General features: G+C 39.7%; 4 protein-coding genes and 6 non-coding genes across 10 annotated transcripts; 4 read left to right on the top strand and 6 right to left on the bottom strand.

Annotated features, from left to right (window-relative positions):
• The first annotated feature begins 4,639 nt into the window (after nucleotides 1-4,639).
• On the top strand, nucleotides 4,640-12,627 carry GPX5 (glutathione peroxidase 5). Its single transcript, XM_055407167.1, has 5 exons — nucleotides 4,640-4,720; nucleotides 7,540-7,693; nucleotides 10,624-10,741; nucleotides 11,222-11,321; nucleotides 12,421-12,627. Exons 1-5 carry the CDS (start codon nucleotides 4,640-4,642, stop codon nucleotides 12,625-12,627), a joined length of 660 nt encoding a protein of 219 aa, XP_055263142.1.
• A 5,094-nt stretch (nucleotides 12,628-17,721) lies between these two features.
• On the top strand, nucleotides 17,722-17,815 carry TRNAI-UAU (transfer RNA isoleucine (anticodon UAU)). The gene is made up of 2 exons: nucleotides 17,722-17,759; nucleotides 17,780-17,815. It is a non-coding gene; the product is annotated as a tRNA-Ile (tRNA).
• Nucleotides 17,816-21,007: 3,192 nt separating this feature from the next.
• On the bottom strand, nucleotides 21,008-21,080 carry TRNAR-UCG (transfer RNA arginine (anticodon UCG)). Its single transcript has one exon. It is a non-coding gene; the product is annotated as a tRNA-Arg (tRNA).
• A 3,847-nt stretch (nucleotides 21,081-24,927) lies between these two features.
• TRNAT-UGU (transfer RNA threonine (anticodon UGU)) lies at nucleotides 24,928-25,001 on the bottom strand. Its single transcript has one exon. It is a non-coding gene; the product is annotated as a tRNA-Thr (tRNA).
• A 1,678-nt stretch (nucleotides 25,002-26,679) lies between these two features.
• Nucleotides 26,680-28,769, bottom strand: LOC148774166 (SCAN domain-containing protein 3). Its single transcript, XM_088831449.1, has one exon. It carries the CDS (start codon nucleotides 28,740-28,742, stop codon nucleotides 26,826-26,828), a length of 1,917 nt encoding a protein of 638 aa, XP_088687575.1. The 5' UTR covers nucleotides 28,743-28,769; the 3' UTR covers nucleotides 26,680-26,825.
• A 2,158-nt stretch (nucleotides 28,770-30,927) lies between these two features.
• LOC129543808 (SCAN domain-containing protein 3) lies at nucleotides 30,928-32,464 on the bottom strand. The gene has a single exon (XM_055407132.2). The coding sequence runs from the start codon at nucleotides 32,413-32,415 to the stop codon at nucleotides 30,928-30,930; it is 1,488 nt and encodes a 495-aa protein (XP_055263107.2). The 5' UTR covers nucleotides 32,416-32,464.
• Nucleotides 32,465-34,589: 2,125 nt separating this feature from the next.
• LOC129543822 (SCAN domain-containing protein 3-like) lies at nucleotides 34,590-45,737 on the bottom strand. The gene is made up of 2 exons (XM_055407165.2): nucleotides 44,784-45,737; nucleotides 34,590-34,896 (listed from the first exon to the last, which is right to left on the bottom strand). The coding sequence occupies exons 1-2, from the start codon at nucleotides 45,201-45,203 to the stop codon at nucleotides 34,660-34,662; spliced, it is 657 nt and encodes a 218-aa protein (XP_055263140.1). The 5' UTR covers nucleotides 45,204-45,737; the 3' UTR covers nucleotides 34,590-34,659.
• On the top strand, nucleotides 40,099-40,171 carry TRNAK-UUU (transfer RNA lysine (anticodon UUU)). The gene has a single exon. It is a non-coding gene; the product is annotated as a tRNA-Lys (tRNA).
• A 3,083-nt stretch (nucleotides 45,738-48,820) lies between the features above and the next one.
• On the top strand, nucleotides 48,821-48,892 carry TRNAQ-UUG (transfer RNA glutamine (anticodon UUG)). The gene has a single exon. It is a non-coding gene; the product is annotated as a tRNA-Gln (tRNA).
• Nucleotides 48,893-54,710: 5,818 nt separating this feature from the next.
• On the bottom strand, nucleotides 54,711-54,792 carry TRNAS-GCU (transfer RNA serine (anticodon GCU)). The gene has a single exon. It is a non-coding gene; the product is annotated as a tRNA-Ser (tRNA).
• Between the last annotated feature and the right edge of the window lie 585 nt (nucleotides 54,793-55,377).

The raw sequence follows: 55,377 nt of genomic DNA, 5'->3' as shown, positions 1-55,377 counted from the left end.
GCCAAAGTATTGGAGTTTCAGCTTCAGCATCAGTCCCTCCAATGAACACCCAGGATTGATCTCCTTTAGAATGGACTGGTTGGATCTCCTTGCAGTCCAAGGGACTCTCAAGAGTCTTCTCCAGCACCACAGTTCAAAAGCATCAATTCTTTGGTGATCAGCTTTCTTCACAGTCCAACTCTCACATCCATACATGACCACTGGAAAAACCATAGCCTTGACTAGACGGACTTTTGTTGGCAAAGTAATGTCTCTGCTTTTTAATATACTATCTAGATTGGTCATAACTTTCCCTCCAAGGAGTAAGTGTCTTTTAATTTCATGGCTGCAATCAACATCCACAGTGATTTTGGAGCCCCCCAAAATAAAGTCTGACACTGTTTCCACTGTTTACCGTCTAGGTCTACGCTATTAATGAGACTTTACCCAAGTCACTTTCCCTCTTAGCCTCATTTTTCCATTGAAAATCTGAGCAAATCATGCTGGTTCTACCTTTATAACTGGCTGATTGTGAAGGCCAGATGAAATCCTTGATGTAAAAGAGATTTGTCAACTATGAATTCCATGTAAGCATGAGCAATATAACTTTAAAATGGCAGGCTTAGGAGTAGACTCTATGCTCACACTTGTAAGCCACACTTGCAACCCAAGAAAATCCTAGAGACCTGAATGGGGATCTCAGATAACAATGAAAATTGTCTAATTCAGGGAAAATATCCAAGTAAAGCTAAATGATGGACAAAAATCTCTAAATCATATTTGGGTGGTTGTAGAGGCTGTGATTGAGTCTGGTTTGAAAAGGTGGACTACGTCTCAAAAAAAGTTTAACTTGTTTCCTCTATTATCAAAGAAGCTAACAAAGAATCCACCTGCCAATGCAGAGCAAGTAAAGCCTGTGTACCACAACAACCGAGCCGGCATGCTGCAATGACTGAAGCCCACAAGACTAGAGCCTGTGCTCCACAAAGGAGAGGCCACTGCATTGAGAAGCTTATGCACCTCGACTGAGAGTAGCCCCCAACCCCTGCAACTAGAGAAAGCCCAGTTGTTTTACTCTTGTAGCAATAAAGAGCCAGCACAACCAAATCATTAAATAATAAATGTTGACTCAAAAAAAAAACTAACAAAAGAAACTTGGTGTTGATTTTCAGGTAGGATTAAGTCATTAACACAAGCTAAGACAGAGAATCTGAAAGGCTTTATTTCAGTCTTTAAATGGCCACTCAGTAGTTGTGTGACCTTTGGCAAATAAGTTATCCTCATAAGAAATCTACCTCAAGGAAATATTGGAGTCTGACTAGGAAAAATAGGCAGTTGTTGAGACTTGTTTTTAATCAGATCTTATTGAGTAATTTAGAGAGATCTTATTGTGTAATTTGGATCTGGACTGGTTTTCAGACTTAATCTGTGGCTCAGATCTAAACATTTCTACCTAAAAACCTTGTTTGGTAAAAACTAATGAATTTGCTTTCTTGATCTTTCAATGGAAATAAATATATAGATAATTTGGGACAAGGAACGTGAAATCCCCGAGTAATTGGCCTCCAAGATCAAGAACTTAAATCCCAAGAGATATGTTTCAGGGAATGGAGAGGATTTAGCTTGTCTGAAGGCTGAGATTATTGAGAGTGAAGACTGAGAAGGAGGCTGAGATCACAGGAGAAATTTGGATACCATGCTGGGGATTCTGGATTTGATTCTATAACAAATTGTTAGCCTCATTGGCTCACTATCGGTGGAGGGATATCATGAGACAAGAGTTCAGCAGCTCCAGTGGCAGCAGAGGGAAGAGGAAAAAAGCATTGAAGGGGAAGAACTCAGAAGAAGGAAGACAAATAGGAAATGGCTTCAGCATTCCAGAACGAAAATGATATAGTCAGATAGACGACGACAAGAAGTGCCCCTCATGTAGTCTCGCCTGCTAAGCTTGAGCTCCTAAACTTTTCCTTCTCCTGACTGGAACTCTTATTTCCAGGGAAACTAAAACAATGGGACACAGAGATGGGAAGGCAGAGATTTTAGGCCCCTTGATCTGATCTGCACACTCAGGAAGAATTATGACAAACGTTTCTCTTCTGCTCTAGGAGTTAGTTACTGTGTGATGAGCAAAGAGAATGTAGCAAATAAAGTAAGGAACTTATAACAGCAGGAAAGAAGCAGGGTATAATTCCACTTGGGATAAGTCAATTTTTCTCTCTGAGCACCAGTTCCTTCATCTGTTAAATTAATGATGGGCATTTGCCTTGGGCTAAATCCAGTGCTAACTGTGACTGGACAAAGGCAGGAGAATCTGTGGGCGGGAAGGTGCCACAGAAGCAGGAAATCTGTATAGCTGCCCTAAAGGGCTTTAGGAGCTCTGTAGCTGGGCCAGCAGTCATTGTTTTGGGCTCCTCCCTCTAGATTAGAGGCCTCTGAGAAGAGATCAGAAATCTGGGATAACAAAAAGCCTCTGTTTTCCAAGAGAATTCATGAATGCCCAGACTCCACCAGCAGCAAGAATTAAACCCTACTCAGACTTCAGTTTTAAGGAGGGGGAGGCAGCTATTTATGTGAACCGGGAAGAGAGAGGGCTGGGACTGTTTAAAAAAGAGTAAGAACTGGAAAGACTTCTGTTGTTCAGCCGCTCAGTCATGTCCAACTCTTTGCGACCCCATGGACTGCAGCACGCCAGGCTTCCCTGTCCTTCGCCATCTCCCAGAGTTTGCTTTAAAGATGACTTTATCATTTCAATAAACGTGGGAGTTAGTAAAGCTGAGCTCTCAATGCAAATCCTATGGGAGGAGGAAGAGTGTGGGAGAGTGGTAAAGACAAACAAATCTGATCCTCTGCACCTAATCCAAATATTTTTCAACATCTCTTTGTTAGTTATCTCCTTAGAGCACAGTTAGTTGCTAAACTCACCCCTCTAATCCCACAGCACTAGGAAACACATTAATCCTTGTTTTAGTCATTTTCCCTCCAAGACAACAGTTTTACCAAATGTTTTGTTGCAACATGACAAAGGTTGCCAACTTTCCAGTCTGTAGTAAGTGTTGCCTTGCCACTCTTCCTCTCTGAGAGGTAGGAAAATGGGATTGGATTGGGGACAAAAAATGTTTTTAATTAATATAAGAAGAGAATCATTGCACAGCCTAATGATGATATAGTGCCATAAATTTAAAAGTGTGATTAATTCAACCCTTTAAATCTGAGATCCAAATTTAAAAAAGAATTTTTTAAATTTCAAAGAGGTAATATACAATATACAAACGTTTCAAGAATAAGAACAATATGCATATTAAACATATTTCACCTATAGGGAGAAGGGAATAAAAAAAAAACAATGAAGTTTGAATATGAATATAAAACAAGAGGGGGACCTCGCAAGAACAAATAATCATGAATTTAGGAGTATGATTAACTCAAACCTTAGCATTAGAGGTCCAGAAAGTAAAACCATACTGTAGATAAGAGGGAGAAAGTTATTGGTCAGCACCTCTGCCATGAGGTTTGTGGGAATTAGATATATGTTATTTATGTGAGAAACTCAGCAATTCCAAGTGGTCAATGCTTGTTACATAAATCATCTATTCAAAATTTTGGCTGATACTATTGAGCAGTGGTTAGAAACTTTTGCTGAATGGATGGGGGTTCTTAGGATGGTTGAGAGGTAAAGCATTTTTATCCTTAGAGGAACGTGAGCCTCACTTCCATTATCCTTCTTGGGACCTGGGGCTTCCAGGAGATTAACAGAAGTGTTTGCGACTTCCAATATATTTATAATCATCTCAAAATAAAAGAATTTTTAAGTTACTTACTTAAAAAAAAGCATTGTATTTAAAATGGCAGATTATTCTCCAGAAAGTTGGTGGCTATTACTTTCTGCCCTCACCTGGAGTATGAGAGACTTCTATACCAGACTGACACCTAGACTGGTACCTCCATTCCTTTGAACTTAGGCCAATCTGATAAATGCAGAATGCAACTTTTCTTGTTTCTACCTCTTTGATTATTGGCAAGGGAGAACACTGTATCCTACCACAGATGCCATTTGGTTTACTGTCTGGTGCCCAAGTTTCTCTTGGGCTGCTTAGTTTTTCTTACTGACTTATAAACATGTGAAAACACTTAATGTATAGTGAACATATTATTGTGCAAAAATGTTTCCCTTCCTCGGGCCCAATTTCCTACTAACTCTCTTAGAGAGATCACATGTGATCCAGTCTTTGATTTTTTTTTAAGCTCAAATAATAATATTAGGAATAGTATTTGGAATATCCATGTCATGCGTCTTTGCATTGACTGTACTGAGATGTCTGGGGGACTACGTCTGCACCTAGATATGGCTATCCACTCAGAAAAAATAGACAATAGTCTTGAAGGAGTGTGGAGTGCTTGCCCTCACCTTTTCGTAATTCTGCAAGAATTTATGTGAGTCCCAGGTCCTCATCGCACTAGTGAGCGCTGAGTGCTCACGGGGGTGTGTGTAGGTGAGGATGTGGTTTGAATTCTATGTCCTCTTGCCCTACCACGCCCTAGAAATCCTTGCCACCCTGCGATTGGCCTACATAGGTTTGGGCCAGTCCCTGGCAGAGTATCAAAAGGTTACTGGGTGCCCAACAACCTCAGACTCTCAGACCAGTGATCTGAAGATACTATCATGACTGTACAGTTAAGGGCCTCTTTTTTTTCCCTCCTTTTCCTAGCCGGCTTTGTGCAAACAAATTCCAGTCTAGACAAGGTGAGTGACTTCCAGAGAGGGTGGGACAGGGTTCAAAGATGGAGTCTTGGGTCCTGCTCCAAGATTCCACCCTCGTCCCTTCTTGTAAGGCTCTGACCTCTGCTTCCTCCCTCTAAACCTTTCTTCGCGTCTCCTCAAATCTTCTTCACTTCTATGGTGTTTCTTGAGCTGAATATGGGTAGGGACAAGAGAACCTTTTTACTGTGGTCCTTTCTCCCCTTCTTCTCCAGGTAGAGGTTGCCTGGACATCCCTCTAGCCACCCATCAGTATGCATCAGAGTTGGGTCTGAGGCATGGGCTGTACACTACATCGGAGAGAGTGGGGATCAGGGTTGGAGGAAAGTTTGAGTTCAGTCATCTCAGACACAGCTAAGCAGGAAACATATGAAGAGGTGGAAAAACGAATGTGGAAGTTTTAGGGATGGATAAAATCGGAGTTATCAGAGAAACATAAAACATATGGAAAAAAATAATTGGAGGCCAAAACAATTCGATTTGAAGTTAGAAGTCTTGAATTCTGGTCTCAGTTCTATTTCCAATTCATGACTTATTGATAAAATTTTAAAAGTTGCCTTATTGATAAAAATGTATGTATGGCAATGGCAGGGGTAGTTTAGGAAAGAACAACAATAAACTAGAAGACCCAGAAGCAGAAAACAATCAAAAGTTAGGGGCAAGCAAACTCTCATTCACATAATCAGTTATCATTTTTGGCCTTAGACAAGTCACTTCACCTCCATTAGTCTCTGCTTTCTCACCATAAATGTGTGTATAAGAGGATCTACCCACTTGTTCACCCAGTTATGGGGTCGGGGGGAGTGGTGGTGAGCAAAAATTATCGTGCATATGATGTGGTCTATAAATGCAACTCTAGGAAGATCTTCCTTCCTCTTGATTAGATAACCTCTTGAGTCATTTCCCTTATTTTTGAAAGTTGATACAGTGTTTAAGCTATCCAGTGCTGGCTCCTTGGGTATGGAGACCCGTGGCTGTAGAACTTGCTTAATAAAGGCTGAGTCTGGAGATATTTGAGACAGATCATACAGACTTAAATAAATGTGAAATAACAATGAATATCAGGAGTAAGCTGGACTGGACCTAGAGGAGTCTTCAAGATCAGAGTCTAAAGCCATGCATTCTGGTACCCAACAAGATTTTCAGGAATTTTCATCACAGTAGCAAAGGCAGGAAAAAGGCAAGTTCTTAAAAATGTTTAGCTGGGAACCGGGCATAATGGAGACAGGAATGGATACTCTGATATAATGTTCTCTTTATATATGTCTCAGTTTTGCTGGTGTTTATTTGTGTGTGCATTTAGGGAAAGGTGCAAAAGCCTGCATAGAGAAAATGCCTCTCTCCCCAAGAGTAAAAGCTAAGTAGCTAAGTGTGCTAGGGATAGAATCAGTGGTAGAGTTTGGTTTGGTTTTGTGTTGGATCACTCCTTTAGGTGGAGCAGATGGTGTCTGACTAAAATCTTTTATAGTCCTTGCATTTCCAGGGAGTCTAGTTTAATCCTAGTTTAATATGAACCTTTCTTGTTAGATTATGTCCTTCCCTCCTTTCTCTGGTCAGTACCTCTCTGCCTTTTTCTGACTGGGTGGTTTGGATGTTAACTTTCTTTTCATACTTTGGGATTTTACATTCCCTATATTCCAGAAGCCATTTATAGCAGCTTCCCTGATATAGGGAAGGAAATCAGGATGTGCTGGTGAACCCTGTGGAGTCAGCACATTTTGGGTACTGCATGGACCCTGCATGGATAAAAACAGAGGAGAGATAAGATGAGATCTGCCTGTAGAGGAATTTAACCTAAGGACAGGCAATGAAAATTTCATGCTGAACTTATTTCTATTATGTGGAACTTTGCTCAAATATGTTCCATAGATTGGATAAGGATTAAGGTAGATGGAGCTGGTGGTGAAGGTAGGTATTAGATAGCTAGAGCATGACGGGTAAGGAGTTGGGCGTGTAATAAGTTGGATGCTGCCAGACACAGTTTAGTGTCCTGCTTACTGATGGATTTTTGAGCTCTCCATCTCTTTTCCTGGCAGCTACAAAAAGTTAGAATTTCATAGTATTGGCTTACAAGACCACCATATGAGTAAGAGTGCATTGAGAGAAAACTACTCAAGGTAGGAGTAATATTAGATTCTAGAATGTTAACCTGGAAGCCTTTCAGGATCTAATAGGAATCTAGACAAATGTCTTCATTTTTACCAGTGGGGAAACTAAGGGCCAAGGATGAGAACTTCCCAGGATCATAAGGAACTCTAACAATAGAGCAAGCTTCAATTCCCAGGTAGAGCTCTTTCCACTCCACCATGCTGATGAGTGGGGGAGGAAGTCAGAAGACCTAGGGAAAGTTAAAGAAGTAATAAGGCTATCCTGAAATACTTGGGAAATTATAAACCTTCCCTTCACTGAGGGAGTCCAGGCAAGATGCCTTCAACCAGAGACAAGGTGTAGGTTCATTTTCAGAGAAGCAAGAAAGGGAGTATGTTTTTCAGTTTGACTCTACTTACTTCCAGGCCATCCCATTCCAGCTCATGAATCTCTGCTTTTTTCCATTCATCCAAGCAGTTCCTGGTATTTTACCTCTGCAAAGATAATAAACAGACTTGACTGCCTGTTCCTCAAAAAGACCATTGCCTTTCAAGTCACAAGACCTAGTTTCAATCTTGTCATTGACACATTAGATGACTCGTATTTGTTTTCTGGATCTCAGTTAATATATGTATTGTTCTTGGAGTGGTCTGAAAGATTATACTGACATTAGGAATTATTTATTACTAAAATTATGATTTTTTCAAATCTTTCAGATGGATTGCTACAAAGATGTGAAAGGCACCATCTATGATTATGACGCTTTCACTCTTAATGGAAAGGAACACATTCAGTTCAAGCAGTATGCGGGCAAACATGTCCTTTTTGTCAATGTGGCCACCTATTGTGGTCTGACAGCTCAATATCCTGGTAAGAGTTCATAACCAAATCTCCTTGGGACTAATTTTCCAGCTTGTAATATTTTAAGTCATATTGGTATTATATTCTAATTTTAATTCTATATATCAAAATAAATACTCATGATCAAGTGACTTTATTCCCTAATGTCAGGAGTCAGCAAACTATGGTCCACAGGGCAAATCCAGTCAGCCTAATTTTGTAAATAGAGTTTTATTGAACACAGCCATGACCATTCATTTGCAGATTGTCTGTGGTTGATATGCTGCAAGGCAGAGTTGAGTAGTATGAGTGTTGGTGCCAGAGGCCATCTGAAATGACTAATCTGGACCTTCACAGAAAGCGTTTGCTGACCCCTTCCTACGTACCGCCTCTGCTTTGCTCCTGAGACTTCCAGGAGAACCAATAGTGTATTTGAGAGCTAGCAGCCTCTCTGAAGATTCAAGTCTTCTTGTCAAATACAGGAGGTAGGATTGATGTTTTTGAGACTTTTCCAGATAACTTACAAAGACAGGGAAAGGAAAAAGGGCTTTATACCTGGAGCACATTTGACTGGACTGAGGGCTAGAGAGGAGACTGTAAGAGAGGCTAACGCTTCCTCTCCAACCTCAACACCTCCTTTAGGTGTAGATTTTTCCCCTCTCTGTGCATTATTCAGGGTAGAATGTTATCTTTCTCATATCTTAGGCCATATTGATTGAAAGCCAATAAATAATGAACAGGACCAGTTTTTATCAGAAATAGATGCCTTTCTTAAATTTGAACTAATAAGAACTTCATTTTTAAGTTTTTCATTATTATATTTTGAATAGGTACTGAACTAAACTGAACTATATTCACAAGGCTCAAAATTAAAGGAATAAAAAAGTTTAGAGTAAAAAGTCTTTTCATCTCTTTCCCTTCCCTTCTGATGACCAGTATTATTGTGTTTACAAAATACATATGTATTCTTTTCTTTTACTTTTCTACCAATTGATGACATATAATAAATGATGATGATGACAGTCACTCAGTCATGTCTGACTCTTTTTGACTCATGGACTGTACCTGCCAGGCTCCCCAGTCAATGGGATTCTCCAGGCAAGAATACTGGAGTGGGTTGCCATTTCCTTCTCTAAACAAGTAATAAATACAACCTGCCAATTTGCCTTTTTAAATTAATAAGATACCTTGGAGTTCGGATCATTTCCTCCCACTGTTTTAAGACTGAATAATATTCTATTGGACCATACTTCATTTTGCCAGTTTATAGGGATTTTAAAAATCAATTTATTCAGTTCCAACTCTGTATGTAATAGGTGCGAGAACTGGGGAATAGTTTCTCAAGAACTGGAAGACAGGTTTCCTAATTAATAGTCTGTTTCCTAGAGGAGTTATTATCTATAGTGACTAAAGACAAGAGGTGGGGAGGATGTGGGGAAAAGTACTCAGGAACCATGTGAAATTGGAAAGCAATCTTATATTGCAGAAAATATAAATAAAAGGACTCAGAGGAGATATCAGTTGATGCTGTTGCCTGAGCAGACTGTTCAGTTAGGGACTGGTTAGTGTTTGTTATGGAACTGAAGATGTCTGGCTCACAAAGGGTGAAAAAGATGATTATAAAAGTCTGGGGAAGCAAACTGAAAAACTTGGGGAAGAAGGCAATTGGAAGCTTGTGTTTTGGTATATCAGTGAGGGTTTTTAGGTAGATGCATCTTTAACATCCTGAAGATTGTTAAAGAACACTAGAAAGCTCAACTTGAAATTTCTCTGGTTCTTACCCCCACTCCACCTAGGGTGAACTAGCTTGTGAAGAGAAGTCCATTCTCATTGTGCGTGTCTTTTCCTTTAAAAAAAAAAAAAAGATTCTATCTACCAATTAACCAATCAGGGAAGGCAAACTGATGGTCAGTGATGTTTAAATGTGGTTTTGTTTAAAATTAAAATTAAATTAAAATTTTCATTTTTAAGTTGTGATACATAAAGACAAAATATAAAATTTACCATCTTAACCATTTTTAAGAAGACTGTTCAGCAGTGTTAAAAATATTCATTGTTGTGAAACAAATCTCTAGAACTTTTCTATCTTGCAAAACTGAAACTCTGTATCCATTAAATAACAGCTCCCCTTTCTCCTTTCCCCCAGCCTTTGGTAACCACTCTTCTACCTTCTGTTTCTATAAATCTGACTACTTTAGATACCACATGTATTTGTCTTGCCTGCTATATTTGTCTTTTCATGACTAGTTTATTTCCCTTAGCATAAAGATTAATTCATGTTGTAGCATGTGACAAAATTTCCTTCCATTTTAAGACTGAATAGTATTCCATTGTATATGGATATACCACATTTTGTTTATGGATTCATCCATCAATGGACATTCGGGTTGCTTTCACCTCTTGATTTTTATGTATAGTGCTCCTATGAACATGGGTGTGCAAATATCTCTTTGAGACTCTGTTTTCAGTTCTTATGCATATATGCCCAGAATTGGGACTGCTGCTTTATGGTAGTTCTATTTTTAATTGTTTAAGAAACCTCCTAATTATTTTCCATAATAGTTATACCATTTTACAATCCCACCAGCAATGATCTGGTGAGCTTTAGTAAAATAAAGATGACTGGGGAGCCACCTCAGAATAATGTAACCAGAAGAACTTCTGGAAAGGAATCTGGGCGTCCCTATTTTTAAGGAAAAATCCCATCTGATTCTGATGTGCTGCAGATTTGGGAAATACTGCACTATATATAACAAAGGGTTTTTGCATACATGTCTGGAGTTCTAGTTATCTCATTTCAGCCCTGCCATGAACAGTCTTTCTGACTTAGATATTTTTCCCCTTTTCCTGGACCTCTGTTTTTTCCTCTGTAAAATGGATATTTTCAAGGATCACTTTGTCTGTATACACAAGGCAGGCTCTCTGGCCAGGCCACCACATTGTCCATTCTCTACCCATAGAACTGAATTCACTACAGGAGGAACTGAAGCCCTTTGGCCTAGTTGTGCTGGGATTTCCCTGTAACCAATTCGGAAAACAAGAACCAGGAGAAAACTCAGAAATTCTTCCAGGACTGAAGTAAGTGCCTGCTTAATACCCTATAGAGGTCTATCTCTGTCTACCTTTCCTCCATTTCCAGAGGCACTTCCATGTTGGGGACTTCCAGGATGGGCAGTGGGTTAATAGGTTTGGGGCATCTACTAACTGATTTTAACTTTGGCCTCCACTGATGTGAGTCTGGCAGTGTCAGAGAGACTCTCCCCTTTCCTGGGAAGTGAGACCTGGATGGATGGTGGAGGAGTGGGAGCACAGAAATAGCTCCTGGTGTTGCTGGTACAGAAACAATACAGATGGGAGACAGTGACAGCTTGTGGAATAGAGAAAAATAAAGTGTCAGGGAGCCCAAAGTTTAACAATGGTCTTATTTTCCCTTCCCAGCCCTGTTTTCTATATCTCCACATCTGTTTCCCCTTTTTTGTAACCTCAAATCCTAGTACCCTATTATAATTTTCTCTCGTATATTCTGGAGCTTCCTGGGAACATTATGGTTCATTGCAGGTATGTCCGTCCAGGAGGAGGATACGTACCTAATTTCCAGCTGTTTGAGAAAGGGGATGTGAATGGTGAAACAGAGCAGAAAGTCTTCACCTTCTTAAAGGTGAGTTAATTACTGACCTAAGCTTCTTCCTCCTTAATATTCCTAACGTAGAGTTGGTGTGGTAGAAATGGACGCAAGGGCTCCTGCCTGGAGGAGGGGTTGGACTCTTTGGAAGAGATCTCCTTATAAGCATAGGGACTAGGGTTAAATTTGTTAGTATGTGTGATGCTCTGGCTTTGTGGTACAAAGCATTATGTAGACTGCAATCTTTCACTGGGACCACTCTCTTTTGTTCATTGACATTCATTCATTCAAGGAACATTTGTTGAGTGCCTGCTATCTATAAGGCAGTTTGCTAAACAATAAGGGTATAAAAATGAACAGATGCAGTCCCTGTTCCTTGATGAGTTCATACTGGAGAACACACACACAAAAAAAATGGCAGATGTAATACAATGCAATAAGTGCCTTTTATGAAACACTGGCTCTTAGATACAGAGAACGTAAGAGCTGAGAAGGGCCCTTAAAGATCATCAGAGTTCAGTGTTCTTAAATGCTGCCAAGGTTGACCCATGTTGAGATTTTTATATATATGCTCAGTAAACTGTAAAAACAGGGCAATGTAAGGAGGGTTTCATAAACATCAACTGATTTACAGAGCTGCCCTCTATTCTAAGATTAGGACACATATGTAATTTATTCTTATAATTATCTTTAAAACTAAATGAAGTAATAGTGTTTTAAAATGTTTCTCTTATTTTTCAAAACAAAATATTGGAACTCCATTTTGGCCCCCAAAAGGTATTTTCAAAAGATGACTGGCCCATGGAGCATCAAGATCTAGGAAACCACATTCTAATCTATTCCCTTTGCAGAAAAGGAAATTGAAAGCTAGAGAGATGACATATCTCATTCATAGGAATAAAATTTTGTGATGGGGTCACAGGGAGAAACAGAAAGAAGGAATAGACTTTTGCTATAATATCTACAACTTTCTTGGTAGTTAGCATGGTTGTGATTCAGAGAATATATTAAGAATCATAGGAAATGAAAATATCTCAACATAAGAGGAAGTGGATTATCTGTGGGTGAAAATAGCCTGGATCATCCATGAGCAGAAATGATTCCATCATTTCTCTTTTTAATCTCTCTGCTGCAGCAATCCTGTCCTCACCCTTCTGAGATTATGGGCTCAATCAAACATATATCCTGGGAACCCATCATGGTCCATGACATCCGCTGGAATTTTGAAAAGTTCCTGGTGGGACCTGATGGCGTCCCTGTCATGCGCTGGTTTCATCGGACTCCAGTCAGTACAGTCAAGTCAGATATTCTGGCATACATGAAACAGTTCAAAACCAAATAAGAAGATCTACCTGGGGGCAGGAGCCATCCTGCTTCTTTACCTGAAGACCTGTTTAAAAAAAAAATCTTTTCTCTACGTTCTCTTCCTAAATGCCCTCCACTTGACTAAATCACCTCTATAGTGCCAAAATTCCCACTCTCTATCAAGTAGATTTATGTTCAGAAGGCTACTCCTATTTCCCTCTGCAGGAGTATGTGGGTAAGAGAAAAGAATGAAAACCCTAAACCCTCAGCTATCTGTTACAAGTTTAATAAAGCATATATATATATATATATATCCCTAGGGGAGGGCATGGCAACCCACTCCAGTATTCTTACCTGGAGAATCCCCATGGACAGAGGAGCCTGGCAGGTTGCAGTCTATGGAGTCGCAAAGAGTCAGATATGACTGAGTGACTAAGCACAGTATATATGTATAGATATATATATCTACACACACACACACATATATATATATATCAAAGGAAAGTCATTCATCCATGAGGATAGGTCAATTTGCCATGATATCCTGAAAAAGAATGTTCCTATATATTCTGAGTCTTCCTTCTCTCTCTACCCTAAATGTGTAGAATTGACAATGTAGTGGATAGCCATACAATTCAAGTTCTACTTCATAACATTTGTCTTCCCCTAGAAGAAACATGTAAAGTCAATTTCCAAATATTTTCAGATCAGTCTTTTTCCATGACACTCCACCCATCCCTGCCTCCACTGATCTGTCACTCTTTTGTAGGAGCCCTAGATAGAGTGGGAGCAAGAAATCGACTCACATGAAGCGAAGAGTATCTCCATGATGGTGGCAGTCAGAGTCTCTTTCTAATTCATACCCTACAAAAACTTTCCTATGTCTGATCTTGGGCAGAGCATCCTTTGAAAGATAGGCTTTCCCTTCTCAACCCTAGAACCCTAAGCTTCAGAACCAGCCCTGCAACTATCTCCAATAAAATGTTTCCTACAGCATCTGGAATCACTGTGGTGGTTTTCAAATCCTATCCGGAGCTCAAACTCATTTTCTCTCTCTCGTTTTCCTCACTGTGACTGTCACAGATGGTGTATTGACTAAATACCTGGACCCTTTGGATAGAAGATTTACCTTCCTAGATCCTTGGAAGGTTGTTACTTGATGACTCTCAACTATCATCCCTCCTTAGGAACTGTCTCAGGTCAAGGTCACATTTCATTTCCGAGGGCAGCCTATATCCAATTATTGGTCTATGAGAGGTGTAACAGCCAAGATCTGACTTCTCAACTTGGGACACATCTAAAGGGCCCATTCAAGTGGTGGAGACCCCCCAGGAGTAGGCAAATGCCCTTTTGCATTTGCACTGTAGCCCAGTTTTTTCCTCTGACAAATTTTGATTCTTCATTGCTTCTCAGGTGTTCACCCTGAGATAGTGCCCCAGTAAAGTTTCTGAATGCAAATTCCTATATTGGAGTCTTTCCAGGGAACACAAAATGCAGTAGTTGGTACCAAAAGTATCTGAGAAAGAAAATGCTAAAATGAGTTTTTCGGTTTTTTTTTTTTTTTTTTTTGCCACAACCATGCAGCAAGTGGGGATATTAATTCCCTGACCAGGGATGGAACCCATGCCCTTGAAGTGAAAGTGCAGTGTCTTAACCACTGGACTGCCAGGGAAGTCCCTAAAATGAGATTTTTGAAGCTGGGTTATCCATCTGGTTGGCAGTAAAGGATTGGTGGAACACAAACAGCCACTGGCAAAAGTAACAATTTTTAAAACTTTCACCCAACCTGAATTGAGATGCTGGTGGATATGCAAAAGCAGATGTGATGTATCAGGTGCTTGATAAATATGGGAGAGATGGTAATAATAATGGAATAGAATTCTTCAGTAGAAGAAATTGATGCCTTGGAGAGAGATGATTAAATGCTGAGGATGATATCTCATCAAATAAAGTGAAATTCACTCAGTTGTGTCCAACTTTCTGGGACCCAGGCCAGAATAATGGAGTGGGTAGCCTTTTCCTTCTCCAGGGGAATCTTCCCAACCGAGGGATTGAACCCAGGTCTCCCACATTGCAAGCAGATTCTTTTACCAGCTGAGTCACAAAGGAAGCCCATCAAGTAGAGGCTAATGTGAAAGCCAAAGTCTCCATAGGAGGGTATTAAAAAACTCTCATATCCTGCAACTCAAGGGCATGAAAAGCTAAGGTTCAGCTCCAAGATTTAATCACAGGAATAGTAGGACTCCAAAGTAGGCCTCAATTGGAAAAGAACAGAATATTGAGACATTGGATGGAGACATCTGGTGGGATGCATTGTTGTTGCTATTGAGTCACTAAGTCATGTTCGACTCTTTGCGACCCCATGGATGGTTCCTCGGTCTATGGGACTTCCCAGGCAAGAATACTGGAGTGAACTGCCATTTCCTTCTCCAGGGGATGCATTAGAACATCTAAATCTCCAGATTTCCCAAGATCCTTTGAACTTTTTAGAAGTAGCCCAATCCTCCTTTTCAAGGGTTGGTTAGTCCTTCTTCCTTGAAGACAATGCAGAGATCTCTCCTCTGCCAAACATGTACCTCTGCCACCCATTCAGCATCCTTCCATACACAACTAAATTCTAAGTGTTCTGGATCAAGGAGAGTAGAATGCAAAGTTAGTTGATGTAGAATACGCTGATACTAGAGCATTCTCCCAAAGTACAGAATTTTATATGCTGGCAAGAACTCAAGGTACTGTTAGGATTCTCCTGCTTAAAAAAGCAAAGTTCAGTTCAGTTCAGTCGCTCAGTCATGACCGACTCTTTGCGACCCCATGAATCACAGCACGCCAGGCCTCCCTGTCCATCACCAACTCCCGCAGTTCACTCAAACTCATGTCCATCGAGTTGGTGATGCCATCCAGCCATCTCATTCTCTGTCGTCCCCTTCTCCTCCTGCCCCCAATCCTTCCCAGCATCAGACTCTTTTCCAATGAGTCAACTCTTCGCATGAGGTGGCCAAAGTATTGGAGTTTCAGCTTTAGCATCAGTCCTTCCAATGAACACCCAGGATCGATCTCCTTTAGAATGGACTGGATGGATCTCCTTGCAGTCCAAGGGACTCTCAAGAGTCTTCTCCAGCACCACAGTTCAAAAGCATCAATTCTTTGGCGATCAGCTTTCTTCACAGTCCAACTCTCACATCCATACATGACCACTGGAAAAACCACAGCCTTGACTAGACAGACCTTTGTTGGCAAAGTAATGTCTCTGCTTTTTAATATGCTATCTAGGTTGGTCATAACTTTCCTTCAGCATCCACAGTGATTTTGGAGCCCCCCAAAATAAAGTCTAACACTGTTTCCACTGTTTCCCCATCTATTTCCCATGAACTGATGGGACCAGATGCCAAGCTCTCACTAAATGTGGTAAGAATGCCAGGACTCTTGAGATTGATGGCAGAAAGAGGGATCAAAAACTCAAAGAAGTGGACATGCTAGAGTGGATTTATCATGTAATATTGGAAAACCCACTAGATGAATGGGTAACAGGAGAGCCAAAGGATATTCTGTTTGGGGGTGGGGGAAGGCATGTGATGGAAGAGGGACACTACCATTACTAAGAAGTTCCATGGTGAGCGTCCTCTATTGGCCCTGCCCTGGTGATACGAGATTCTGCTATAGAAGTGGCTTCACTGACAGCAATGGGAATTATAGGATCTTGAAACAATTCAGGCCAGAAATAGCAGCATTCAACTGGTCAGAATCTGGTCAGTGTGTGCATGTGTATGAGCCAGGTGTGGGTGGGCAAAATTACTGTAATGAAAGACAATTTCAGAGAGGTAGCCAACTTTGTAGAGTGTTGAGATGGTTAATAAAATACAGCATCCCTAGAAACAAAATAGATGGGCAGTCAACAAGCGTACTGTCTATACAGAAGAAATCAAGGATAATCAGAAGACTGAGGGTAGCTGCCCCAGTTAAAAATAAAATAACAATACCTTGCCCAGTTTCTGATCTTAAACCAGTTTTCAGATCTGACCTCTTGGATTAAAGGAGAAGCCAAGTCCTGAGAACCCTGCCGTGCCACTGAAAATATATAGAATATAATTCCCCCATTTCTTTCCTAAATGGACTTATAACCACTTACTCAACAATCACAGACTCAATAAAGATTAAAACCCTCAAATTTCAAGGACTGTTGGAAACAAGGTCCCAGTGAATATTGATATGGGAAGACCCAAAGTGTCATCATGGCCCCTCTGTTAAAATGGAGGTAATGGGGGTCCGGTAACAAGTGGAGTTGTGGTTCAGGTCTGGTTCACAGTGTGTCCACTCAGGCCATGGATCCATCTGGTGGAAGTTTCTTTTGTCCCAAAATGTATAACTAGAATGAAAAAAGCTTGAGATGAACCACAGATATAAACACTATATTTCTCTGAGTATGAGACTTCAGAAAATTTTAAAGTTACCACCTTTTTGTTTTTTCTGCATTCCCTTAGTCTGTATTGCATTTAATATAGTTTATTTAAACTTAGTACATTTAAAACAGTGCTTTTTCTAAAGGAAATATTAGCTCTCTGAATGTTTCAGGATAGCAAAGTATTTTAACATTGTTAAGTTAAAAAACAGTGACTGAGTCGGGGGGGGGGAACAGGTGGCATCTGAAGCAGAGGGAAAGTCGGCCGAGCGTAGGGCAGAGCCGAGACAGAGGTGATGCAAGAAAGTAGACCCGCTGAGATGAAAGTCCCCGGGAATTCGGAAGCAATGAAAATGCACTGTGGTCTTACAGATGGAGTACACACTTCTGAGTGGAAAGCTTCCTGCCTTCATGGAACCAATGTGATTTTCTTTTTCCATTCAAATGCTTTCAAATAAGTCTGAATTTAGAGAAGCCATGGGAATATGAACGGAAATCAAGATGGAGATGACTGCGACGCTCAACCGCGGCTGCATCTCTGTACAATGGGGAAAACGGCGGCAGATTGGCTGATACCAACTGATCAAAGACTGCTGCTGTGAATCACATATCAGATTCAAAGAGAAAATCCCATATCAGAAGGCGCCATTTTATTCATAATATTGACTACCTTAAACAAGTCTTCATCTGTGAAAGTATATTCACTTACACCTCCCCAAACCTTTACCTAACAGAGCTCCAGTGGCGCAATCGGTTAGCGCGCGGTACTTATAAGACAGTACGCTTGTGAGCAATGCCGAGGTTGTGAGTTCGAGCCTCACCTGGAGCAAATTTTACAACTCTCTAGCCTGCTACTGCTGCTGCTGCTAAGTCGCTTCAGTCGTGTCTGACTCAGTGCGACCCCATAGACTAGCCATATGAGACAGGTTAAATTTGAGGTCCCCACAAAGAGATCAACGGTTGGGATTTACATACTAGAGCTTGGTTGTGGTTTGTCTTAAAATTCTCTGTTTACAGTCGTGCATGGTTTAAGTACCATCCCACTGATTTCGGTGCCTTCCTTCTTCCGACACTTTGGCAATTTAACTTTTCTCTCTTACCAAGACTGTTTCACAGTAATACACTACGTCTGACTTGTCAACTATGTGAAATGTGGACGATCTTGGTTTTTAAACGTATCTCAGTGGAAATTTTCCTGTATTTTAACCCGCTTTCCTCAGTTTCTCCACTCATCGGGGCTTCCTCTAAGGTGCTTATTACTCTTTATAAGTCCATTAGATATATCAGACACTCAGGAACTCAGTCTCAGAAAGGGAGTTGAACCAGAAGTCTGTGTGTGGGTCACTTAATCTCACCCTCTCGATCTTAAACGTTATCAGAGTCATCCTGAGACAAGGACATGGAGCTCTCTGGCTTTACAAAAATTTACAATTGCACGTGTTCAACTGCTCAGCACTTTTTCAGCTGCTGCTACATTTTGGAGTGCTTACATTCTCCCTGGCCCCACTCTGAGCTGCCCACCAGGTAAACGTGGGTTCAAAACAAGGTTCACAGACCAATTCAGATTAACACTGGTCAGTCAGTCAGTCAGTTCAGTCGCTCAGTCGTGTCCGACTCTTTGCGACCCCATGAATCACAGCACGCCAGGCCTCCCTGTCCATCACCAACTCCCGGAGTACACTCAAACTCATGTCCACAGAGTCGGTGATGCCATCCAGCCATCTCATTCTCCGTCGTCCCCTTCTCCTCCCGCCCCCAACCTTTCCCAGCATCAGAGTCTTTTCCAGTGAGTCAACTCGTCGCATGAGGTGGCCAAAGTATTGCAGTTTCAGCTTTAGCATCAGTCCATCCAATGAACATCCAGGATTGATCTCCCTTAGAATGGACTGGTTGGATCTCCTTGCAGTATAAGGGACTCTGGTAGAGAAGTGATAACAGATGATTTACTTACCAAAATATATCAATAGTGGCTATTCACGGTGTTGTTTTTAGTGTTAAATGAGGTAACAAATCATTGTTTGATTGATTGATTGTTGTTGTTCAGTCACCAAGTCCTGTCACAAATTCCCACTATGTATGTCCCTTTGGAATATGATTGTGCAGCAGCTGCCATCAAGAGGTGGAGTCTATTTCCCTCCTTGTATGTGAGCTGACCTTGTGATTTGGCCAATAGAATGCTGTGGTAATGATGTTGTGGGAGTGAGGTTGTGGGAATTTCAATACTAGGGTTCAAGAGTCTTATAACTTCTCCTCTTGCCATATTGGGACCCTGAGACATCATGTGATGAAATCCCACCTAACTTCCTGAAGGATGGAATATCATGTGAAGAGAGAGTCCCAGTCATCCCAGCCATTCCAGATAACACTCCAGACAGTGAGTGGGAACATTTTGGACCATCTAGTCCCAGTCAGGCTGCCAGATAACTGCAATCAGTGAGTGACCACAAGCAAAACCAGCAAAAGAATTGCCTAGTTGAGCACAGCCCAATAACTGACCTGCAGAATTGGAAACTAAATGTTGCTTTAAGTCACCCACAAAATTTGGGTGAGGTTTGTTACAAAGATGTAGATGACTGACAAAAGCATTTAGCATGGAATTAGAATCCATAACAAGCAAACAGATTGATTTAGTGAGTAAAATTACCCATAAAGAAAAGCCCAAGTCTATACATCTCTACTGCTAAATTCTACCATTTAAAAAAAATTGATATTAATTCTTTACAAACTCTTATAAAAATTGGAAAAGGAAGCCATTATTACCCTGATGCTGAAGTCAAACAAAGACATCATGAGATAAGAAAACTACAGATCATTATCTCTTATAAACATGTACATAAAAATTCTTAACAAAATGCTAACAAAATCCAGCAACAGATGAACATATTACAAAAGGGCCTGAGGAAACGTTTGAGGATGGTGTCTGTGTTCATTATCTCTTTTGTGGTGGTGGTTTCATGAGTTATACATATGTCAAACTATAAGTTTAAATACATGCAGTTTAAGAAAAGTATGCCTCGATAAAACTGTTAAAGAAGTACACTCACGGGAAAAAAATCATTACAGCATTCGGCATAAGCAGTTGTGGGTTTTTTTTTTTTTTCCTTTCTCTCTTTGCTATACTGTGGAAGAGCTGTGTCTGGTTAGACTTATTTCTTCTTTGAATGTTTTAAAGAAGTACATAGTAAACAGAAGGCCATGTAATTTTCTCAGTAGGAAGACTTGACAACTAATTCAAAATATTTCATAGTTTAAGACCATTTAAAATTTCCTACTTGAATCTAATTTGAACCGTCATATTGTTCTATGAATGTGTCCATTACACCTAAATATTCAAATGTATTTGACCACGTTCTTTCCACTTGTGCAGAAGCTGCTCCCTCTTCATTATAATTTGCCTGACTGGTTTCTTCTCATGGTACCAGGTTTCTGTTTTAACCCTGGCTCCTCAGATACCGCTTAACGTTCAACTAATTCATCCCGCAACGCGTGGGAGAACACACAGCTGGTCTCTGAGAACCCACAGAAAGACGGTGCGCCTCTCAGGTGGCATCCACGTGAATCAGGAGCCAGCTGCTCTAAAATGTGGCGAGTTTCCTGTCGAAAGGGGGCGCCATTTAAACTGCCTTCCAAAAAGCAAATCTCAACATTTTCAGCGTCAAAGTACAGAGCGGCACCTGAAAACCAACGGAAGAGTCGTACTCTAAGAGACGTCCAGACACCGCCGGACGAGGAGAGCAGAATTCCTTGACATTCGTGCCTTGTGGCACCCAGCTCACTCACTGGGTCCACCCAACCCCCTGGAAGAGGGTCCAAAAGACCAGGACTGTCACTCTTCGCAATCCCCACACCTGCGTGCCTGCCTGACCAAGGACTCCTACAGTACAAAAGGCTCGATGGAGAGGGCTGGCGCCGACCCCACTTACTGAATCACTTATACCCAAAGTGATGCTATAATCTGGGATTTGAGAGCTGGGACAGTGGTATCTGGGTAAAGGTAGCAGGAGTGTGAAAAAGGAAACCACAACCACGAAGGGATTCGAACCCTCAATCTTCTGATCCGAAGTCAGACGCCTTATCCATTAGGCCACGTGGTCCTCCGCTCCTAAGGTGAAGGAAAATATTACAAGTATTGAGAATCTGGGCTATTCTTGTTACTATATGAAAAGATACCTTTCCCATCAATTTTACTTAAAAGATTGTGTCATTGGTACAAAACCCAAGTAACTTCTTTTAAGAAGTTATGGTTAGAGACTAGGGCAAAATGGAAATTCCGCTTTTCTCCAAACTCCTACCCTTAGCCTGACACCAAATTTCTTTTCTGAACAAAATTTTACACTTGCATTGTAATGCCTCTTTAGTCGGTTGATTAACCTGTAAAAAAAAAAAGAAGAAGCAGCAGAAAAGGATTGAAATATCTTTCTGTAATCACGGCTACAAAGGCTCGATTTACCTTCAGAATGAAGACAAAGTCAAAATTAAGATCCTATGGGAATAAGTGAAAATTACAAAAAAAAAAAAAAAATACAACAAACACACCGCTCCTAGCATCCTTTCAGCTGGACCCCCAATCCTGCCAAGACGTCTTCAATTAGGATTGAATTGAGAAGCGTCTTCCTAGGCGGGACACTTCTTGGAAAGCACGAAGAACAGGCCCACTGAGTAACCTCCAGGGACACCTTAGTAAAAAACCCCAACGATTGTACTTACTGAGAAATTAGAAAATGTCCCACCTCTTGTGCAGCCACTGGGTTGAGGGGTTGTGTGACTGAGAGGGAAGGAACCATTCTTCAGGTTAGAAAGCTTGGATTTTGAGTCAGTTTGTTGTAGTTGTCTGTTTCCTTTCCAGTTCATTTCCCCCAGCCACTCTCATCTCAGCGGATCTCGACCCCCCATTAATAATGATGCGGACGAGGAAAGCACACGGGTGGTGGGAAGGCGCGCGGGAGGCCTGGAGGAGTTAGTCACACCGCCTGCTTTGGACCCTGTTTCTGAGGGGTGCGGTGGGAGCGGTGAAAGCAACCCAGATGGAATCTGAGGCATTTGGGGGGCTTCATTCCCCATTATTAGGAACTGCCAGGGCCTGATATTGGTCTTCATCCAACCTGCCTTCTCAGAGCATTCGGGCTCCCCGCCCGGAAAAGTTGAGCCACCAGGGAAGCCCTTATATATGTATATATAAATGTATATATAACTGAATATTTACAAAGAGAACATGTCTATGAACTCTCAGATCTTTTGTTCCAATTTATTGCCACTATTTCTATCAAATTGAATCAAGAATTAAGTTTTGTCACCTAGGTTATATGTGTCAAGAAATACCAGAAGCCCCTCTCATGTGCCTCCTAACTACTTTCTTCTTAAGGGTAATCACATTTTGGACTCTGATTATCATCTATTAGCTTTGCACATTTTAAATAACATATAAATAGAATTTTACAATATGTACTCTCATGTCTGGCTACTTTTGTGCAGCACTATGAGGTTCATCCAACAGCACAGTTCAAAAGCATCAATTCTTTGGCACTCAGCTTTCTTCACCGTCCAACTCTCACATCCATACATGAACACTGGAAAAACCATAGCCTTGACTAGACGGACCTTTGTCGGCAAAGTAATGTCTCTGTTTTTTAATATGCTATCTAGGTTGGTCATAGCTTTCCTTCCAAGGAGTAAGCGTCTTTTAATTTCATGGCTGCAATCACCATCTGCTGTGGTGTTGGAGAAGACTCTTGAGAGTCCCTTGGACTGCAAGGAGACCCAAACAGTCCATTCTAAAGGAGATCAGTCCTGGGTGTTCATTGGAAGGACTGATGCTAAAACTGAAAGTCCAATACTTTGGCCACCTCATGCGAAGAGTTGACTCATTGGAAAAGACTCTGATGTGGGAGGGACTGGGGGCAGGAGGAGAAGGGGACGACAGAGGATGAGGTGGCTGGATGGCATCACTGACTCGATGGACATGAGTTTGAGTGAACTCCGGGGGTTTGTGATGGACAGGGAGGCCTGGCGTGCTGTGATTCATGGGGTCACAAAGAGTCGGACATGACTGAGCAACTGAACTGAACTGATGAGGTTCATCCATGTCGTTGCATTCAATGATGTTATTTGTGTTTATATATATATATAGTCATACACATATATAATCATATTGTATTAATATCCCACAATTTATCCATTCTAGTGGTGGATATCGGAGAAGGCAATGGCAAGCCACTCCAGTACTATTGCCTAGAAAATCCCATGGATGGAGGAGCCTGGTAGGCTGCAGTCCATGGGGTCGCTAGGGGTCGGACACGACGGGGCGACTTCACTTTCACTTTTCACTTTCACACATTGGAGAAGGAAATAGCAACCCACTCCAGTGTTCTTGCCTGGAGAATCCCAGGGACGGGGGAACCTGGTGGGCTTCCGTCTATGGGGTCACACAGAGTCGGACACGACTGAAGTGACTCTGCAGCAGCAGCAACAGCAGCGGTGGTGGATATATGACTTATTTTCAGTTTGTGAAAATTGTGAATAGGGCTGTTAGGAACACTTTTGTATATGCTTTTCTGTGGACCTGTACACAGATTTCTATTGAAAACTGTAATTAAGAAATTGACCCCATTTTTTATATTTGCTGATAGCTTTCAAGACCTGTCACTAAGCCAGCCCATAAGAAAGTGCTTACACTCTCTCAGAGGGAAGATCAAACCACGCTAGTCCTGATTCTCACTTAGGAATCTTCACTGCCCTCTCCCTTCCACAGCCTGCCCTCTAACCCTGTAAAAACCAAAGCCCATCACCCTCCCTGCTCTTCCAAGCCATTTTTAGACTTACCTGAGAGCTTCCCCTAGTCTCCCCAGAAGACTTCATTATGTGAAAGATAAATGTTTTCACATCTCCCTGGTACATCTGTAGCATTATCGATCTCGCCATTTGAATCATTTGGGTACGGTGACCATTTCATTTCAGCTGAATGATTGCAAGATAGATGCACACTCATGAGTGGACTTACAGAGTCACAGCAAGTGACTTTACTACACTTTTTTTGGCAAGCAACATATATGATTTCCATATATCTGTAATTACATGTAAGAGAAATGGACAAACTGAAAATGGGGAAAAAATATGACAAACTAGATAAAAAGATAGATGAAAAACAATTATCCATAACCAAACAAATTCGGCTGGTGAATGCAAGACTCTATTTCAACTCTATTTCAATGCTATAGAAATGCTAGTGCCAGCTGGGCTAGTGAAAAAAACTGTTATGTTGATTCAGGTTTTCTTTTGTTTACAGAAAGTTTCTTTTTTTAGTTGAAGTATAATTGACCTACGAATTCTATGTTAGTTCCAGTTGCACAATATGGTGATTTGATATTTCTATTTCAAAATAATTACCATGATAATTCGAGTTACCATACAAAGATATTACAATTTTTTTTTACTGTATTCCTCAGGCTGTACATTTTACCTTCATGACTGATTTATTTTGTAACTGGAATTTTGTGCCTCAATCTCTCTCACCTGTCACTCATCCCTCCACGCCCCTCCCCTCTGGCAACCACAGTCAATCCATGTTGCCCGAAACTGCGGGAACGTGCGTATTCAACACCTCTCTGACCCCTCCCGGGATGGGGACAACCATCCCATAATGGAAGTGAAGAGGTTTATTTACCCAGAAAATGACCTTCGCAAGTTCACTTGCCTTTTTGTGACGGGAAGAAGAGGGTTGCAGAGATTTACGATCATTCTTAGGGGTCTGCCTTTTTCGGGATCGGAAGGAGGCAGGGGGTTGGTACTTCTGTGAGGGGAAGAAGGGTTTGTGATCATTCTTAGGGTTCTGCCTTTTTCGGGATCGGGAGGAGGCAGGGGGGTGGTACTGTAGTACGGAAATCAGAACAGAACTGTAGTACTGAAATCCTCATCCTTTCTTAGGAACAAAGAGGCGTGCAAAATAGGCCCTACTGGGATTCGAACCCAGGATCTCCTGTTTACAAGACAGGCGCTTTAACCAACTAAGCCACAGAGCCAGACAAAGTACAATTTCCGAAAGAAACTTTAAATCAATTTTCTTTCTTACTTTGACAACTATCCAGATCTTTTCCAATCTTATTTATATACAGGTTGTGCCCATTTCAGTGACTGAACAAAGGGCTTGACAATGTGATTACTATGCCTCACAGCGACATAGATGTTAAAATGAGGCCACAGACACCACATCTGAGTCCTGAATTTGAGTAAAAAGATTGTAATACATTATATTTCTATAGCACTTTGGAATTTACCAAAATTTGCCTCTCTGAACATCAAAAGCAACCCCAAATACTGAGCATATTATCATTCCTATTTTATATTCAACTCCAAAAACGTTTAAGGACTTGTTCAAGTTTGCACAGATGGCGAAGAACTGGAGTTAAGACGAACTCATTTTCTGATGCTAATTCATTACCATCAGGGAAGCCCTCTGATGCTAATTCAACCACATTGTCAGTACAGCATTTTCACATGCTGCAGAAAGAAACAACCCCAAGAATCATGGCAGCTTAGAGTAAAATATCCTGCTCCTGCTATTTTTCTACCATGACTCCAGGATGAGGGAGCCATCTCTACCTGAAACATTGATGGTCTCTTGACAAACGAAGAAAAAAAATATGGCAAATCAAGAACTGTTTCTTGGTGCCCAAAAATACCACGTCAATTCTGCTCACATTTCATTATCCAGAGTGAAATAAGTCAAATCTGGTATCTGTGGAGTGGGGCAATACAATCATATCCCAGGAAGAGGCAGTAAATACTTTTGAAAATAATAATTTTTCACAACTACCATCCCATATAGTCTCATTTGTGAAACTCAGAACTTTTTTCTTTTTAAAAATTTATTTGTCCATCTCTTCCTTGTCTGTGTTGAAAATGTTCAGTTTTGTGGCTTTTAAGTTTTTAGTTTGGGAAACACGAGCATCAGTTTGTAAAGATAAGCTGGGCTAATGTGGGCACTGTAAAAATTCAGTCAATATAATCTGTCATTGCTATGTATTTGGGATGGGAGTAGGAGAAAAGATGAAAGATGAAACCACAGTTAGTTAAGAAGAGTAAGAACAAGGTAGTTCTTGACAGCAGCTGTACACCCAGATACACTCTCATCTGAGACTGTGACTGACTACTTTGCATATGGCTAATAGTAAACACTATTAATAGTGAACACTACCACAAAGAAGATAGAACATTTCATCACCCCCCAGGATTCTCTCCGCAATATCTCACTTTTACTACTGTATTCAACTACTGTTGAATAAACATGATACATTTTATCCTGTGAAAGTTTATTTAGGCTTTTTCCCATTGAATTTTTATAAGCATTTGATGGTTTTCCCCCACTTTACCCACTTAAACACTGCATCTAAACATGCACCTGCAAAACAAACTTATCATCAACTTCCAACCAAACCACCCAAAATCAGTTTTACAAATTTAACATCTTACTGACACCCACCCTTGCATTCAAATTCTAATTCTACCCCTTGAATTCACTTCACTGATTAAGTCTGCCATTTCAAAGAAATTATTCCCCATCTTGAAGTCATCCTTTAATTTTAGTAACTTAATAAAATAATAAAAATACATACAATATAAAAGACCAAAATTTTTAATGTTAGAATGAACAGATTTAAAATTACATCCTAATAAATATAACAAATTTGACAGGGAAAATAAGAGACGTATAAAAACCGCACACTTTAGTGTACATATAGGCAATTTATATATAGAATTGCTAATTTAATCAAAACTTTTCACAGTTCCATAATGCCTATACGTATACTTTGAATTAACACATTATAAATCAGTATTTAAAATTTTTAATGTGATAAGTGAGCTTGCTTCTTGCTTGTTAATTTGTCTAATCTAGGTTGGATTGATGACAATGCTACTCTCAAGGGATAATGTATATTTAAACTGTTTCTATGTTTTGTTTTAATAACACTTAAGGTAGAGAACCCAGTCTCACAGAGGTATGTTGAGGGGAACAGAAGAAGAGATTTTAAAGCAATCTCAGCAAGCTCAGGATACTCATTTTTAACTTTTATCCAAAATGAAGCAAGTGACGCTGTATTTTCAAAATTCATTTTCAATCCTTCATCAGTAGCCAGCTTCAACAACTTATCCTGTAGGATTATAGTTAAATTTAAATTATCTTTTGATGAAAGAAATGGATTTTGTATCCATGAATTTCCTATGCGTGGATCTTCTTTTGAAGGAAAGTACAATTCAAAACAATCTAACAAATTTGTAAGATGTTCACTGACAACTTTTCGTAGATGTGCAGTATCAAGATCATTAGCTACTTCATTGATAACTGTTGTTAAATTATGGAACATGTCATAACAATCTGTAGAAACTCTTTTTTTCCAAGCTTTTAACTTTTGTTTTTGTCCTTCAATCTTATCTGCCATCGAAAAACATGTTGCACTCTTTCCTTGCATGCAAACATTAAGATCATTAAAAATACTGAAGATATCAGATAAATAAGCAAGTTTGGCAATCCAATTCACATCTTTGAAGAGTTGGGACCAAACTGGCTTCTTGCTTTGCAGAAATACTAAGAGTTCATTTCGTATTTCAAACAATCTTGATAGAACTTTTCCCCAGGATAACCACCGTATTTCAGCATGCAATAACAGTTGCTTATGATCAGCTTCCATATTATCACACAATAAAGAAAATAATCTTGAATTTAATGCATTAGATTTTACATAATTCACAATTTTTACTATGTCAGTAAGCACACTATTCAGTTCAGCTGATATTTTTTTCATAGCAAGACTTTCTCGATGAATGAAGCAATGTGTTATTTTACATTCTGGTGCAAGTTCTTTAATCTGGGTAATCACTTCAGAATGTTTTCCTGTCATTGAAGCTGCACCATCAGAACACACTCCTACACAAAACTTAAATTCCAAACCACATTTGTTGACAACATAATTCTTCAGAGCTTCATACAGTTCTGAGCTAGTTGTGTTTGTTGGTAAAGAGGCTGAAAAAAAGAATTCTTCCTTTATATCATCATCATGTTCAAACCTCACATATACTAAAAGAATTATCATGTTAGCAATATCTCTGCATTCATCAAGTTGCAATGAAAAATATTTGGCTAGTTTTATTTGTTCTATGAGTTGGTCTTCCATATCATTTGCCAATTCCTGAATACGACGAGCTATGGTGTCATTGGAAAGTGGTACTTGAGCTACCTTCTTTGCTGCAGATTCACCCAACATTTCTAAGCAAACTTCTTTGATGCAGTCCTTCACTAGTGTCTCAGCAATTGTGTATGGTGTTTTAGACTTAGCAACTGGAAGTGCTACTTTATAAGAAGCCCTCAAAGCACTAATGTTTATGTGAGAAACATTGAACACATGCTTTGGTTGGCTTTTCAATTCATTACTCTTTCTTTCAAAGAATTCTTTTGGTTGTGAACTTATTTCTTTATGTTTTGAATATAGATGCCGCTTAAGTTTCGATGGTTTCATCGCTTCATTAGCCAGTACATCGCCACAAATAATACACTGTGGTTTCAGCACTTCACCATCAATTATGGCTATGAAACCAAACTCAATATATGAGGGATCATACTTCCGAGTAAAGCTAGTATGAACTCTTTTGGTTTTCACTCCCTCAAGATGACTTCCATTGTTACCATTTCTTTTGCTACTATTGCCATATTCAGAACAGGTGTGTCTTTTCTTCACAAAAAAGTCCAGTGAAGCTTGCTTTGTCATCTGAAAATTAGAATTAAAAATAAGCAATACAAATTTTATTTTCCTCTTTATTAATAATGTTAAACTAAAAATTAAAAACTAGGCTTGCATCATCAAAAAATCTACAAATAATAAAGGCTGGAAAGATATGGAGAAAAAGGAACCCTTCTTCTACACTGTTGGTAAGAATGTAAATTGGTATAGCCGCTATGGAGAACAGTATGGAAGTGCCTCAAAAAACAAAAAATAGAGTTATTGTATGATCCTGCAAATCCACTCCTGGGCATATATTCAGAGAAAACTATAATTCAAAATGATATATACACCCCAATGTTCATTGCAGCACTATTTACAATAGCCAAGACATGGAGGCAACCTAAAGGTCCACGAACAGATGAATGGATAAAGAAGATGTAGTACATATATACAATGGAACATTACTCAGCCATAAAAAAGAATGAAGTAATGCCATCTGCAGCAACATGTATGGACCTAGAAATTATCATATTCAGTGAAGTAAGCCTGAAAAAGAAAGATAAATAAATGACATTGCTTATAAGTGGAATCTAAACAAAAGATACAAATGAACTTATTTCCAAAACAGAAAGAGACTCACAGACATAGAAACAAACTTATGGTCAGTAACCAAGGGAGAAAGACAGGGGAGGGATAAATTAGGAGATTGGGATTAACATATATATACTACTATATATAAAATAGACAACCAACAAGGTCCTACTGTATAGCATAGGGAATATACTAAATATTTTGTAATGACCTATAAGGGAAAAGGATCTGAAAAAAGAATGTGTGTGTGTGTATATATATATATATATATATACACACAACATGTATATACATATACGTATATATAAATATATAAACTGAATCACTGTGCTGTATACTTGAAACTAACATAAATCAACTATACTTCAATGTTTAAAAGTTTTGCAAAACCAGGCTTGATTAAAAATATAAAATGATTTTAAAATTAAATTATAAAGATAAGTAAATGCTTACATTTTCTCAGTTTTACACACTTTTGGGTTACAGCTGACAAGCTAAACAGCATATCACACATTTTAATGTGAACCTATTGTGCTTGACTAATTTACAAATGCTATCACATGTGATTCACCTTGAGAGCTTAACATCAAAACTGAATATTCTAGGTAATACTGCTGTGTGGTACAGTTGAAAGTTGTTGATAGAGCAAATTCCAAGAGTCCTCATCACAAGAAATTGTTTTCCTTTTTTCGTATCTATATGAGATGATGGACAACTAAATTTATTGCAGTAATCATTTCATAATATATGTAAGTCAAATCATTATACTGTATACCTTAAGCTTCCACAATGCCATGTGTCAATTATATCCTAATAAAATTGGGGAAAAAAAAAAACCTGAATATTCTATTTGAAAAGATGAGTTCATTAATCATGTGCTTGGTATCAGCAATGTCATATTGTTGTAATTTCCAAGTACTCTCAATATGTGTACTTACCTCATTATGAACTAGTATGACAGTTTGCAGACCAGCACTGGTCTGAAGAACAAACTCTGAATACCACTGGCCCAAATCATGTGTAACTTTCATATTTCAAAACACTAACTTGAACACATATTAGCTCTACTTTATAAAACCTAATGATTGAAAAATCTCTTTGGTCTTATTTCACACTCTGCATTTTAATCCTAAAACCAAAATTTCTCAACACAAACTCATGTTTCCCAACCAAATTTATCATTCCCTGCCCTTCCTAAATATTTCTTCACTTGACCTGAGATGCCCTTTCTTAGCTTACCTCTCCACCCAAACTTACATATAACTAAAACAATGTAACAGTAAGTTCATCTGTTCCCAAATTTATCCTTCTGTAGAAACATACCACAAGGCATACCATTTGTCCCCTGGATCCTAGCTTTCTCATCCCCCCTCAGAAATGCTTGACATCAGAAACAAGAGATATTACTGCTGCTCACTCCAGAACAATAAACAAAGCAGTATCCAAGGTTATAACTTCCAACTTGAAAAATCAGTGGAGGGAGGATGTTAAAAGTAATTGACCTTTTTTGGAGAAAATATATCCAAGATGGCCATCATTGTGCTTTAGTGTGCCATGTCAAAACTTTCTCACTCATCATGATCACAGTAAAGTAGAAAGAGGCCTTGCTTTGATCTACAGCAAATTCTTTGATCTACACTCAAATTCTTACCCAATCTCCTACTTTGTCTGATGAAAACAGTGTCTCCGATGGCTTTAACATTTTGAAAGGTTGAACAGTCAAACTTTTTGGAACCTCATCATGTTTCCTTTTCATTGTAGTGCTCTGGTAGCAAAGATTGCAAGTTATTTTATTACAATAACCCTCAGTCTCAAGTTGAGAGGGCACTCCACAGATTGGATGGATGTTTCTACAACAAGATTCACAACTGTTAGCACCTATGCATTCTTTTCCACAACCCACACATGATAAAAAATTCAGTCTGCTTTCAGGAACAGTTTTTTGGGTTACCTTAGGAGTAATAGAAAGAATCTCTTCAATATCACTACTATCTGTTCCAATCTCAATGTTTTCTTCATATTGGGCTCTTAGAGTATTTTCTGATTCTTTATCAGCCTGTTCCAATTCATTTTCTGTGTTCAGGCTGGCAACAAGTTCTTCAGTTGACTGAGAATGAGAGAGACCCAGTTTAGCTTCAGAGCTAAATGCACCCTCACATACAGTCTGCTGCATGCCTCTGTGATGGGGTTGATTTTGGGTCATTTGAATAAACCACAAAAATTCAGCCCAGTGTGATGAATTGTTAGTTTGCATCCAGGAGATAATCCGATTTTGGATATCCTCATTAACTTGATTTATAGAACTTAGGCTTTGGCAGGGCTGAGGATTCCCATGAACAATTTTAAGTTCTGGCCAAATATTACTAAGTTCACTGACAATCTGGCTTGAAAATTCCCTCCCACTGTCAGACTGTAGAACACTGGGTGCTCCAATAATTGTAAAAATATCTAAAAGAGCATGTGCAACCTCTTTAGGCCTTTTAGATTTTAATGACCGCAAAAAACTCAAGTTTGTACGAAAGTCTTGATAATGCATAATAAATTTATACTCTCCATCAGGATTCAATTGCATGTCTATAAGATCCACTTGGCATCTTGAGTTAACTTCCTTAATTGGCTTTGATGTTAGAGCTTTCTTGAGTTTTGAATTTTTCTGTTGGCATGGTTTGCAAAGTGTCAAGTATAGCATTATAACTTCTTTTGTGATGTTCTTGTATTTTGCTTGTAACTCTTTTTCCATGCGGGTACGTCCACCATGTCCAATGCTGAGATGTGTATCATGCAATATGTCAAATAAGTCCTCACTGTGTAAATAATACCGTATTTTATCTGTTTCCCCATTTATAGCCTCAATGAGCTTCTCATGACCTTGTACAATGATCACATCAAATCTAGCCAAGCGCCGGTAGTCAATTGATTCTTTTTTTTCCTTAGCCTTAGCCTCTTTCACTTCCCTGATTAATTGACAGTACTTTGCTTTAGAAAATATCTTGGTGTTATTACTCTTGTTTTCCAGTAACACTGCTAAGCTTCTGAAGAACTTTTCTCTCATGTTTTCTGGTTCGATTTCTGCTTCATTAGTATCTAAACTACTAAAGTTATCATCACCCATGCTTTGAGACATCATGGAAAGCCACAAAAATGATCCTAAAATATAAATGAAAAACAAATTAGAATATTTGGGAATATAATCTAAATACCATATTGCCCAAATAACCACTAGAACTTGGAGTAGAAGTAGATATGAACAGACAAGAGGAGCAGCACAATTTTGATCGAAAAGTCTAACCTTTGGAGGAATAAAGAGAGGTAGCCAGGAACAAAAAGTTCTGATAAAGAGTAGAAAGCCAGGTTATGACTTTCCAGAGCAGTATCCAGGGTTAACCTTAAAGCACTGTTTTATGTAAAACAGAAAACAAGTTGATGCTATTATTTTTTCATTTATTTATTAATTACACAAAAACTATATTTTGGCTAGAGAAGTCTCAGAAATACAGTAATAGTTTTTTTATAGAATGATAGTTTCTTAATTAATTAATTTACTTATTTTGGCTGCATCCAGGTCTTAGTTACAGCATGCAGGGGGCATCTTTTGTTGCAGCACCCCAACTCTCTGGCTATGTCACAAAGCTCTGGAGTCCACAGGTTCAGCAGTTCCTCCTTGGCACAAAGGATCTTAGTTCCTTGACCTCCACTGCAAGGGGACTGGACCACCAGGGAATGGATGCTTAACTACTGAACCATCAAGGAAGTCCTAATAGGTGTTTTTGTCTTTTTTTTAAGTCTCAGGCTATACCACATTTTGTTTTATTCAGTCATGTTAGCTGGTATAGAAATATCTGGGGCTTAAGTTTAAAGATCATATATTTACATCAGCTCCCTTTTGGTGCTTGTAAAGCTATAAACCCAATATAAATACCTTTACTACTGATTTTGATAAAGAAAGAACAGCAGATGAACCTGAAGGAGTGAAAAACTTCTGGCTTAATATAACATATTAAAATAAATGTTTAGACTATTCATAATAATAGAAACATTTAAATAAATCAAATTTGGCTAGTCTTAAGGAAGCTATTTTGAAAAAAATAAAAAAGAAAAATTTGGAATTACCATATAACCTCAAAAGTCTTCTAGATGTTTGGAAAAAATACTTTTTCTCAAGTTGTTTGATAATTTGCATACCAAATATTGAACTGGTAAATTGAAATAATTCTCAAATGTTCATAATTTCCAAGCTTCAAAACTGTGTGTTTTGGCCTCATTTAACTCTCAATTGTTCCAACAAGATCTCCTTGATCATTTAAGCTTACAGTGAGTTCTCCTTTCTTGAAGTTATAATTTATCAATAACATAAACTAGCACTTAGTACTTTCTTCTTTCACTATTTCATATGTACAGCTGACAAGACTATAAGTTTCTAAAGAAGCAGGGATCACTTTTCCTTCTAGTATTTCTTCTACTATCTAACATTTTACTACAAAGAAAAGTGTTGGATAGGGAGTTGCCTGGTGGTCCAGTGATTCAGACTTGGTGCTTTCACTGGTGAGGCCTGGGTTCAATCTCTGGTCAGGCAACTAAGATTCTGCAAGTCAAGACTTGGGGTACAGTGAAAAAAAAAAAGTGTTGGATAAAAATTTGTTAATTAGCTTTATAATGAAGATGACAACACTCCTGAAAAGTGCTATTTCAAAATGTGACTGAAAAGACCATTATATAGATAGCATTTCTTTCCACACTGATACATTTTGCATCATGCTATGGAGCCATGAATATAAAGGAAAGTAAACAAGGATAAACCAAGGGGAAGAAAGAAATATAAGGCAATATAAATGAGAACCAAGAGAATATGAGCTTCAGAAATTAGTACAATCAATATTAGTAGGTCTATAATAAGCAGAAAATATGGAGCTGCTAGGGATATAAGAAAAGAAAAAGTAATATCAATTATACTTAGGCCTTTTGGAAAAGACAGGTGCTCCAGAACCAAGCCAGCCTGCACCACTGCCTCTACCACATATTACACTGTTAATTGTCCTTAGATCTCTAGTGGACATGGACTTCAGAAATTCCATTTTCTTCGGTAGGATTTCTAAGTAATATTTCCAATCTTAAATAGCCATATGTAATAAGAATTGGGGAGCAGAGGCTATAGAAATGGGACCCATAGCTATACTGACAAGTGATCTATATTTATATACAGAGGCATCTCTGATTTATCTGTCCACAGGTACTTAATTCCATTGCAAGTTATCCATGGAAAATGCTGTGTTCAATTATTTTTTACATTATTGTCTGATTGCTTAAGTCAAGTTTATTAATAGCATTACACTACACTGGTTGACTGTTCCTTCAGCTATATTCAGTAGAAGCTTCAATGGAATAAAGTTTGATAACCTTTCAATGAATGGGCCCTTCCCTCTCCAAATCTCATCCTCTTTCCAAAGACTAAATTATCTTCACCATTATCTTGAAGTAGGTGTGACTCTGGAGATTCACATTCCATTCTGTCTTCTATAGACTGGAGATGGGTACCTAAGGACTCCTTTGCAGTATCCAGAAGAGTCTTTTCTTCCATAGGAACTTCTTGCTCATATGTGCCCTGTGGGACCTGGGGATAAATAGGTACATTTGGAAATAAATATAATGTTAATAATATCACTGCATCAGTTCAGTTCAGTTCAGTTCATTTCAGTCGCTCAGTTGTGTCCAACTCTCTGCGACCCCATGAATCACAGCACGCCAGGCCTCCCTGTCCATCACCAACTCCCGGAGTACACTCAAATCACTGCATAAGCCATAGCTAAACCTTAAAACATTTTTCTACTGAAATGAAACGGATGTAAGAAGAAAAAGTCTTCACTGAATTCTTAAGAGGAGTGCTAGATAGAGTAAGAAGAGAAATAAAAAATGCTAGAACAAATAAGGTCAGAGCCATACAACAGAAATTGGACAGGAGTTGATATGCACAACTATGATTTTGTTTTGGGGACTAATAATGGAAGCACATTAAAGGAATATTCCCTAAACTGTGATAACTGGGAGAAAATTGTAAATGAGTTTCAGTAGGAGCAATTTAAAGTAAATATTTCGGGTGAAATTATCTAATAATGACTAATGAACTATTTAACCCAGGAAGAAATCAGACAGTTGTTTTAGACCAAATGTGGAAAACATTAGCCTGCTGTGTTATGGATGGATGGAGGGAAAAAAGCCAAAGTGGGTAACTGTGTTGGGTGAAAAGAAAATATTATCTTCGCCTTACACCAATCATCTAGTACTTGTGTCATAATTAAATTCACCCTATTGTCTCCAAAATATACAGCTGATCCTTGGACAATATGGCTTGACCTTTAGGGGGTCTATCTACAAAGGAATTTTTTTCCAATAGCAAATACTACAGTACTACACAATCCTTGGTTGGTTGAATCTGCACATGCAGGAGCAGATCTGGAAGAACTGTGTATAGGGATGCAGGTCAAGAAGCAACAGTTAGAACCAGACATGGAACAACAGACTGGTTCAAAATTGGGAGAGAAGCAACTCAAGGTTGTATACTGTCACCTTACTTATTTAACTTATATGCAGAGTACATCATGGAAATCCTGGACTGGATGAATCACAAGCTGGAATCAAGATTGCCAGGAGAAATATTAACAACTTCAGATATCCAGATGATACTACTCTAATGGCAGAAAGCAAAGAGGAACTAAAAAGCCTCTTGATGAGGTTGAAAGAGGAGAGTGAAAGTTATTGCCACTGACTTTAAATAAACACTGTCTTTAGTATAAAAGCATGTTTGAAAATCCTTTGGTAGTCCAGTGGTTAGGACTCAGCACTTTGACTGCAGTGGTCTGGATGTGATTCCTGGTTGAGGAATTAGGAGCCAAGATAGTAGATAGATAAACACACACACACACATATAAACATATTTACCTCCAAGTTATCTATATGGCACTGTTTGTTACACTGGTATTTGCTTACTATATTCTTGGGAAACCAGAAGTAAGAACCTATTTAAAGCTCTAATATTATCCCTCCTTCAGCCTTTATATAAGTTGATTTATTAAGTCTTTGTAAAATATAATTCTGTAAATCAGTTGTCATACCATTCAATAGGTATGTCTATCTGGACTGTGTTACAGTCTAATATCTGATTGTGCTAAGTCTAGAAATGATTCAGTGGACAATAAGAAAAGCTTGTAATAATCCAGGAAAGTGCTTAACAGCCAACTGTTTGGCACAGTTTGTTATCAGTAATCTAGATTGTTTCTGTCTGTCCTTTCAATCGTTTTAATGTTATTATTTGTGTTATCAGCTTACTATAGCTTTTTCTTTAAATAATGTCTTTGCCTATAATTTACCAGATGAAGTCTAAAGCTTCAGTGCCATTCATCAAAAGAAAAAAAAAAGTAATAAAACTTGTGTTACAGTGTGTTGTACTATTTTAGTTTAGGAGAGTTTTCATTGACTTATAGATCTTTTCCTCACTTCTACAAATGGATCTTTGTTAGTCATGTAAGCAACAGGTACACTGGGAGAGAGATGTGTTAGGTAGATTCTATTCTATTCTATTCTAATGAAAATAGGTCCATTAATGAAAATAAGTATTCAACAGTCAATAACTTCCCAAGGCTGTCTTAAGAGAATAGCAGCCTCTGGGACTAATCACATCTCCATGATTAATTCTAAAACTGAGGAAGAATAAAAGTTAAAAGGAGGGGAGGAACTGTTACCTCCTAAGAACCAGAATTCTGATTTATAGTTATTTAATATACCTTAATGGAGAAGGAAATGGCAACCCACTCCAATACTCTTGCCTGGAAAATTCCATAGACAGAGGAGCCTGGTAGGCTGCAGTCCATGGGGTCACTAAGCGTCAGACACGACTGAGCGACTTCACTTTCACTTTTCACTTTCATGCATTGGAGAAGGAAATGGCAACCCACTTCAGTGTTCTTGCCTGGAGAATCCCAGGGATGGGGGAGCCTGGTGGGCTACTGTCTATAGGGTCACACAGAGTCGGACACGACTGAAGCAACTTAGCAGCAGCATCAATATACCTTAAAGTGAAAAGAACACAAATAACTCTACAATTGGAGGCTTTGAGTATGGCACCTGATTCCAGTTCCATAAGTGTGCCACTTACAGTGGAAGTAGCTTGGCCATTTCACATCCCTGCTAAAACCACTCTCCTGCAAATAGCCCTATAGAAGCCATATTGCACTCAAATAGAACATTTCAATAGTATGCCTTGCCAAATATTCTTAACTTGGTTAATTTTTTAAATTTCCCTCACTGGGCCTTGGTTTTACAAAAATAATTTCCCATTCACATGACATTTGAATCTAAAAATATGCATATAATCAAGCACCCTAGCCTATCATGCAGGAGACATCAAATGAGAAATAAATATTTTTCTTAATACGATTTTTATGGTATTATAAACTTAGAAAAAGGTGCATAACTCATAAATGTAGAGCTCAATGACATCACAAAGTGAAATACTCATTTAAAAAAAATAGAACTTTACCAGGATCTCAGAAAGCTACTTGTGTCCGACCCTCTTCACTCAGTGTATCTACTACTCTGACATCTATCATCAAAGATTCATTTTGCTTTTTGGTCTTTACAGAAACAGAATCATACAATATATACATATTTTTGTCTGGGTTCTTTTGCTCAACATTATATTCCTGAAATTCATCCACACTGTTGAATGTAGCACTTGCTCATTCATTTCATTATTGTATAGTCTTCAGTTATATAAAGACACCATGATATATTCATCCATTACAACTTTTAATGGACATCTGTGTTGTTTAGAGTTCTTGGCAATTATAATAATGCTGCTATGAATATTATTTTGCATGTCTTTGAATGTGTTTCTGTAAGATATATACCTTGTAGTAGGTTTGCTGGATCATGGAGTATGGTTACATTCGGTAGATATTTCCAAAACGGTCATAACAACTTATTCCTATCAGTAGTACACAGGCATTCTACTACCTCAATATCCTTACTCAAATTTGGTCACATCAGCAGTGGTTACCAATTTTGTTTCAATTTGCATTTTTCTGGTCACTGTGTGTATGCGTGCTAAGTCACTTTAGTCATGTCTGACTCTTTGCAACCCCATGGACTATAGCCCACCAGGCTCCTCTGTCCGTGGAATTCTCCAGGCAAGAATACGGGAGTGGGTTGCCATTTCTTCCTCCAGGGGATCTTCCCAACCCAGGGATCGAATCCACGTCTCTTGCGTCTCCCACATTGGCAGATGGTTCTTTATCACTGTGAAAATTTGGGTCCATGGATATTGAGCCCAAACTGCACATAAACCAAAAAATTCCAAAAGGAAACAGTCAATGACATCTGAATGAAAGCCAAGATGTATTATAACATTATGATGGGATTTAAGGAATTTATGTGTCATGTTCCTTTCCCCCAAGCTGGACACCATGTTATAAACTTGCTTCCTCTTCTTAGACAGAACAAAGTATATAAGAAACCAATTTTCTTCTAAAACAAAAATTCATAAATGGTTGAGCCATTTCCCTGTGGTAAGTTGTTCCCTTCTCTGGTCTTAAGAATAAAAGATCTTATGTAGATTTCTTTATATTGTATAATAGCATGCATCTCAGTTTGCCTAAATCTTTCCATATCTGAGGTAAAGGAGGTACTGGAGGGAAAGATATAAGTCATCTGGGAGACAGGGAAACCTATTTATAATTAAACAATCTTATCAACTCTGTAAAGTTGGTACAAGCACAACCAGAACAACTAAGACATGAAAGGAAATATAGATAATGCTTATTGTGATACATTTATCACTGACTCCTCCTCCTCCACAACCACGTACCCACACACATCTAGCTTCTTGATTCCTCTGCATTTCCATTTGAGAGACTAGTCCAAGGCAGGTGTGCCTGGTCTTGGAAGGAATGGGAGGAATTCCATTCAGCCTTTACCACAGAAGTGTAAAGGGTGCCTTTGGATGGCAAAAACAAATTACAAAGGTGAAATTACCTCAAACTGGTTATGACAGTCATTTGCCTTTCACTATATAATTCCTAGATTTTGTTGTTTTTTAAATTTCTAATAAGAAATCTTGGTCATAAAATAGTGGAGTAAATATGGCTGTATTCATTAGAAATGCATGCATGTCTCAATTAATTGTAACACCCAACTTACAGTGGCTTAAACAAATTGGGGTTTATTTTTGTCATATGCTAAGAAATCCAGAGGAGGGCAGTTGCTGTCACTGATTCACATACCTAACAGTCGTCAGGGACCAGAGCTATCTTCATTCATAACATATTGGAGGTTGTCCTAACATTTGTCATTACGTCATCGTCACAAGATAGCTACCAAAGCTCCAGATATCACATTCGTGTTCAAGACAGGAAGTGGGAAAAGGCAGAACTAAACACATCTGTGCCATTTTATAAGGAAAATATAAGCTTCCCCAGAAACTCCTAGAAAATATACTTATTTCTCTTTGGCCAGAACCATACTGCATGGCCAACTCTAGTACAAGGAAAGCTGAAAAGCATTTAATTAGGTATATAGCCAACAGTTAGGTAGATAGCTTCCCCAGTGGCTCAGTGGTAAAGAAACCATCTGCCAATGCAGGCAGGAGACATGGGGAAGATCCCCTGGAATAGGAAACGGCATCCCAGTCCAGTATTCTTGCTTGGAGCCTGGAGAATCCCATAGACAGATGAGCCTGTCTGGCTACAGTCCATGGGGTTCCAAAGAGTTAGACGCAACTGAGTACCAAGACTACATCTGAGCCTCTACTTTCCCTAAGGGAGCCTGGGTAGCTCAGTCGGTAGAGCATCAGACTTTTAATCTGAGGGTCCAGGGTTCAAGTCCCTGTTCAGGCGTTGCTCTAGAGTCTTTTGATTAGCTCAGTTGCTAGAGCATCAGACTTTTAATCTCAGAGTCCAGGGTTCAAATCCCTGTTCAGGTTTGAAAGTGAAAGTCCTTCAGTCCCGTCCAACTCTTTGCAACCCCATGGACTGTATACAGTCCTGAATTCTCCAGGTTAGAATATTGGAGTGTGTAGCCCTTCCCTTTGGGCATAGACTTAGACTCCTCAGTGGCTCAATGGTAAAGAATCTCCTGCAGGTTTGATCCCTGGGTCCGGAAGATGCCCTGGAGAAGAGAATGGCAATCCACTTCAGTATTCTTGCCTGGAGAATCCCAAGGACAGAAGAGCCTGGTGGGCTACAGTCCCTAGGATCACAAAGAGTTGGACACAACTAGAGAAACTTAGTGTAGCCAACATTAAGTATTTTTTATGGAAGAAAGAAGGGGTGTACAATAGATACTGGATTGGCAGTTAAAAGCATTTGCAACAATGGCACTTTCCCCTTCCTTCAGAAATCACACAGAAGCAAAACAAAAATAGAGAGAAAAACATAAATGCAATTATATCCAATATAATCAGAGCATAACCCTAAACATTACCCAGTATTGACCAAAGACAAAGTCCTACCAGAAGAGGAAAATTTTAAAGTAACAGGTACTGTTAAGGGGGAAAAAAAAACAATACTGTTTATTTGAAACAGAAAAGGTGTGATGGCTAGAAGAAAGAGACTGCCTGTATAGGAATCTATGCAATAAAATACGAACTCATGAAGCAACATGCTTTCTGTAAAAGTACACAAAAACTAACAGGATTTATGGGGAAAATAAAGGGGTAGGGTAGATTATTTAAATTCTACACAGCTTTGTCAAGAGACGTTAATAAAACTACAGGAATTCCAGTAAAATTACAAATATAGACAAAAAGATAAAAATATTAAGTATTTTTTAAATATTAAGTATTCTAAGGAAATTTTTTTTTTTACCTTAGAAAAGTGATGGTATCTTGTTAGAGGTATAAGGAAAGGGTGAGGCAAGGGTCGAGGGATATCATCATCAGAAGTTCAGATGGACAAGCATTTGCACACTTTCCAAGAAATGTAGTGAAACTACAAAATATATAATGACAGTTCTGGCTCATCATCTTGTTTTTATTTTTTGACACTGGCTTATAAAAAGAGATTTAGTTTTTCCTGCTTAAATATTTTCCTTCTTTCATAAAGAACCTATTTCATGGTTCCAAATAGGACTTTATGGCATGAAGTGAAATCCTGCTGTATTCTACATTGTAGTCAAGTTATCGTCTACCTACTGCAACTACTTCTCTATCATACTTAGAGCAGAAGATAACTGAGAAGTAAAAAGCTCTTATGGGGTAGATTGTTGAACTGTATCATCTTACAGACTTCCATTTGAGGCTTAGCACCTAACTGTTGGAGCTCTTGTATACAGCCTCTGAATGAGACTGCAGCAGTTCCTCAATATCTCTACTCAGCTTTTTCAAATCCAACCTCCTCTGCAAGAGCAGTAGAACTTGCTTTGATTTAGCAGAGCTCTTGTGAAGGTTCGAAGCCTTTAGAATCATAAATTAAATCAGGGAGAAAAATATTTTCTCTTTTTTTTGGCTGTGTCAAGTCTTAATTGTGGCACTTATGCTCTCTGTTGCAGCATGATGGCTTCTCTCTAGTTGTGGCGTGCCAGCTCCAGAGCGCGTGGGCTCTGCAGTTTGCTGAAAGTGAGTTCTCTAGTTGAGGCCCACAGACTTTGCTGCCCCATGCATGTGGGATCCTAGTTCCCTGACCAGGGATCAAACCAATGTCCCCTTCATTGGAAGGTGGTTTCCTCAACCAATGGACCACCAGGGAAGTCCCAATCAGGGAGAATCATACCATTACCCCATGCAGGTAGGCTTTTGTGACATCATCTCAAGCCTCTATAATAATAGCAATTGCAAGTTTAATGCTTTATCAATTCCAGAATTCAAAAACTGTGTGCATCATCACCTGGTGTAGATGCAATAAACACCTTGAATGTTATCCTTAAATAATAAGCTTTGATGACTGTGATCACACCCTGATTAGAGGGCTGAAGAAAAGTAGTTGTATTAGGAGGTAAAAAGAGAACTTTAATAGTTGAAGAAAGTTCATCAACTGTTGGAGGATGGCTTAGTGTATTACTGAGAATTACAAGAATTTTGAAAGAAAAGTTGTTTGTTCCTCTTGCAATATTTTAAAAAATCATCTACAAAACATCACCTAGAAGATAAGTAAATATCTGCCCTGTCATCCAACGTTTCTTGTAGACTTATAGTAGATACTCAGACTAATCTTTACAATTCTTTTTAAAGCTTGTAGGCTGGCAGAATAATAAATTGCACAGGCTTTATATTTAAATTCCTACTGGCATTCACACCCAGCATCACCATCTTAAATACTGGACCTTCTGTTTCCCCCTTCAAGATACAGGCCCTTGAGACCACTGGCTCCAACAGAGAGTGGTTTCATCAAAGTTAAAAACCTGATCTAGGTTATATACTTCTTTGTCAATCAAATTTCTTAACACTGGGGAATATATCTTTTCAGCTTCTCTGCACTCACAGCTTCAACAGAGAGCTAAATATTGTGGAAATCATAGTAGTTCTTGAAGCCACAAAACCAGCCACTATTTGCACTAAATGAAGGCACTTCTGCAATTTCTTCTTAAGGTCATATATATTGCTAATGTCTTCTCTTTAATTTTAAGAAAGGCTACTTCTCATTGCTTCTTTCTTTGGTATCAAATTCAAACAAATGTTCCATTTTTTCCATTTCCTTATGCCTTGTTCTAACAAATTTTGTAGCAATTGCAGCTGTTCCAGCTAGATAACTTTCTTTTATTTTCCCAGCATTGTCTCTAATTGTTTGTAAAGTTGACTCTTATATTTCAGTTGCATGTTTTTTCATTTCTTTCAAAACATTTTATAATTTTGAGCTTTCCCTTAATTGTTAACTCTTTTCCTTCATGCTCACTAGCAGAAATTTTATCACCAGCACGCTTCTGTGGCACTTGCAAACCCCCCTTGCTTGCTCATTTTCTGCAACACAAAAAAGTTTAGCAAAAATTGCACCAAAATGGGAGGAACTATGCACATAAGCACTTCTAAAACAGAGACTGAAGCCAAGAGGAAGGATGTGGAGGTGAATGGGCAGTATGTACAGTACTGTATGTCTTCACAACTTGCTGTACTTGGCTATAGTCATATACTTTGCATTCAGCTGCTCTTGCCTAGAAAATCCCATGGATGGAGGAGCCTGGTAGGCTGCAGTCCATGGGGTCGCTAAGGGTCGGACACGACTGAGCGACTTCACTTTCACTTTTCACTTTCACACATTGGAGAAGGAAATGGCAACCCACTCCAGTGTTCTTGCCTGGAGAATCCCAGGGAAGGGGGAGACTGGTGGGCTTCCGTCTGTGGGGTCACACAGAGTCGGACACAACTGAAGTGACTTAGCAGCAGCAGCAGCAGCTCTTACTTAGGTGGCCCAAAACATCAACTTTCAGGGAAGACTCATACATGAGCTGACACAATTTCAGCATTACATTGACTTATTTCCCTATTTATCAGTCTCATATGAAAGATTCTGCATTCCAGAAAAACATGTTAACAGATCAAAAAACATTAAAACGTTTTATAATACATAAAATGTTCATATTTAAAAAAGAGTTCAGATAAATGTGTGGATAGTATCTTACAGAAATGGGAATGTTTGGCAATAACCATAATATTCCAAAGTTACTGTCATAAAAAGCAAATATATGCTTTTAAAAATAACCTCTAGTGTGTTGGACCTCACATACAAACAACTGCAAGTACTGAAAAGTATCAAGAAAATGATGCAATTAATCTCTTCATTGTACAGATGAAGTCACCAAAGTCCAGAGAATGTGTGTACCTGAGGTTACACAGCTAATTAGTGACAGAGCCAATTATAGAATCCAGATCTTATGATTCACCATTTCCTGAAATTTCCATTAAATGAGGCTACTTCTTTGTTTCTCCTGGAAGGTATTCTTTATATTCTTACACTGATTTGCTTCCATATATGGTCAAAGTAGTGGGCATCACAAGAAGAGATAGCTACTTTTATCTCACAGTCACTAAATAAAATATACTTTCTATTCACAATACTTTGGCCACCTCATGCAACGAGTTGATTCACTGGAAAAGACTCTGATGCTGGGAAGGATTGGGGGCGGGAGGAGAAGGGGACGACAGAGAATGAGATGGCTGGATGGCATCACTGACTCGATGGACATGAGTTTGAGTGAACTCCAGGAGTTGGTGATGGACAGGGAAGCCTGACGTGCTCTGAGTCGGACACAACTGAGAGACTGAACTGAACTGAACTGATTCACAAGCACTAGACCAAGGTTTCCCATTTGGTTTCCCATTTCCTTATTAGAATCAGCTACCACCAACATAAAAATTGGTATCCCAGAAGCATGAATCTATTCATCTACACCAGTGATCAAATGATAATGCCCAGAATCCAAATTTGCAGCAGTCAGTGTGAAGTGAATTTCACTCATTCCACCTTGGACCCACAGCACTCAAATTCTCCACAAAAGATGGCACCTCCAATTTCTCACCTGCTGTCTAGGTTCATCAAGCTCCCTCTCCAAATCCTCCAGCACAGTCACCACCTCCTCGCCACTCTCAGGATGATGCTCCCGCACCCAAGCCTGGAGCTCCTCGGGCAGGATGGTCAGGAGTTGTTCCAGCACCAACAATTCCAGGATCTGCTCCTTGGTGAGCGTCTCTGGGCTCAACCACAGACGGCAAAGTTCCCTGAGTTGGCTCAGAGCCTCCCTGGGTCCGGGAGTCTCCTGATAGCAGAACTGCCGGAAACGTTGACGAGAGAGTTCCCTGCTATAAGACAAATTCTTTTGTAGGAAGGATGCCTGATCCCAAATAGGGTCTTCTTCTTTAACCTTTATTTTGATAATCTCCCCTTGTTCCTCTGAACCCTGCCCAGCCAAGGCTGGGATGGCCCCGGGGGCTGCTGCCATCCTTAGCTTGGCCTTGCTCCAACAAGGATCTAAGAAGATGCGTGATTTTACTTAAGGTCCCCACCCAGTCTTTGGTCAGGAAAGCTTTTTTTTAAAAAAAAAAAAGCCTGTTGACACAAACAAACTACAGACGCAGCTAAAATTTTTTTTTTGTTTCGGTGAAAACAGGGCAGTTACTTGAGCAATTCCATTGAAGTGAAGCCATTCTCTGACAAGACCGGAAATTGTGAGTTCAGAACTATTCACTAAAGCTCCAGGAACACAAATTGAGCGGCAGCTTGCTTGCGAGACAGAAAACTGAGGAAACTCTGGCCCTAAAGCCTGGGTCTACTATTCCCAACAAGAAAACCACACAGGTCTCTCTGAAACCAGCGCTCCGAGGCCCAGGCCCGGGATGGGGGCAGAGGGAGAGGGGCTCTTTCCACACCGCTGGCCGTCAGCGGGGAAGGCCCGACTGTCGCCGCGAAGACGTCCTCTCCCCTCCGCCACTTCCCCCTCAAAGGAGCTCCGACCCTCTCGAGCCAAGCCAGAGAAGTGGGCAACAGGCGACACTCCCGGGCGAGGCGGTGGCTCGTCTCACACACCCGCCTCAGTCCCCAGCTGGTTGTAGCCAGGCCCCGGGAGCTGCGCTCACTTCCGGTCCGCTCTAGGATTCCAGGTGGTGCAATCAGCTCGGTGGTCGTGGTAAATCCGAGCAGTGAACACGAGGTCACAAGTGCTCTGTAAATTGTACAGAGACTTAACTCCCGAGTTACCCAGTTACCGGTGAAGGGTTTCACTGTGTGAGTAGAGCTAATGAGGGGGCTGCACTGGGTTTTCTTGTCACGGTGATAATCTGTCGGGGCCACTGTCTTCTTTCCCAGTAGCCATAATTTAGACTCGAAAAGGAAATGTAAAATCTATCTCCTTCTTTCCCTTTTATAGATGCGGGAATAAATCAAGATCCATATAGTGAGCTTACCCCCTAATGATAGCAGTAGCTGTTCATGCTACTTCTGGCTCTGTGAGCCATGCTGTTAACAATAAAGGAAAACTGGCCCCAGAAAACTAACAAGGAAAATCTGGACGTGTTTTCAGAGTCTAAGAAGTCGCTAGAGTTGGGCGACCAGAACATTCATACCTGGTTCAAGCTCCTACAGACAGTGTGTTCTGCCAGGCAAGGTATTCAAAGAATATGGATGTAGGTGAACAAAGAGAAAACTCTGTTTCAAGAGGAAGAGGCTGAGGCACCGGTAGATTCTGCTGGAGTAGGTCTAAAAGCCCAGGAATCATCGAAAGTGCCTGCCTAATTCCTCTTCCTTCTCCCCACCCAGTCTGCCCCCCACGGCCTTGTGAAGAGCACTCAATAAATAATAGATGCCTGAGAAATATTTGTTGAATTGCTGAATGTCTTCCTTTTCCCATTCTTTTTCGTTCTACTTTGATCTCTATTAGTTACTCACATTTTGGCATTTCTGATTCAAGAGACTTTTAAGAATCAGAACGTTTCTTTTGGAGATCTCGAAATCAAAACTTCTTACCTTTGAGATCTGTATCTGTAAATGTCCTGAGTGAGTCGCTAAAGTCGACGAAATTGTATATAAATATATTTTGTCCATGTGCCCAAGTCATCAGAACCTCAAAAGGACTAAGATGGATCTCCCCATCTCAGCTTCTCATTTTCCTAGTCACTATTAACATGTTGCATTTATCTTTTGTGGTTTCTCCCTAACTGTTAATCCCTTGCAGTCAGGGGTTCTGTCTTCTACTCTTTCATTTTCTGCATGCTCTGATCACCACCATACTGAGCACAGCAGGCAATCAGCAAGGAGTAAACACAACTTCTAAGTCCTCTACGGGAGGGCATTAAATTTTGGGGGTACATTTTTCGCTTTTAATTACTGAAGTAATTATATCTCACAAAAGGGAACAGGACAAAATCTTAACCTATTAAAAATGAGTATATAAATTCACAAACTATGACAAAAATTGAGTCATACTATATATTACATTTCAGCAAATTGCTGAGTTTTGCTTACTAGTCTTAGACTAAATCTCTCCAGAAACTGCTAAGCCAACGTGTGTACCTATATCAATCCCATTCTTTTTAGTATATTATTTCTACTGAATGGATAGGCATATTTTCAAGTTTCTGATACTAAAATATATTCCAGTGAGCATCTTTAGATATATTTTTAACTTTTAATATTTTTATTTCTGTAGAATGGCTTTTTTAAAGAAAAATTGCTGAGTAGATTATTCTTATCAGTTCAGTCGCTCAGTCATGTCCGACTCTTTGCGACCCCATGAATCACAGCACGCCAGGCCTCCCTGTCCAACACCAACTCCCAGAGTTCACTCAAACTCACCTCCATCGAGTTGGTGATACCATCCAGCCATCTCATTCTCTGTTGTCCCCGTCTCCTCCCGCCCCCAATCCCTCCCAGCATCAGAGTCTTTTCCAGTGAGTCAACTCATCGCATGAGGTGGCCAAAGTATTGGAGCTTCAGCAATAGCATCAGTCCTTCCAATGAACACCCAGGATTGATCTCCTCTAGAATGGACTGGTTGGATCTCCTTGCAGTCCAAGGGACGCTTACTCCTTGGAAGGAAAGTTATGACCAACCTAGATAGCATATTAAAAAGCAGAGACATTACTTTGCCTACCAAGGTCCGTCTAGTCAAGGCTATGGTTTTTTCCTGTGGTCATATATGGATGTGAGAAGAAAACTGTGAAGAAAGCTGATCGCCGAAGAACTGATGCTTTTGAACTGTGGTGCTGGAGATTATTCTTATAGATATTCCCAAATTGCTCCTTGGCGGGATATTTATCATGTTTCACTAAAGGCGTCAAGACCCCTCTCTAAGGCCCTGGAAGGTGTCGCCGTGTATGAACATATATTTTTGTAAAACTTGTAAAAGTATATTATAATGGAAATTAGTTAAGACTGCAGCCTCTTTTTCCTCCAGTTTTCCCTCAGATGCATCATATATGTCTTGGAGTAACTGTATCTAATTTTGTATTGGGAATGTCTATTCGTTCTCTTAAAAAAAAGAGCCTTGTGTTCTTCTTAAGAAACTCGTGTAAGTTTCAAACTTCACAAAACCTGGATCAGCCTCTGCTGGTCTTCTGAAAGTTAATTTATGCTCCCAACCGAAGCGGAAGAGAGAGTAGGCGAATTGTCTCGAATTATATTGTGCCCATTGCCTCTTCCCCAACAGCGTAAAGCATCAGATTTCATTATCAGCGTGGACTCAATGAAACTTGATCTAACTCGTCTGGGTTGAAGCTACGGAAAACCTACTGTGGAGGGAATGCTGCTGCTGCTAAGTCACTTCAGTTGTGTCTGACTCTGTGTGACCCCATAGACGGCAGCCCACCAGGCTCCCCCATCCCTGGGATTCTCCAGGCAAGAACGCTGGAGTGGGTTGCCATTTCCTTCGATGCATGAAAGTGAAAAGTGAAAGTGAAGTCGCTCAGTCGTGTCCGACTCTTAGCGACCGCATGGACTGCAGCCTACCAGGCTCCTCCGTCCATGGGATTTTCCAGGCAAGAGTACTGGAGTGGGTTGCCATTGCCTTCTCCGGTGGAGGGAATATTTAACTATAATTGCGGACGGGGTCTTATTCTCTCGATTGGTCCCATGGTGTAATGGTCAGCACTCTGGACTTTGAATCCAGCAATCCGAGTTCGAATCTCGGTGGGACCTTTCAGGGGAATATTTTATAGTTCGCATCCAAACTGGGGAAAAAGCGTTCGCCTGCTTTACACAAATGTGGTCGTACTGGATTCTCCTACTCTGTTCGAACCAAAGTACCGAATACTTCGCCTGGAAAGTAACAGATTCTTTAAAACCGAGCTTTCCAAGTGCACAAAGTTCAACAACAGGGAGACTGAGTAGAAATGGTGGCTGTTTCCAGTAACCTCACGAACTTATCAGGGGCCGGGCGGAACGGCTCCAGCAGCGCCAATTACTTGATGCAGACAGCATCTCAAAATCTCCGAGGTACGAAGACCTCCTCGCCGCCGCGCGGGCTCCTAAGCGGAACTGAGCCTCGGCCCGAAGCGCGCTTTCTTCGCGGTGACACACAAGCCCGGGGTCACTTCTTATCCCCTCTTCCCTTTCCCATTTCACCCAGACAGTTCACTCTTCGTCTGTCTTCTCTCACTCCTTCTTTTCGTTCTCATTATCCACTCCAAATGCAAAGTCGGATGGGAAACTCCTCGAAAACTTGCAGCCGCGGAGAGCGCGGTCCCTGCAGTCCAAGCAGAAAAACTCACCTCCCGACCGGTCGCTGGCCTCACTGCGCCGGGAGCAGGAGTTCCCGATTCATCACAAAACGCCCGCATTTGAAGAGCGTAAAATGCACAGAAAGTATTGCACGCGGTGGAGGGGCCCGGAGAGGAGCGTAAATTCGGGTGAGAGAGGCTGCCGGTGAGTGGAACGCCCTTTGCCTTCGCGGTTCCCCGGGTGTCTTCCCTCTTCCGCAACTTGGACCCGCAGGAAATGGAGCGAAGCTCTGATCCAGACCTCTTCGGAAAGTGCCAAACACCCGAAGCACCCAGGAAACAGTTCCCCCGAGCAGAGGCTCAGGGACAAGAAATGCCCCCCTGAAAAAGTACTCCGTGTGTAGACCAGAATCAAGTTGGAGATAAAGCTAATCAAACTCGGAAAGTCCGGTTAGCTCTGGGAAGACACTTACTGTGCCGTTAGAGAGAGAAAGGTGGGCATGTGGGAAGAAAGATTTCCTTCAGCAGGGCCGGAAATAAATTAGAAGATAGGTGTCTATGTTCTATAGAAATTAACCTCTTCTATGTCATTAGACGGAGAAGGCAATGGCAACCCACTCCAGTACTCTTGCCTGGAAAATCCCATGGGTGGAGGAGCCTGGTAGGCTGTAGTCCATGGGGTCGCGAAGAGTCGGATACGACTGAGCGACTTCACTTTCACTTTTCACTTTCATGCATTGGAGAAGGAAATGGCAGCCCACTCCAGTGTTCTTGCCCGGAGAATCCCAGAGATGGCGGAGCCTGGTGGGCTGCCGTCTATGGGGTCGCACAGAGTCGGACACGACTGAAGTGACTTAGCAGCAGCATGTCATAAGAGGCAATCCATAAATCCAGTGATCTATTTTCAGGTTCCTTCTTGCTTCGACATTTTAATGTTCTCATTTGTTGCAAACTACTGCACAGTTGCACTCATTTCACACGCTAGCAAAATAATACTCACAATTCTCCAAACTAGGCTTCAAAGGAAAGTGAACCGAGAACTTCCAGATGTTCAAGCTGGATTTAGAAAAGGCAGAGGAACCAGAGATCAAATTGTCAACATCCGTTGGATCATCGAAAAGCAAGAGAATTCCAGAAAAACATCTACTTCTGCTTCATTGACTACACTAAAGCCTTTGACTATGTAGATCACAACAAACTGTGGCAAATTCTTCAAGAGATGGGAATATCAGGCCACCTTACCTGCCTCCTGAGAAATCTGTCTGCAGGTCAAAAAACAACGGTTAGAATTGGACACGGAACAATAGACTGGTTCCAAATAGCGAAAGGAATATGTCAAGGCCGTATATTGTCACCCTGCTTATTTAACGTCTATGCAGAGTACATCATGAGAAATGCTGGACTGGATGAAGCCCAAGCTGGAATCAAGTTTGCCAGAATTATCCATAACCTCAGATATGCAGATGACATCACCCTTATGGCAGAAAGCAAAGAGAAGCTAAAGAGCCTCTTGATAAAGGTGAAAGAGGAGCGTGTAAAAGTTGGCTTAAAATTCAACATTCAAAAAACTAAGATCTTGGCATCCGGTCCCATCACTTCATGGCAAATAGATGGGGAAACAGTGGAAACAATGACAGACTTTATTTTCTTGGGCTCCAAAATCACTGCTGATAGTGACTGCAGCCATGAAATTAAAAAACGCTCCTTGGAAGAAAAGCTATGACCAACCTAGACAGCCTATTAAAAAGCAGAGACATTACTTTGCCAACAAAGGCCCATCTAGTCAAAGCTGTGGTTTTTCTAGTAGTCATGTGTGGATGTGAGAGTTGGACCATAAAGAAGGCTGAGTGCTGAAGAATTGATGCTTTTGAACTGTGGTATTGGAGAAGACGCTTGAGAGTCCCTTGGACTGCAAGGAGATCAAATCAGTCAATCCTAAAGGAAATCAATCCTGAACATTCATTGGAAGGACTGATGCTGAAGCTGAAACTCCAAAACTTTGGCCACCTGATGCAAAGATCTGACTTATTTGAAAAGACCCTGATGCTGGGAAAGATTGAAGGCAGGAGAAGAAGGGGACAACACAGGACAAGATGGTTGGATGGCATCATCAACTCAATGCACGTGAGTTTGAGCAAGCTCCAGGATATGGTGAAGGACAGAGAATCTCAGCGTGCTGCAGTCTCCAGGGTCGAAAAGAGTCAGACATGACTGAGTACCTGAACAACAACATGTAACAAAAAAATTAAATCAAGTCCTACTCTCACCAATTACAATAACTCACTGAACTATAAATATTCCATTGACTCATTATGAATTACTGTTGGTTATTCAAGACTCTGTAACAAATTAAGTCTACTAAGTGTATGAAAACAGATTCTTTTGTTTCCCACTATGGGCACTTGACTGTACCTCCACTCTTATGATCTGCGATGATGCTAATTACAGGGGGAAATAACATTTCTGCTGGGGGTGGTGCCTTAGCAGGCATGCTCCTGTTTTTTTTCCACCTTGTTGATGCTAATATGATCAAAAGTATCCCACTAAAATATTCTCTCTCTTCTGAATTGGCCTGATAGCCTTCCCCATGTAGGAAGTTTCTAACTGCAGTCCCTCCAACCTGTTCCATTTCTAGCCTGTGGTTCTCAGACATCTGCAGCAGTGACGTAGCAACCCAAATAAACACATTCCTGGAAATGACATAACAAAAGGGAGAACCACTTCATCTCAAATACTGACAGAATTTAATGATGTAATCATTATGGTCATATCTAGCATCAAGGGCCCATTTGTTGTAGCTCAAATTCAGTAACTCACATGTTATTCAAAGTCTATAAATTACATGTAATGAAAAATACCTGGCTGGAGGAGATAAGTGTACTCAAGTGACCCAGGACTCAAGAGAAAGCCAAGTAACAACTGCTATAGGGAGGCAGAATCAGTAACAGATACACGAGAGACTGGGAGAACACATGGATACTTCTGTGGGAATCTTACCTCCTGTTGGTCTCCCATCCCTTCAGGAAGCTGAAGGAATCCCTGTGGATATTAACAAGAACTCCCTACTTGACCAAAATTGTGTCAAGCTTCTCTGAGTCCTCTTACAAACCATGCTTGGCCTTCGCAGCATTTGGGCAAGAATCCTGCTTAGCCAGTTTATCTAGAATCCCCCTCAGCATCCTTGATATCCAATAAAGCTCCCTTTCTTCACTCTTGATATTTAATCAAATTCTTTTTAATAATTTTCCACCTAATGACTCCTTACTCTGCCCCTTCGGCTATAAATCCTCAGCTGCCTCTCGTATTCTAGATTGAGTTCAATCTTCCCTACTGCAACAGTCTTAAATAAAGTCTTCCTTGCCCATCTTCCTTCCTTCCTTAACTCCAGCTAGTGCAATTTTTCTTTTGACAGTTGCCTCAAAGAACTTATGGACATATCCTAGTAAAATTGCTTTTTCAGAAAAAAAGATTTAATTCATTATTTGAAGATACAATAAACGTAGAGAATGTGTCCAAAGTAGAGGACTGAATGGACTAAAGATAACCAATTTCCTGAGGAAATGAAACAAAATTTTTTATTTCTCCAAGATATGAGAATGTGGCTGGGAACACTGATGGCAGGAACAGCTTTCCTCGGCTGAATATTTACAGAAATAAAAGAGAATTCTGGCTGATTGAATGTAATACATATATACCTCAACCAGATATGAGACTTTAAGATCAACTTGAGAAACATCTGGATGTTTTATTAAATTACAGATTCCAGAGCACATTCCCTGACATCATAATTTAATAGGTCAAGGGTGAAGCCCAGAATTCATTTGCTACACACACTTGAAGCAGCCTAGAAATCATACTTCCAATTGTTTTCACCTTAAAAAAATTAAAATTCAAATTAATTAAAGCAAAGACTATTCTATTTTTATAAGTGTAACAAATATTTTGTTGTAATGAGAGAAATGAAAATTAAATTACACTGCAATATCACTTCCATCTACTAAAATGACAGAGAAGCCAAAGTTGGCATCATAGCACATTGGGGAGGGTGAGGGAAGCAAGGACCTTAGACATTACTGTTTGGGAGTGTAGATTAACAAAATTCATTTAAAGGCAATTTGGAAATATGTGTAAATATTTCAAAAGCATGTATGCTAGAGCATGGCAAATGCCTTTTTAAAAATTTAATCTTACAGTGTTACAAATACACACATTCAATTTTATATATATAAGAATAATATAAATGTCTATGTATAATATTATATATTATTATATATAAATGTACAAAGTTATTCATTTTAGCATAGCTTATAAAAACAAAAGGTGGGGTTGGGAAACCTAAATGTCCAATAGAGGTCTGGTTAAATAATATACAGTAACCCATATGTTGAAATACCATACATCCTTGGAAAAGAATGAACTGTCACTTTTTGTGATGATATGGAAAACTCTCCAAGATATATTGATTAAGGGAAAGAGGGAAGGCACAGACTAGTGTGCATAATATGTTATCATTTGTGTTATCTGAGATAAAAAGCTATAGTTATTTCATGTGGTATATATTCATATGTGCTTAATATGATTCTGGAAGAGAAAATGGCTATTTGTGGGGAATGTATAATTACATTGGTTGGAAAATAAGAATGGATGCAAAATTTTGCTGTATAGCTTTACATATATATTTATAAATATTTTAATAATTCTAAGTTAAACTGTATTTAATATATTAAAAATTAAATAAAATGATTTTATAAAATAATATAATATTTTATATATGTATATAAATACTTTCCCCCAAAGTTCTGACAAGATAGAGATGGAGATCACAGGAGAAGCTACACAATACTGACTTTCTTCTCTGTTTTGCTAATGGAGGAATCCTTGGATCTAACAGGAAATATTCCACTGGATGTATTTTCAGTTTTGTCTCTAAACAGGTACATACTCTCTTCATTCAAGCAAGAGATCCTTAGTAATGGTTAAGTAGTCTATTGGTGAGGGAGACAGTTTAAATTAGCAAGCTTTGTGAAATATTGCAGTACAGCTAAAAATAGGCTGAAAATTTCCTACAAGTACAACATATAATGATTTATTGTGTATAATTCTGTGGATTATTTTAGGCAATGTTTTTCTATATCCCTCAGTTAGCTGCTCTTCCTCAAAAAAGTCCCTTAAGGAAGTTGCTGTTTCAGGTGATAGCAAACACCATTCTCGTGGCAACTAGAAAGCTACTTACTAGTTACACTGTTTTCACACAGCAGATGTTCTGAAGGGACCAAAGAAATCCAAAGAGAGCCTCACGACGAGGGTGGGACTCGAACCCACGCGTGCAGAGCACAATGGATTAGCAGTCCATCGCCTTAACCACTCGGCCACCTCGTCTAATAATATTAGGGTAAAATCTTGCCTTCATCACTGCAGTTCTGTTCTGGAGCACTGTATTAAATTGCTCTTTTTTTTTTTTTTTCCTTTCTTTTGGTTTAATCCTGACTCGATTCTTGTGATCAGATTTCTTTTTTTTTTGGAGTTTCAACTTCGTTTTATTTTTATTTATTTATTTTTTGAACTCTAATGTAAATTTTATTATTATTATTATTTTTTACTTTACATTATTGTATTGGTTTTGCCATACATTGACATGAATCTGCCCCAGGTGTACATATGTTCCCCATCTTGAAACCCCCACCCCCCCCACCCCCGCACCATCCTCCCCATCCCATCCCTCTGGTTCATTCCAGTACACCAGCCCCAAGTGATCAGATTTTTAAGAAACATTTCACAGCAACCATAAAACTGAAAATGACACTTAGAGTGGTCCAGTTACTTGACATACAGAAAATGACCAGGTAAAACCAGTACACTTCGGTGCTTAAACACCTAGATCCTTGTTGAACACATGAATAAATGAACATAGCCAGGATTTCAACCCTAATTTGAACACATGAATAAATGAACATAGCCAGGATT

The sequence above is a fragment of the Moschus berezovskii genome, chromosome 23 (genome assembly GCF_049115385.1).
Source record: "Moschus berezovskii isolate FMDL1 chromosome 23, NW_MosBer_1.0, whole genome shotgun sequence".
NCBI classification, from domain to species: Eukaryota; Metazoa; Chordata; class Mammalia; order Artiodactyla; family Moschidae; genus Moschus; species Moschus berezovskii.
The sequence above is the reverse complement of the archived record's forward strand: the minus strand, read 5'-3'. Positions and strand labels throughout refer to the sequence as shown.

Coding starts and splice junctions, on each gene's coding strand:
- GPX5 (XM_055407167.1), top strand. CDS start 4,640: ATGACTGTACAGTTAAGGGCCTCTTTTTTTTCCCTCCTTTTCCTAGCC. Junction 4,721..7,539: donor CAAATTCCAGTCTAGACAAG/GTGAGTGACTTC, acceptor CAAATCTTTCAG/ATGGATTGCTACAAAGATGT. Junction 10,742..11,221: donor GAAATTCTTCCAGGACTGAA/GTAAGTGCCTGC, acceptor GGTTCATTGCAG/GTATGTCCGTCCAGGAGGAG.
- LOC148774166 (XM_088831449.1), bottom strand. CDS start 28,742: ATGACAAAGCAAGCTTCACTGGACTTTTTTGTGAAGAAAAGACACACC.
- LOC129543808 (XM_055407132.2), bottom strand. CDS start 32,415: ATGATGTCTCAAAGCATGGGTGATGATAACTTTAGTAGTTTAGATACT.
- LOC129543822 (XM_055407165.2), bottom strand. CDS start 45,203: ATGGCAGCAGCCCCCGGGGCCATCCCAGCCTTGGCTGGGCAGGGTTCA. Junction 34,897..44,783: donor TTGATGAACCTAGACAGCAG/GTGAGAAATTGG, acceptor ATTTATCCCCAG/GTCCCACAGGGCACATATGA.